The following is a 72,089-nucleotide window of genomic DNA, read 5'->3' as shown; positions in this document are numbered from 1 at the left end:
TGCTTTTAGTTTGAAAGAGACTGTATGTAAATGATAGATTTCCTGTGAAAACAGAAGTGTATTTTGAAAGAAGACAATACTGTAACAAGCAGAACAACCAACGCACCCAGGGTACCTTTCACGTCGATATGTGACAATGTCGAAGCTGCCTGAACAATGAACTGAAGGAATTCTAACTTGGAGAAGTTTCAGCTGGTTGCAAGCTACAATCCTTACTGCTAGAAGCCACTAAATCCCCCTAAAACTTACACACTCTTTCTTTAAAATGAGTGTGTTTCTCTGTTTGCATCAAGCGTATAAATCAGGAGTGTGTGAGTGTTTGACAGCCAGTTCCTCTCAGGCTCTGTCCCTTTATCCTTAGCTCCAGCAGGAGGTTCCTGTCTGTGGCGGCCATATTGTCCTCACTGGTGTGCTCAGTGGACACCCTCAGGAGGTCACCACAGCTCAGCACTGCCACTCCCCTCTCCACAGGTCTCCCCTTTCACAATTAACCGCTTGTAATTTGGGGGTGAAAGCTGCCTTTTCTCTGTTTCTCCACCCCTCGGTCACTCTCCATTTTCGGGTGAGCCATGCCAGCTTAGGCAGCGGGGAGAAGAGAGGGCCTCCGTCCCTCCACACTGACCAAAGGCCTCTCTGAGAGACAGCCTCTCGTGGTCAGCGAGGCCTGCAGCGAGCCCCGCCCAGGACTGGACGAACTGAGCATGACACTATTCTTACACAGCAGCCGAGCAAGTGCACAGCTGGGGAACGGAGAGAAGCAGGGGAGGGATTGAGGATGATGTTTGGGGGAGGTGCTGAGAGGGAAACAGGGTGCTGTTAACAAATAATCCACTCATTTGGGAACACAAGGTGGAAGTTTAGCCAACAGGAAGGCACCGTTTCAAACTGCTTGTTTTTATGTTGGCCGCTGCGGCTGAGGATTTGAGCGCAGGATGTGAACCTGCTGTCAGCTGTACGGTTGGCTGGCTGGCCGGGCGCTCAGTCCCGGAGGAGCCATGGAGTTCCAGGAATCAGGAAGCAATCAGAGCGCCAGAGTATCTAATCATCTGAATTCATCTTTGTCCTCTGTGGGACTGGAACTGGGTTAGAGCCACTTCAAGTTTCAGCACTCATTGATTCTGTCAAATGCAGTTTCAAAACCATCCTAATTTACACAACTCAGGAGCTTAGTGTGCTGCCATACAGGGGCGGATTATGAAACAATAGGTCCCTGGGCACAGATACACACTGGGCCCCACCACCTCTTCTACACTGGAGCAACACACACAGACTTTGTGCTGGTTTTGGGTCATTATGCATCTTTTTGTGTCACTCTGAGGTTATTTTGTGTCTCTTTGTGTCTCTTTGTAGTCATTTTGTGTCTCCTTGTGGTCGTTTTGTGTCTCTTTGTAGTTATTTTGTGTCTCTTTGTAGTCATTTTGTGTCTCCTTGTGGTCATTTTGTGTCTCTTTGAGGTGATTGGGTGTCTTTTTTGGTCATTTTGTGTCTCCTTGTGGTTGTTTTGTGTCTCTTTGTAGTCATTTTGTGTGTTTTTGAGGTCATTTTGAGTGTCCTTGTGGTTGTTTTATGTCACTTTGTAGTCATTTTGTGTCTTCTTGTGGTTGTTTTGTGTCTCTTTGTGGTTGTGTTGTGTATCCTTATAGTCATTTGTATCTCTTTACAGTCATTTTGTGTCTCCTTATGGTTGTTTTTTGTCTCTTTGTAGTCATTTTGTGTGTATTTGAGGTCATAATGTGTCTTCTTGTGGTTGTTTGTGTCTCTTTGTAGTCATTTTGTGTCTTTTTGTATCTCCTTGTTCTTGTATTTAGTCTCTCTGTAGTAGTCTCTCTGTACTCCTTGTAGTTGTTTTGCCTGGTTCTGTAGTCATTTTGTGTGTCTTTGCAGTTCCCTTGCATGTCTTTGTGGTCATTTTTATCCTCTCCCTGGTCAGTACGTGTTAATTTTGAGTGACATTTTGCAGGTGAAGCCCGGGGGACCCCTGGGTCTGTGCCCAGCAGGCCTGTTCAGTAATCCATCCGTGCTGCTGTACTATTGTATTCTGCAAGGAACAGCCATAAAATCCCCAGTGGGGCTTGTAGGTTCCAGCAGCTTTCTGTAGCTCTGCAGATGGTCAACACACAGACCCTGACAGCAAGCAGACGAGGGTCTGACCCCAGCCAAAGGCCCTTAACCCATCTCCACACATTACCTCCAATCAGGCCTGACCAATCAATACTGGTGATCCCAGAGGAGCCAGGCCATGCTGACATTTGTGCACGCTGTCTGAGATTCTTTTGTGGCTGCAGATGAAAATTATTTGTGGCTTCACAGCTGAGCCTCTAACAACACCTTTCTAACACAACATCCCATGTATGCAAACATCAGCACGAGGTGTTTTTGTGAATGATTTGATGCCCTTCACTGGGGCTCTATAGAACCAGGTGGCCTCTTTGGGAGAAAGGAAGGAAGCAGGGCGGGGTCAGTGGCAACAGAGAGCGGACAGGTCACCTACGTGGAAATAGGAGCACCCCTGTGGTGAGCAGATAAAAGGACGTGCACCCATCCAGAACTGTCCCTGACATGGCCGGGAGCTGCAGTCTGACTCCGGCTCAGCGGCTACCAGTGGGGGTGGACAGGCCTTTAGATAGCGCCTTTCAAACAGACTTCCGCAAGCAAGACTGATAGCTGATTTTTTTTTTTAGGGTGCCTCCCTTTCAACAATGCACAGCTTGTCCTTTTTTGTGTGGCACTATAAGTAGCTTTTACTGACGCTGCTTTGTAAGTCTGTTTACCTCCATAGTGTTTTATCACAGACTAGATACAAAGGTTGACATCCTGCTCGGGGATGGCGCCGGTTCAGTCCCACCAGTCTCTCGACAGTGACTGAAGCCTAACCTTTGATCACAAACCACATATAGCTCAGTGTGTAGGCTCCAAGTTAGAACACAACAACTAGAATTCACAACTAACCTTAAAAATATCAGAGATCGACACATGATACATCCCAGAAACTGCAAAACTAATCCTCACAATCACACACACACACTCACACCACCCATACGGCCACAGCCTGCATGTATACGCTCTCCCCAACATGCTCCCAGCTCCTTCTTTAATGCTAAAGCCATTCTGAGGGAGGAGCAACAATGTCAACAGTGCCTGGCCCTGACAGCGAGCTAAGACCAGAGCCCGCGACACGACAGCAAAACCACAGCGCAGTAATTATATATCAAAGCCCCTTCATAGCCAATAGGGCTAAATGGAATATGAAGAGAGCGACGTGCACCACAGACTGACAGGGCGAGATGAGGGCCGCAGTCAACAAGAGTTAAGAGTAAATAAAATATGTCTCGTTTAAGAGAAGTGGAGCAGCCAGCAAAGAGTGCAGGAGTCTGTTGAAAGCAGACAAACTGTAAATACAGAGTATCTAATAAGACAACCTTACATACAGAAACTAAACTATTACTAAAGGTGACGGTGCTTTGGAGGTTTTTGGTTCTTAACTTTGATGTAGCCGCCCACAAAGTGTCAAAGAAGCAAAATGCACTGCACATGTAAAAAAAATGTAAAAAAATGTCCTATATTTCGAAAGATTATTTGACTTCGATAGGATATGATTTGGAGTTATGGAAGACAAAACAAAATCTGGGAAATAATTAAGTTGGTCAATGTGCTAAATTCTGCAGGAATCGTACAACAACCCCAATTCCAAAAACAGTTGGGGACACTGTGTAAAGTGCACATAAAATGGAAAACAATGATTTGCAAACCCTTTTCTACATACAGCCAGGAAATTAATACTCAAGATGTCAATTTTTTTTAATTAAATAATTTTCCAACGCAGCTATTTACATGATATTTACACCAGACATCCGTATTAACTCAATAAAACTATACTGATAAAGAAATTGTGCCATTCCAATCTATAAAATTTACCGTAAAATTTAAATTAAAAGCCCAGTCTCTTTTACCAGCCCGGTGTAGCTACACATTTTGACAAATAAAGGCCTGTCTCAATTAGAGGCCTGGTCTGGTTGCCAAGCAGTTCTTCAGATGTATAAAACCAGGTTGCTGGCTACCTCAAATTATGTGTCTATTCCTTGATTACGCTGTAAGTTATTCATATTCCTTCAGTCTGCGAGGGTCCTCATATCAAAAGAATCAAAAAGATTTTTCATAAAAATGAATCCAAGTTGTGAGGATTGTTTTAACAGCATGAAGTTGAAGCTAAATCAAATGAATGATTTATAATTGATATATAATCTGAAGCCCAATTTTCAAACAAGTAATATTCATACTGGTTTAAATAAATAATTTAATAGTATTTCCAGATCTTTGCTGAGCAACAGTTTTGTATGAAATTAATTAAAGGCCTGTCCCAAATAGCAAATAATAGCCCAGGCTTTTAATTGAAGTTTTACAGTATGTCCAATAAAGTGGATTGACAGAGGAAAAAAGTACTGAACACGATAACTGAAATGTATTTAATACTATTAGAAGATTTGTTTACATGAATAAATGTTTGCATGAATTAGGCCCGATCTTCCACGCTCACCAGATCTTTAAGACTGTAGTGGGGACACTTGTGATTCTTGATTTTAAAAAAAAAAAAAATCAGGCAGAATCTGACGGCCGGTCAAACAGTAGCATATTACAGTAAGCATGATTTTTATGGTTGTGGGGGGGACACAAACAGGATTTTGAAAAGAGTCCCCAATGAAAACTACACCTCAGACTCTTAAGTGCAAACAACAACCACAACACTACACTGACTGGAATACTCTCATAGATAGCACGAAAGACTATTCCTAAATTCTGGATTTTAAGGACAAGCCTGCACTGGATGACTGGTATATGGAGAATACTCCCTCTGGAGAAGCTGACCTACACCCTTCATGACAGTGCCGAGGGATTTGTTGAGATATGGCAACCAGTCTGGGACACAGTCGGCCTCTCTGGACCGGACTTTAATTTAATTTTTTTATATGTTTTTTGCAAAGTTGTGACTCCTGCTGTACATGACTTTTGTTAAGGTAGGTTTGTTAAGTTTCAGAACAAGAGGTCTATGTAATTGTTGCCAGAATATCAACAAAAATAAATAAATAAAATCCTGAGTTTCTTCATCGGGCTTCTTTTAAAAATATAACTTTATTTTCTGAGTTTATATTTCGTGGTTTGTCTCCTGCCTTTTATCCCTTATGTCGCTTTATTTACTCCTGTTTAAAAAAGTGCAAACACTGACTTTTAATGCCATGAATTACATCACAAAACGCACACAAGATAACGCACTCACCCTGATGACCCTGAGCTCTGTTATATACTGTGTATGGCTTATTAATCTTTTCAGGAATTAACTCATTGAGTTTCATTAACGTATGTGCTGCAGATAGGTTATCGCTATCAGATAACGCCGGCTGACTTTCACTGAACAGGTGCAAATAGAAAATATGAAATAATGAATTCCTGTTCACACTTGGTCACACTGGCCTGCTGAGCTCTGACTCTCACTCCGTGTCTGTGTGTGTGAGTGTGAGTGTGTATGTGTGTGTGTGTGTGTGTTCCTCGGGGCCACTTCATGCATGACCTCACTGTGAAAATGTGTACCTCCTGCTACAAGGACCCCTCGGTCAAAGGCATGAATCATGTGTTTGTCTTTGGCACAAATAAAAAACTGTCATCAGGAATCCTCAGCGAGACTTATTATCTCCACCTCCATTCACTCTGTGCGTCCGCTGGTGGGAGGCGAAGATGGTGCAAGCTGTTACAACAGTGGATGGTGAGGAGATTGTGCAAATGAGCAAACAAGCAGAGGTGAATTGCTCAACTCACACACACACACACACACACACACACACACACACACACAACCATCTATAACCGCCTCTGTAAATGACCCTCGCCATGATCAGATCATATTCCCACAGCGTATATTTCAATGCCACGCAATAATTTCGCCTCTGTCTGGAACATTCCTGCGTTATTCTCTCCTGTGTCTGCTCCTGATGGGAAACTTTGTGCGCTCAGCAATGAATGAAGTACAACTTTACTTTCTTGGTGCATCCTCGCCCGAGAAGTAGAGCCACTAAACTTTTTCCTCCTCCACTACAGGGACTGCTTACACCAGCTGTTTCACTGAAACATACATTTTTTACTGCAGTAAAAGTGTGTCAAGGCAGCTCTGAAACACAGCCTGAGAGCACATCTATAGGAGTTAATGGATTTCTGTGTGGCACTGCTCGGAGCCTTGAATCACAAAGTTTTGTCTTCAGTGAGAAAGTACAATCTGAGTAGGTGCAGATTTCAGCAGGGACAAGGCGTCAAGTATCAGAGAACTTTGACAAATTAAAAACCATTAAACTGATGCAAAAAAGCACAAATTGGTGCTTTAAAATTCACCAGAATGCAGACAATTAAGTGTTTAATCCTTAAAAATCTCCCCAACAAACCCCCCTCTCTCATATCTGTGTCCCCAAATGTTGAAACCAAACCTCCGCCCTTGCTTCTCTGTGTTCCTCTGACTGAGCTCGAGCACATGAGGTTATTTTTTGGCACCGAACCATAAAAGAAAAAGTCACTAAAAAACGAAATGCAGCTTCCATTCCACCTCCAACAAGAAAACCTTGAGTCATGATTTCTTCTTCACTTAAAAAGTATTAGATTTCACGGCCTGTAAGAAACTACAGCAGACAGCACTTTTCCACCACCATCCCCTCCACCAGGAAACTTTGAAATCCTGTAGGTGGAAGTTGAATAACAGCCTCCCCCTCGACAAACTCCAACCGAAAAGAGCTGCGGCGAAATGTCTGTTTCTATCAAAAGGAAAGCGCACAAATAAAGTGTCTTTATTCTGAATGCTGCCAACTTTGCCTCAGTCGGCTCTTCTTTTTTTTTTTTTTTTCTCATGATGTCGGACACTGCAGGGGCCCCTTCGAGGTCCTGCATATTTAACGTGCAGGATAAGAGCCGCTCATTCAGGGCAGCAAATCCAAAAGTTTTCTTTAAAATCAAATTGTCGGATTTTAGTTTTTAACTTCAGCTAAAACATCTGATATTATAAAAGTCCACTGGTTCAACTTTACAAATTTAAGGTAACAGTTTGCATGTGTCTTTTTAAGTAGCTCCAACTCAATCTGACAAACTTAATTAGTTCAGTACAACCAATTTGAAAAAACAACTTCATATTTATCCAAAAGTTGTGTTGATATTTCGTGGTCAAACTATTATTTATTTTAAATCTATCCAACTCAAAAAAATGTTAAAAATGTTTCCACCAACTTCTTAAAGTAAGTTGTCAATTAACTAAAAACACTAAAATGAAACAATTTTTTTATGCTGCAAAACTTTTTTATTTTAAGTGCCATCTCCTAACCCCATAAATCAATAGATTAATTTGTCCATTGACGATTTATTACTGTTTAAATGTGGATTAAATAAACACAAGTCTAATTTGAATTATTCAGATTAAATGATTGCTGTAAAACAAACTAATAAAAGTGGTGGTTATTAATTGTTTTAATGACAGGCAGGAGGTGTGGACGCTCGTTATGTGGACACTTTGTGATGTAAATGAAAAGGATAATGTTAGTTAGGATGTTTTGTCCTGAGAAGGATCCTCACTTTGTCTTGCAGATCCTCCTTTTTTCTTGCAACGTGGGCCATCAGGCCTGAGGAGCTCATTCACATGAGAATGGGCAGAATAATATAAACGCTTTTAGGTCTGTTAATGCCATTAGGTTCAATATCCTGCAGGACTAAACACTCTTGTTCAATTAGCAGAAATAATCTAGAAAGTCTGGAGCGTTTCTTTGGATCTTGTCACATTAGGATCAGTCAGATTTGTGCAAATGGAGCCTTGTATCAATAACGCATTGTGATAAAGTCGCCTGTAAATGTGTGTGGGGTCACATTTTGCGCTCACACAACAACACACACACATTAAATCAGCGCAGCTTTGCCACACAGCCAACCCCTGCTCCACTTAAATCTCATCCAACTTATAAAATCGCACCATAATTGCAAGAAAACATTTTAAAAACCAACTTATTCCACATTTAAACTAAACAGAAACGCCCGCAGACGCATCCCCGCGCAGCTGCAGTGTTGCACTGTGTCCAATAGAGATCACTGCACATCGCAGAAACACTCACTCACTGTGATCCCGTCCGAGCTGCCTCAGAATGTCACACAAAGTCAAAACTTAAAAAATATATCCCACACAAGCCATAAAACAAATCTGCAATCAAACCTTATAATTAATACATTAGATTAATGACGCGTAATGGCGCATGAGCGGCAGCCTGACGCGTAAATGGACACAAAGCAACTAAAGTGTTAATTTAGCTTAATAGGTTCAGTTTGTAATAAACTTTAAATGCAGTGGATAATTATGCAAAAATAAATATATAAATTTGGCGCTTTAATGAGGTGTAATTGCTGCGTTTGTTAGAGTAATTTGGAGTTAACAGCCTCTCAGCAGTCTGAGTGTGGTGTTAATGTTACTGTGGGGTTAATAAATACACGTTTAAATTATCTGTAGCGATGAAACAGCAGAATAAATTCAATAAAATAAATATTTGAGCCTCAGTTTTGGCTCACAGATGGATATCAGGTGAGGTGTTTTGCGCCAGTAGCTCTGTAAAGATAATTTATGGAGGAATAAAATCATCTAAAACGCTCACTTTTGTTTTTTGCGCGTTAAATTGTGATAAATATGCAGTAAATAAAAGCAGTTTATTTACCTGTACCACTCCAGCCCGTTCTCATAGTTGCGGTCGAAGAAGTGCGGCTCCGCTCCCACGGCTCTGATGTCCGGGTGCACCCGGAGAAACTCCAGCAGAGCCCGGGTGCCTCCTTTCTTCACCCCGATGATGATCGCCTGCGGCAGCTTCTTGCTCCCGGAGCCGTTGGAGAAGCTGGACATGGCGCTGGGCTCCGGGGCTCTCTGCTGCAGCTGCTCGCCCCGCATCTCGTCCCACTCCTCGGCTCGGTCCGTCTCCAGCTCGTTATTGAGCAGGTCTCTGGACGCGGCGGTCCTGATGGACGGCTCCTCGTAGTCGCTCTCTATATCCTCCCAGGGCTGCGGTTTGGACAGCAGTCTGGACACCAGGTCCGTCCTGCTGCTGGAGCTGCTGCTGCTGGTCTCTGTCCTCTTGCCCACCGCCGGACCGCTCTCCTTGCCCCGGTAACCGTCCACCACCAAACTTGGCATGGTGGAGCAGTAGCCCACGCAGGAGTACAGCATGTATACCCAGATTAAAAACATGATGCTGAGCAGGATTAGTTTCTTCTTCACGGGGCTGGACCAGAGCGCGTGCAGGTTGGGACAAACCAGGCTATATTCCATAAGCCTTTCGGGTGACAATCATATCCCAGTGGCGCATATTGCCCGACAGACTCACTCCCGGTGGCACCTCGGCAATCCTCGCAAAATTACGCACATGCTCACCTGGAACTACAAATAAAAATAAAATAAATTAAAGTCACAAACAAAAACAAACTAATGCAAACAAGACCGCAGAGAGTGGTAGATCCAGGAATGAGGAGGCGTGCAGGAGTGTGTGATCATAGTTGTGGCGACAGTGTGAGAGACAGTCGAGCTGCGTCAGGCGCACCGCGGTGCTGCTCCAGGCTCATCTCAGGTTTGGGAAAACTGCTGCCGGAGCACGAGACCTTATAGAGAGGCACGCGGGAGATAGACGGCGGCAGCAGCCAATGGGCGCATGGGAGGTAAATATGCAGCTTTGTGTTGATAGGAGCGGGCCAATGTGAGGGGGGCGCGGGCGGGGCCGGCCGTGGGAGCCTCGGTATGGAGACGGAGCGCGTGTGTGCGGGACGCTGCACAGAGAGTTTGGAAAAGTTTCTTTATTGGGCAGAGAAGGCAATTAAGTTTCTCATGTATGCAGACATGCTGCTCAAATAAGTTTATTTGACTTTACAGATTTATTCTGACATGTTTACCGAGTTTTTATGGCACAGTAAATAAAATAAACTTCAAATCAGTTTCATCAGGAGCTGGAGAGAAAGGGAAAACGTCAGGAAAAATAAAACCAACATTTAAATCAAACATTTTTAAATCTGAACACACTTTATGAAATGAGACAGTGATTGAAAAGTAATGCTGAGGTCTCTAATTGTCAGTCACGCTCTTATAATATTCAACTAAACATTAAATTCAAAGATCATTAATTAAAAATGACATAGTTTTAGTGATATATAATAAAATATATAATTACTGCTATTTAAGTTTGAGCATTTTGTAATTGTTAAGTTGGAGAAATAACGACTGGAGAAATTATTATAATTATAATTATTACAGCAATAATGAGATTACATAAAATAAAACTTTATTTATCTCGACGGATATTGCAATTTATATATTAATAACATTAATTTAGTAACATTTATGGCAACAGAACTATTTCTTTTAAATAAAACTTTTTTCGCTTAACATGTTTATTAATTAATTATGTCTTTATTCATAATAGAAACTGGGTCAGTGTAGCAAAAACACAAAATTGGCTCGTTTTGACCCAGTTTTATTTATTTATTATTTTTTCATATTAATGTTGAGTTATTAACAACAGTTGAAATATGTTATGGTTGCAAAGCGTCTTTTTAAACTCACATGTCAGCATTTGTTACTGATTGTTTTCTATTTAATATCATTTTTATTCCTGATAATGTCTTTCAACATGAACATACACACACTAGCAAAAATCTCTACCCAAAAACAAACACACACACACACACACACACACACACACACACACACACACACACACACACACACACGGAAGAGGGATCTTGGCACCTAAATTCAACATAGTCAAGACACCATAAAGGTCCCCATCCAGATGCGCTCACTGAGTCCACATATTGCAAAAGAAACCACATGTAAATTCACATTTTGGGTGATTAAATCACATGTGAATGACCGACACAAGTTCACACAGCCAGTTTCTGACTTTCCGTCTTTTAAAATAAGTTTTTCGACCCATTCTGTTACAGATTATTAACTAACATGTTCATGTGTGTCCTTTGTGTGCACATTATTACGCACAAATAAGACATTTGTGACAGTTCTGAAGTTATTATGATCAAAATAACTATATTTAATTTGAGTAAATAATCCAAAAATGAGTCTGACGCACGGTTAAAACAACCTGTTGTGTTCAGTGAAGCTAACCCAGAGCTGATTCAAGCTGGCTCCATTTTTAAGCGGTTGATTTTTAACTTTCTTTACGTCTCCGGCGCGTTTTTACGCATTAATATTACGCACGGCTAAAACACAGTAGTACTGCAAACTCGTTCAGCCACATTCAGAGCGCCTATAGTCAGCGAATCTACTTTTTTTTATATTATATTATAAATAAGTGGCTTTGTTGTTTTATTATTGCCATATTCCTGACACACAGGCCTCCATCCACACTCAAAAAGTCTTTTCAGTAGGCAGCAACTTCGCAGAAAAAGCCAATTAATTAATTTTTTTTATTTCTTCTTCTTTAAAAGTATTCTAACTTGGAGAGATATGACCCTCATCACAGCACAGAGAGTCTGCACAGTCATGAGAATCTCTGCCCTACATACTGTATGGGAGCGAAATGAATCAAAACCCCTTATAATTAGTTTCTCTCTGGACACATTTCAGTCAGGCTACACACTGTTAACATTTATAAATATCTGGGAGCACTTGAAGAGCCCAGCTCTGAGTGGAATAATGAAAAAAGGAGCCCAGTATTTGGGAATATGCAGTTAATTTACAGAGAGGAGAAGAAAAAGGAGGAGGAGGAGGAGGAGGAGGAGGAGGAGAAAGAAAGTTGCAGCGAGTATTTTTCATGTGAAGAGGAGATGAGTCAAAACAGATCTGTAATTTAAACCCCGGGACCTTCAGCCGCGTTATGACACAGACCCACTGACAGGCTGGTTTTTATGTTTTAAAACGAACACATGGATTAAATGTGCGGCTGCAGCTTCTACTTACATGTGTCTTTAACTGTATGTGAACAGGCTTTTATTTTGTAGTTTGGCTGCAGTTTGTGGAGCCGAAGTCACGCCGAAATATCGGCCTGGGTCATTTTAATAACACCAAATGTTGATATAGTGTGAAGGAAACTGCAGCTAAATGTCATGTCAAATTATAAATTTTTAAAAGGGGTTTCGTCTTTTTAATGAGTGTTTTGCGCATGAAAAAGACCTGTTGCGCGCGAGTTTAACGCACTGAAAACTATTCTAGTTATCACTAATATTCCAGCAGGGACTCACAGGGAGAGTTTCACATGTATAGTTTGAGTCTAAGTGTTGCTTTGAGGTCACTGCAGCTCTTTGGGTTCTTATTCTGCAGCTTTGCAGAGAGGCCAGAGGTCATCCGTCATCCTGAGATTTCATGGACTCGCAGCACAGTAACCAAACTCTGAAGCTGCAGCACCGGGGCGGACTGCAGATTGCTGTTTGGGGACTCTCTCCTGTTTACAGATGCATATTTTGCTCTTCAGTTTTGTTGACTCTGGCAAGAAAGCTCAGACTCACACTCAAATAACATGAATGATTTAATGATATCAGCGATGGGAAGGAGAGAAGCCTCCATGTTTGTGTGTGAAAGAAGAGAGAGGAGTGTGAAATATTGTCGGCTTATGAAATAATAATAGACTTTCTGAAGTTTTTCTTGGATTTACACGAGTAAGAGGGATGCAGAGATGTCCAAACCCCCTCCAGACATCTTTAAAGATACAGTATACATGCTTTGAATAATAATCAGTGTCTGATGTTTATCCCTGAAAAAAACTCTCACCATTACATTTACATTTCCTTCACTGGAGAGCCAATAATCTGTGAATATGCAGATATATCTTATTTCAGAAGTTTAATTACTGGACACAAGCTGTCTCCGACTTCACTGGAAAAGCCAATTCTCAGTTTATGTGCTCTGGAAGGTTCAAGTTTCCACATGATTCATACACTAAAAGACTTCGAAAAGACTTCAAAAAGAGTCTGACACCTCCTCATGTCTGAAGACAATGTCAGAGTTTAGATTTTGCAAAGACTGGGTCACTGTTTGTAACACTACAGCTAGATTTATTTTCAGATTATTTCCCATCCTGCTGCTGTTGGAAAATATGACACCAAACTCCCTTTAAGAAATATGACATTTTCACAATTCCTTACATGTAAAAGAAAACACAAACTCTAGAAACACAAGATAAAAGGTGCCACATGTCGACAGCATTCTTGTTGATTCGGCATTAATATAAACTATAAATATAAACTTTACATTGTGGATTTTGTCACCTCCACTTGCACTATTTTCATGATAGGAGACTGTGTGAATGTGAAACGAACAGTTTCAAACATGAGGATTTCTCACTAAAATAAGTGCTGCTTGCTCGGTTTGGTTGTTGCTCATGTTCACATCATTGAACTTCAGTATTTGCATGAGCTTAAACTAAAAACTTTCACTATTATGTCTATGTTTATATTTATTTCATGCATAAAGGACGGCTAATTTTCACCTGCAGTCCCTGACAGGTTGATGGTTTATGTGTACGTAAGATAAAGACATTAAAATAACAAGATACAAAAGCACAGAAGCACAGATTAAAGTGGATTGAAGGGCACATAAGCACATAGCAAGGCACATGAGCAAAGCAACAAGACATAAGCACTGTAAATAAAACAACGACATCAATCACCAAAAACATTAAGAACGTACTATTGAAAAGTACAACATAAAACACAACATAGACCAAAACACAGAGACACAAACACACACATGAAAGCACAACAGAAGGACAACTAGCAAGACAGTGACATCACCATCAAACCAAACCACATAAGCCCGAACACACAGGAAGAACACAAGGATACAACCACTGATTCAGATCATGACAACATGTCTGATTTTTTAAACAACACGTCTGAGTATTAAACATGATTTTGTCGGACCATCAAGGCTCGAAAAAGACTGACTTGAGACAGCTCGGATCGAGTTTTAAGACCACGTCACAACAAATAATCGAGATCACGGAGACACAGCACGACTCGAACAAAAATTTCACAATTTTATTTTGACATTTGTCACGTTAAATTCCCATGAAAAGTAGTTTGGTGTAAGGCCACCGTGATTTGCTCCCACATAAGCTGTGATGTCACAAAACCACAATCAAACATGCACGCAGTAAACTCAGATTTAACGTGACCAAACAGAAACTTTACCATTATTTCCCGTCCTGCTCCTGGTTGAAAATATTACGCCAAACTCCCTTTAAGAAGTATGACATATTAACAATTCCTTATGTGTCCAAAAAACCCACAAAACTCTAGAAACACAAGATAACAGGCGTCACATGTCGACAGCATTCTTGTTGATTCAGCATTAATGTAATCTATGAAGACAAACTGTAGTTGCGTACAAACTTTACATTTTGGATTTTGTCACCTCAGCTAGTCAGCTGCACTATATTAGTTGGAGGAGACTACACTGTGAACAGTTTTCATAAAAATTTCTTGGCTTGGTTGTTGACAGTGTTCACGTCACTGAACTTCTAGAAACTTACAATATTAAACATGATTTTGTCGATGATCAAAACTAGAAAAAAAACTTATTTAAGACAGCTCTGATTGAGTTTTACGACCACCTCACACCAAATGATTGAGCTCACGGAAACACAGCACGACTGTAGGAAATTTTAGAATTTAGAATTCGTCTGCCACATTATATTCTCATGAAAACTAGTTTGATGTAAGGCCACAAGATGTACGTTAGATTTGCTCCTACTAGCTGTGATGTCACAAAATTATGATCGTACGTACATGCCATGAACTCAGATTTAAGATTTTTACGCCAAACCAAAATAAAAGGTGTCACGTGTTGACAGCAGTAATTTAATCTATAAAGATAAACTTTACATTTTGAAGTTTGTCACCTCCACTGGTAAGCTGCACTATTTTCGTGAGAGTAGACGGTGGGAATGTGAGGAGAACAATTTGAAAATTGAGATTTCTTTTTTTTAAAGATATTTTTTGCCTTTAATGGACAGGACAGTTAAGTGTGAAGGGGGAGAGAGAGAGAGGGGATGACATGCAGCAAAGGGCCCCAGGCTGGACTTGAACCCGAGCCGCTGCAGCAACAGCCTTGTACATGGGGCGCCTGCTCTACCACTAAGCCACCGATGCCCCGAAAATTGAGATTTCTTGACTTGGTTGTTGACAATGTTGCCGTTACTGAACTTGAGACAGCTCAGATTTACTTTTAAGACCACCTAAAACCAAATGATCAAGATCACAGAAGCACAGCTCGACTCTTGCAAAATTTTCACGATTTTATTCTGACATTTGGAAATTTTTTCAACCATGTTAAAGTCCCATGAAAAGTAGTTTGGTGTAAGGCCACCATGATTTGCTCCCACGTGGGCTGTGATGTCACAAACGCTGTAAACTCAGATTTAAACTGACCACACAGAGACTTTCCTCCTTCAGCAGATTAATCTGAAAGCAGGTTATTTGAATGATTCAGTATTTGAATGAGCCAAGACTAAAAACATACAATATTAAACATGATTTTGTCGGACCATCAAGGCTCAAAAAGAATTGAGAGAGACAGAATTGAGATGGCTCCAGTTGAGTTTTAAAACCATTGTACACCAAATGATTAAGATCACGGGAGCACGGCACAACTCTAATAAATTCTCACAATTTTATCTCGACATATGTAATTTGTCGGCCACATTTAATTCCCATTAAAAGTAGTTTGGCGTAAGGCCACCATGATTTGCGCCCACGTGAGCTGTGATGTCACAAAATCACGATCATGCATACACACTATAAACTCATTTAAAGTGACCTCACGGACAGTTTACCATTATTTCCCATCCTGCTCCTGGCGGAAAATATTACGCCAAACTCACTTTCAGACATTTCGACAGCATTCTTGTTGATTTGACTTAAATATAATCTATAAAAATAACATTTACATTTTGAATTTTGTCACCTCCACTTGCTACCATCCTTTCGTTGGATAGCTTAACTATTTTCGTGGGAGGAGACTGTGGGAATGTGAGAACAACAGATACAAAAATGAAGATTTCTTGGTTTGGTTGTTGACTATGTTAGCATTATTGAGCTGCAGTATTTGCATGAGTTAAGACTAAAAACGTACAATATTAAACATGATTTTGTCGGACTGTTAAGGCTCGAAAAAGACTCACGTAAGACAGCATGGATTGAGTTTACACCTTACAACCCAACATTTGTAATTTGTCGGCCACATTAAATTCCCATTAAAAGTAGTTTGGTGTAAGGCCACAAGTTGTACGTCAGATTTGCTCTTACATGAGCTGTGATGTCACAAACTATTGTAGGAACACGCTGTAAACTGTGACCACACAGAGACGTTCCTCCTTCAGCAGATGAATCTGAAAACAGCACATGCATCGACCTGCACACAGCTCAGACACTGAAGCACAGTTACACAGAGCCAAACATTCTGAAGTGCTGAAGGCCTTAAAACTCCCCACTTGTTAATTTAAGTAAAGTTCATAAAGTAAAAACTCCCTGAGTCTAAATCTGAAGCAAAACTTCTCTGAATAATGAAACTTTGAAAAGATGAATTTACCTTTCATCAGAACATCTCTCTCTCTGAGGAGGAATGCCTCTGAAGGTTGAGGATTAATAAATCAAGCAACAGTTGAAAGCTCAGCTCTCGGCCTGACGCTGAATACCAAATATAATTCATATGCTCCACCATCAGACGCTGAAGTAACACCAAGAGTGAAAAACTCCAGAAACTCAGAGAGAGAGCGGAGCTGTTCTCCTGGCTGATAGGACAAGACAGCACCGCCGCTCCACCTCTGTCGGAGCGGATGTTGTAAACCATCACACTGAGCCCTGGAGGTTGTCATTCAATCTCCACACAGGTTGTGTGTGTGTTGTCCCCCCCCGACTGTAACAGCTGGCTCCATCGCTCCCCTTTCACCCTCTGATATGAAACTCTGTATCCGGTCGGACACTTTACGAGGATGTCGAGCCGTTTCAGGTCTCCCGGCCTTGGCTAAATCCCACAGCCTCCTTTTATGGAGGGAGGACGGCGGCGAGGGGAAGGGGACGCTTGTTTTGTCCCGAGCGCGGTGATGGAATTGTAACCAAATACCAAAACTAGGGGTAAAGGGCGGAAGGGGAGCACATGTTGACTGACAGGTGCGGAGGTGGCCTGCTAAATGGAGCTTATTGGAGGGTTTGGTGATTTGTGCTTAAAGCAGCATATCCACTAAGGCTATAATTGAAACTTAAATCCAGATATTATATGGAGTCAGCGCCACCTAACAAGGGGCGGCGGTGCTCTGTGTGTCAGGTACGCAGCCACTCAGGCACAACTTTAGATGGAGCTTCAAGTGGAAACCAAATGATGACACAGGAGACAGAGTTACAATCATGACGTGTTTATTGTTAGAGAACATTCGCCCTTGTGGTTCGTACAGGGGGAAGATACTCCCGTCGTTTTGGTGCAGGCCAACCGTATTGAATTAAACCATTATGAAAATGAACGAGGAACCATTGGTGCGTTCGCTGAGCAGCAAAACACAGCGAGGCTTAAACTGTCAAGTAACATGTGAAAGTCAAACAATGAACAGAGTCACAGCTGCTTCAAGAGTCTGTATTCGTCCTATTTTTATACACTGACTGACAAACAGAAATCTTTTCATGACATGGTGTCGTAGAGATGCACCGATCGATCGGATGGTGACCAGAATCAGCTTCATCGGCGACTGTCTCAGATCTAGCCGATCCTGTACCGATCAAATCTACCAACATGCGCAGTGCGATGTTTCATACTGCAAACAGCAACACAGACAGAAACGAACTCTTGTCAGAGTCACCGAAACCCGTTCTTAAAAGTTTAAAATCATTCCCATGCAGCTGCACATGGTTTGAAAGCAACTGTAAAGGCCTTCGCACACTGAGTCCGTTTTCTTCGGATGCATTTTGTTATTCCGTCCTCCTCTATCTGCTGAAAATTCTCAATACTTGACAAAAGAAGACATATTTCTTCCTGGAGTTTCCTATCTGGCTGTCACCACTCCATCCCTGCCTTTCATTTGGTACCACAGCTGCAAGAAGGGGCGGAGCCATCCTCCATATTCTGTGTGCGGTCCACATCCTCCTCCTCCTCCTCCTCATCAAATTCATCATCCTGAATATTACCATCTAACCTGCTGAAAGAAAGCAGTCTGAGTTATGAAATGATTCTGTGTCCCACCGCCACATTTTCTTCATTGATTCTCAGTCAAACGTCTCGAAAGGCTCTGACGGATGTGAAAAACGCAGAAAATCGAACCTGTTCCGAAAAATTTTATGACGAACGAAAGTTTCGGACACAGTGTGCAAACATGATTGACACAACGTGAGGTCGTATTTATTTTTCTCAGTGCGCAAAGGCCTTTAAGCTAACAAGCAGGCTGGAGTACACCACCCAAATTTGTATGAATCACTGCACTGATAAGCAAAGCTAATGCTAATTGTTGCATGTAAGTGGATGGAAGATGCTAACACACTTAGCCTCTTCATCCGGGAGGTATAATTCATTAGAACACAGATATGGGTGGTCTACTCGAGTCTGCTAATTAGATGTTTGTAGAAAGTGACTCAAAGACTCCAGGGGTAGCTACAAGGGCGTCCTAGTGGGGGGACCGATTTTTCAAGGGGGGCCCTTGAAAAGCCTGGCACAAAAACTTTGGTTTTGTTTGCAATTTTTTAATTCTAAGTAATTAGTCCCATAACTAAACTAAAATTGGCTAAATAAATGGTTGAAAGACTGAACTAGTAGAAGCTCTTTGAGGCCCCTGCCACCCCTTGAAGGCGCAGAATGGTTTAGTCCAAACCCTGCACTAGGATTTGTCTCTAAACGCAGCAAGAGCCGAGTGAGTGACTGCTGCTGAAGCACAAACATACACCGCCAAGTCCTTTCCCCAGAAAAGGGAATCTGCATATGCATAGGGCCCTGAATCTGGTGCTACGCCCCTGGCTGCTTGATACTAAGCTTTGAAGTGTCACATAGAAAAGCTAATGCTAACCGTTTCATGCAAGTGGACTGAAAATGCTAGAACGGTTAGCACAATATTCCAGAGGATAGCGTCCTTATCTGCCTTACTGCCTCTGATTGGCTTACCCTGACACTCTCAACATAATCCGAACCAATCCAACCAACGAAGGCAACGAGTACTAGCCAACCAGAGGGACAGTAGGGTGGGTCACACCTTCGCTAGCCTAGAGGAGGCAGATTTGTTCCTGTGAGGTATAGTTTGAGTGGTCTAACCTTGTTAGCTAGTTAGCTTTCTCACCAGGTCGGGCTCTTTGACAGATGTGGTGGTTTATTCCGCGGCAGCAACGTGTTTTAACGCTAGTGGTTAAATGAATCTAAAGTGGTATTGTTAGTTGAGCTGAAGGGGAGCTGATATTCAAGTGTGATCTGGTCACGCCCCCACAGTCCTGAGAAATGGTCTGAGCAGCTAAATGAGCAGCTTTCGAACGAGGTTGTAAACTTTTATTTTCACTTAGCTTTCTGTGGATGCTTGATGAGACACTCATCTTTGATATTATAAAAGCTTTTTCACTATTTCAAGTTTCCTGCTGCTTTAAAGAAAAGGTCTAAACATGTCTGTGTGCGCTGTCACAGCTCTGAGAAAGGAAGAAAATCAGAATCGGCTAATAAAACTGCGATGGGTGCATCTCTAGACGTCCTCATGTCCTTTATATATATGTTCTTCTTCTAATGTGCATTTGTACAATGCAGTAATCTGCAGACAGTGATCCCTGTGTGGATCCATAGGAGCAATTTACACTGTACAGGATAATTAACATCAGTCATGTACAACATGGAGAGGAGCTGCTATATAAATAAATACAGAATATATACAGTACACACACAGTGAAATGATTACACCCTGATGTCATAATGCAGTGTGTTTTCTGTAAATCAGTTATTTTGATCCAAATCATTTCCAGCTCATTTCCTGATCCGCAGCGAGCGACAACTGACTTCACTCAAACAGATAAAACAATGTGTCTGTCACACAGACACCTCCGACACAAGCAGTGGTTAAAGGAGACACTGAGGGAGTGTCTCAGGTAAAATAAAGCTCTCAGAGGTCTGTGACACGAGCTAGCTTTGCGGTGCGAGTGGTGACGCCGCCGGAGGTAGAGCTGCTTCCTCCTGGTCTCTGCGAGGCTTCTTGCAGAGCAGCAGCAGCAGCAGCAGCATGGGCAGGTGCCACAGGCTGCAGAAGAACAGCTTGCGGGCACTGCTGCGGTCGCCCTTGTGGTAGAAGCGGATGGCCAGGTAGCTGATGTACAGGTTGATGGGTAGGGAGATGACGGGGAAGGTCCAGGTGGTGACGTCCAGCACGGGCGCTACAGTCGAGAGGCCGATCAAGCCCACGCTGTGGCGCAGGGCCACACGCTTGCACATGCCGGGGTGGGTGACGGACATCATGCGGTAGCCGCCGCGGGAGTAGTCTTCCCTTAAGTTCCAGCTGAGGGCGTTGAAGTGGGGGAACTGCCAGCTGTACAGGAAGCCGCCCATCAACAGAGCACCTGAGGGGGTAAACAGAGGGAGAGATTAGGGGAGAGTCTGAGGGACTCTTATTTCATGAACATGCCAAATACTGGGCCAAGTGCTGAAATAATAGTTGTGTTCTGTGTTCGGGATGTTTATGGGCATCAGTTTACCTTTCTGATAACTTCATCCCAGCACAACTCATACAGGTTTAGACAAGCTCAATAATTGGTATTTGTGATATGTTTATATGCAATTCAAACGTATTGCCTCATTTTTTTCTCACTAATTTTTTTGCATACGTCTGGATTTGGTTTACTTATGAGGCATTTGGGGCGGAGCTGTTTTGCAGGCTGTAACGTTTAAGGGTCGAAGCAGCTCTGGACAGGTGTATGTGTTCAGTCGCAGCCTTGCTTTCGACGACATCAAGCTCTCTCACACAGTGGTTAACATTTTAGCGGGTCTGGCTGGTTGCTCCAAATGCTTCTTTGATCAATTTATATTTAGATATTCTGAGTATTATATTTTAGAAAACAAAATCGGGGGAACACAAATCCTTTTCCATACTTATCCAGACAAGAAACTTATTAAGATCAAATTCCATACTGAGTAGAAACCCTGTACTGATTATTATCTTAACTATAGCTAGCACTAAATGTTGCTGACTATCTTCACAGGTTCCTTTTTGTCTCGGGGCAGCTGTTCCCAGCACTATTACACTGTTTAGTAATAATCAGTGTCACATTTGATACGTTAAATGAGTCAAACCAGAAGAACAAGCGTTCAGAGTGACAGGAAGCCGTGACACCATCCCCCATCTCCGCCCCAACACTTTGTTTTTCAGTGACGGTGTCTTGTGTGAGGGCGACAAACAGACCTGTGTGACTGTCGTGTTCACTGTAAGTACTAATCAGAGTGAGTCAGCACAACAAGCAGCAGAAGATTCCACATCAGAGAGCAGCGACGCAGGTTTGCTTTTGTGTTGCTTTTAGTAAACATGTGAAATCCTGTCTGAACACAGCGACAGGCTTTGGTTTGATGGTGAGCTTTGCTCTGAGAGAACATTGGCTATATGAGTATATTTACTGTAATCATTAGGTCTAATCATTTGATAACACACGGTTCACTCAAAGGGCAGGTTCGTCTCACAGGTTGTTTTTAGGATGAGTTACCATGGAATCAATGGGCCCTGAATGGAAAAGAACTGTTTTCATTTTACAGATGAAAAGCCAATACATTCATTAAGCATTATGTTCAAAGAGCTATCTAAATATTTGGAGCGTAAATATAAACTTGTGTGAGCGCCTCTCAGAGATAACTGCAGCAGCATGATGAAACACATTCATACAGTTGCCATAACAGAGCACTTAATGTGTCCACCAAACGAGCTGAATAAGCCCCCTTGGTCTCCGTCTCCTCGTTAACTTGATGTTACATTCATTTGGCAGACGCTTTTGTCCGAAGCGACTTACAATAAGTGCATTCAGACTGCACAGGAACGAGGAACAAGAGCACCAACAGCTCCGCAGGGATTCAGGCCGTATGTAAATAAAGCTTTATGTGGTGTGAGATCAGGCCTGGTCAGAGAGGTCCTGATGAACTCAGTGGAGAACAACAACCCAGCCAGCTCTCAAATAAGTATTGGTGCAGGAACACAGCTTTGTGATTTAACTGGGGCTGCAACTAGCAATTATTTTTAATCTCAACTGATCGTTTAGTGTATGAAATGATTTCAAATTGTTTTGTCCAACCAAAGTCCAAAACCAAACGATTAGGAGGAATATTGAATTAAATATTTATAAATGTCTCTACCAAAAAATAAAAAGCAAAATACTACCGCAAACTAGGGAGACAAATATGGCAATGTGAACTTTATTAACTTTACATATGGCAACAGCTCTTACACAGTGTGCAGACTGGAGATAGCAGCGCTGTTCAGTAACACGCTGAGGTTGTGGCACATTTAAAAGGTGAGAGAACCAAACGACCAAACTGACGGTCAGCTGCTGGTTCATGTTGGCGTTTTCAATTGACGTTGGTGAAGCCCAGCGGTGAATGAAATCACTCCAATAAGCAGTTTAGCTCACGAGAAGGGAAACGGAAGTGAGGAAAGTAAACAAAGAGCTACAGTCAAGAGGGAGTGAGACCAAAACAAACTTGTTACATAAACTAAGATTATTTTTCTTTAGCGACTGAGCTCTTTATGGTTTGTGTTGTTGTTCACTGGTGCACAGTAAATACTGCTCTGTTCTTTCAACGCTGGATTGTGTTGGTAATATGCTAACTGGCTAACTAGCGTCAAGACAGTCTTCAGGTTTCCCTTTTTGAATGACGATTACAGACTACTGCCATCTGCTGGTGTGGAGAGTAACTTCCTTCATGCAGGCGCAGAATGTATGTGCTTGTTGGCGGTCGGTTGAAGTCTTAATGGTGTGTTCATGTGCAACTTTCTGGCCAACACATTGTGACATGAGGGGATGCAGCAGGGGCTTTTGTCGCTGCTAGCTCCCTGAAGTCGCTTTGGTGTGTCTGGGCCTTAAGATCACACAGTTTATGATAGAAATACTGTCGTTGAATAGGGCTGCAATGAATGATTAAATTAGCATCACTTATATCATAATATCTGTCAAAGTAATTGTGATGTGATTTTTTTTGTTGCATATAATGCAATCCTAGTCTGAGTGTGCAGTGGGATGCTGCCTGAATGTGGTGATGAGAAGGACTCGCCTTCCAGTTTGTTTTTATCTTGCTCTACTAGTCGACACATTCAGGTGATGTCGTGGTACATTAAATGTTTTAAGTGCTCGAAAAAGTTAAATGTTTATTGCTAGTGCTCGATAAATGACTCTGAGTTGAGGATGGCTTTCAACTGGTAATTTTCCCTAAACCAACCTGACATATACTGGTATACATGTACGTCCTCGTATCTCAGCTGCTGATTCGTACCTTGATCCAGACAACCTGTTGCAGCCGTCCAGCCCATGATGGGAGGTATCGCACCCACCACTGCTCCCACCCAGGTGTTGGTGATGCTGAGCCTCTTGAGCGGTGTGTAGCAACAGGTGTAGAGGAAGATGTTGAGGGCGCCCAGGAAGCCGGTCAAGGGGTTCACCGCCAGCGTGAGCAGAGCAACACCTGGAATCCCACAGGCCAGCGCAAAGGACACTGCATGGAGGGGACTGATGAAAGGAAGTGGCAGACAAGACAGAGAAACAGACGGAGACAATATGAGAATCAGATAAATCAGTGAGAGAAAGAAAAATATACAAAGGCCAGTTTAAAAGATGAGTTCTTTAAATAAAAGGCGAGTTAAAATACACAGTTTAGGCACAGACAAAAGCCCGTCACCGCCACGGGAACTATGGGATGATAAAGTTTTGTTGGCTTGTACAGACACCAGATAAGACAATGATAGCTCCACGTGTTCGACACACACACACACACACACACACACACACACACATACACACACCCATGGGGGCCACACACTAACAGTGAGCAGCCGTGCATGGCTGAGTCTCAAAACGGGAGGCTTAGAGGAAGCTCATCTGATAAGAGTTTGTCAGGGATAAAAGTAGCCCTGCAAGATGAAGAGCATGTGCACACGCCGGAGATCAAAACTCGCTGGAGAAAACCACTGCAGCTCAGGCTTTTAGCTGGATGAAGACTTCCTCCTCCTCCTCCCCTCATCTTTTATTGAAAGCAGCGATGCCAAGGTCTGGTTCAAATTCACCAGTAAATGCTCCATAAATTAAAGAGAGGGTAGATTAAAATCTTGACCAAACGCAGGCCTTTTCTTCAAAAAGCAAACAGGGCTTTTATTTTGGTGGTGTGGCTGAGCAGGGAGATGGCTGCATTAATGTGATTAGTGGTGTTATGTCTGTTTTATGTGGGCTGAGGTGGGGCCGTGCAGGCTGGCTACGGGCTGTCGACAGTCTGACTGTGGGCTGGCTCAGCGGGGGTCAGGGGAGGGAGTGCGTCACACGGGCTGAGGTGCATTTGCTGTCCTCCGCTTACAGTCTGACACGGCCGCAGTCATAACGTCAGGTGGGTAAAGTCAATACAGAAAACCAAAAGATGTGGCTCGCTGGTCAGACCACAATCAAGGCCAGGGATCCGAATGTAAAACACCAGGGATTTAGCCATTACGTTAAAGAAACAGGATGATTCTACTTAAAAACTTAGTTACCTGTTAAATATTCAAGTGGTCAGAGAGGGAAAAGAAAACTGTGGAAAACTGTGTGTGAGCTTTGCCAACATCACCGTGGCTTCAGGGACAGATCTAAAACTGGGAACAGACTACAGATTATTGAAACCTACAAAGACTAGACATCGCACACATTTGGACTATTTTACAAACACACAGATATTCTGTCGTATTGACAGCCAGAAAGGAGCACAAACATTCTGAGAACACCCTGACAAGACACAGAAAGAGACAAGAGTTCGCCTCGCTATTTTATGATGCAATTTGTGCAGAAAAAGCAAAGAAACCAAAGAAAAATGCTACACTTACGCTCCTTTCACTCATGAACTACAAACCTGGTATTATCTAGACATTACCCGGAGGAGCTGTATGTACGAACGCAAACGTCCGAATCATTTGGATCAGACATTAAACAAATGTAAGGTTCAATTGAGCCTATGTGTGTAAAGAGCAGGTAACTCATTTTTGGCATCTGCACCTTCGACAGTAAATCCATTGAAAGACTGTCCTCATACAAGTACTTCGGTTTATGGATAGATGAGAAGCTTTCATTTAATGTACCTATTGCTGCTCTAGCTGGAAAGCTTAAACTGAAGATTGGCTTTTATTTTAGAGATAAGTCCTTCTTACTTTCAGTGCTAAGAGGTGACATATTACATGTAGCCTCCTCCATTTTACGTAGCCTTGATTTAGTATACATCTCTACGTTTTATTACAAATGAAAAGTCACTTACTCATCACTGCATTCTTTATGATTTGGTGGGTTGGATGTCACTGACCACGCATTCTTTATGATTTGGTGGGTTGGATGTCACTGACCACTCACAGACAACAGCATTGGTATATTTTTTTTATCTATAAAGCAATACTGGGCAAACTTCCAGCCTACCTCTGCACCCTTCTGTGTGTGAGCTCTGTCGTCTCCAGTTTGTGTTTGTAAAGTTTCATGAGGCTGTGACTGTCCTTGAGGTCACAATAGATCATTTTATACAGTGATGTCTGTTTAAAAAAAAATGGTCTCACTACAATAAAATGTCTACTGTGGGGGATGACATCATCGTACATGAATAAAATTGATCTCATTGAATCCACAAGAGTCCCAACTTTTTAGTCATATCAATTTATGCAATTCCAAGGCTGTTTAGGGACCTCAGTAGGCAGAAATTCTAGATTATATTCACTCTAGCCAAAGAACTAAGCCCATAACAGCCTCTAAAAGACGGTAATGTCAGCTGAGGACGCCATTGTCCTCTTCCTGAGTGGAAGGGGTTAAAAAGTCAAAGACCATCCCCTGATGAAGTCTGCTTGATGAGACTAAAAGTGATCTTTTGTTTTCCTCCTCTTACTCAGCTGAAAGCTACTCAGCATCACCGCATGTGGAAGCCTCAAACTCTGCAAAACCACTACAAAGGACGAGGGACTGTCATCCACATTTCACAGAGGAACAATAAAAGGTGGGAAAGATGATACACCATTGTAGTCCCGACATGAGATGACTAACTATTTCCGATGCTCGCATCACACTGGCAAGACAGACGCCTGCAGTAAGACAGATGTAAAGGGGGAACGTCGTTTGGCATATACAAAGCCTGGTCCTGAAGACAACATGGAGAATGTGTAAAATGTGGACCTGTGATGTCTTGTTTGACAGGACAGTGCAGCCTCCCATCTGCTCGCCATCTCTACACAAGGTTGGATGTATGAGAGAGAAGAGGGGAGAGACAAAGAGAGGGAGATCTTGTGTTTCTATGAGTCTCAGAGACAGACAGAAACACACACCTACTCTTGTCAGGCACAGGCTAAAAGCCAGAGTGAAGAGGCTGTGTTTAGATAGCAAGAGAACATCTTCAATCAACGGCTCAACAGCACGAGAGTTCACTTTTAAACAGCGCGTCAGTGGAGAATTCCTGAAACTTGGACGAGATAGCTGCAGGTCAAGGTCCAGTTATTGTACTAACAGGCTGTTTCAGTCGTAAAGTGCCTGTGTTGCTGGTGGATTGGACTGCTGAGGAAGGCGTTTTGTCCTCGAGTCAACAGGTTGTTTGCTTTTGTTCCTCAAGAATAAAAATGAAAGGAGAGACAGATCGCTTTTCCTGTAAGACTGAAACGCAAAAGGAGGCAGTTTCCTGGCACTGACAATGAGAACGGAGTTCATGTGGTTAGTTTGTGTTTTCTTTGGTTTATGCATCAGTGAGTATCTGCTGCTTAGCGGTGGCAGTCTCCCAAAGGGGCAGGTAGAGACGGGCATATCCAGTCACTGAGTCAGATTTGTGGGAGCGTGGCGATGCACGCAGTTCACCGAGCACCAATGCAGAGGTTATCTCACATCTAAACATCGGAGGTAGCAAAGTAAGAGTGGTTCTGTAAACTACACCCTAACCTCAACCCCGCTCCTTCCCAACCTGGTAACATGCTCGTATTACACCTGACAGGTGTGCAGCAGAGGGCTGTCAGTGCTGGCATGCGTTTCTGTTACTGGCAGCTACGTTCTGTGGCTGCTGCTGCTGCTCTACACACACACCTCCCAGTCTGCTTCAGCACCATGATAACTCAGGAGCTGAAGGGTGTAAATCAATACAGGATGTGTGCTTAGTGCTACTGTTTTATTTAAGGTGTGGCCATTATAATATTGCCTGCAAATACACACATGCTTTGACATCACAGGGTCATGTTTCACCTCAGCAAGATGAGGATAAGGTCAGTGAGCAGGAGAGCAGCAGCAGACTTTGACATTCGTCCACTGTGAGTGGTACAAAAGGCAGCTTGGGAGGCTCAGTAGCTGTCATGTACTGGCGCTGCCGCCATACTGAAGTGAGCTCCTGCTGAGCTGTCGAAGACTCTCTGCTCCTGTCCACTCTCCAGTCACTCTTCACCGTCTTTAAAGTAAGAAAAAGTGCAGACAGGGCTGCTATGCCCAATCTTCAACCGGTAAATAAACACAAAGACAGGTACCTCGTATTGATGAATGGGTTGGCCTGATTTTGTCTGAGTAAGTACTAGAAACACACTGTGGTGTGATCACACTGTCTCTACATGTATGTCTTGATCTTTACATCCTTGTTGGCACAATCTATGTATCTTATTTATTCTCTATCCTTATTTTATGGTATATTTTTAATTATTTTATTATTTGTAAAACTTGGTTATGGATTTTGTTTATATATGTTCATATCGCTTTTATAAACCAATAAAGAGAAAAAACAAAACAACACAAAGGCAGAAAACTGTACCTGATCTGTCCTCTGACGAGTGGACGGTTCTTTGTGCGGTTCATGTTGGAGTCGAAGGGCACCTCAAAGTACTGTGGAGACAGAAGAAGAAGAAATACAGGTGGGTTAATGCAGGAGACACACACAAACACATCCATCTTCTTTGGATGTTTAACTGCAGCTGTAGTACGTCGGTCATGAAAACCGATACTTGAGTTACCAAGTCAACGGCAAAATTCTGATGGTACTTGTTTTTCTAGGCAGTTCCTCTGGATCTACCAGGGCAGCAAATACACCTAGAAGTGTTTTAGTCTGCCATTAAATGCCAAAGGAAGAAGAAGATATACCCGAGGGGAAATTCAATTTTTTTCACTCCACTGTTATGTACACACAGGCCTGAATTACACACACATGCACAAACCTGTACAGGACCTATAAGCTACAGTATATGCATTAAATGGAGGGATGTCAGGGTGGGGCGCCCCAGGCAGTTGGAGGTTTGGCACCTTCCTCAAGGGCACCTTGGCAGTGTCCAGGAGACAAACTGGCACCTCTCCAGTTACCGGTCCACACTCCATATTTGGTCCTCACGGGACTCGAAACAGCAACCCTACATTTACCAACCCAAGTCCCTCTGGACTGAGTTAATGCCGCCCCAAGAAGAACGCCTACCAGCACGGAAAAACACCACCACCAAGTGGGACGCGGCAACAAGCTCAGCTGCAACGACTCGTCAAAAAAACAGAAAAGCAGTCCGGGACTAAACAGGATGCAAAGAGGATCAGCATAATATCATATATGGGAAAGAAGTGTATTTTGCTTAACTGGAACGCCCAACATTTCATTTGTTCAAACAAATATGGAATGATACACTACAACCGGAAGAACGCACTTACACGTAAAAAATAAGGAGGAAGTTCACGGGAACCTCTTATGGATCTCTGACCATCCACCCAGCCTAATAACATATGCTCTGACTCTATGAAGAAATAAACCATTTCCATTGACCATTATTATTTTGTAATTATTATTTCATTTTGTAAGCTATCATTATCATTTTCTCCCCACTGGTCATTACTATTATAATTTTATCTTGTCTTTATTGCCCATGTACCTGTTCGGGGGTGTTTGTAAAATGTTAAAATCAAATAAATAAATAATCAAAAACCAAAAAAGAGAAGTATTTTTTCCTGGGGCCAGCATATTTTCTAAATTCTTTGCAACCTGAGCACTGTGTTATTACACTGTTCAATACACACCAGCAGCTTGACGAGGCAATGCTGTTCTCGTCACTGTCACTTTTTAATCTGCCGTCCAATCGCAGTGGAGGAGTGGTAGGACAAACAGCCTATCATAAAGACCAACCGTCACACAACGAAGGAGAAATATGTTGATATACTGTAGGCTATATATTCATGTTTCCTCGCCCACTTGTCTCTCGAACACATAAAGATTAGTACTTTGTGTTCAAGGCGGATCTTCGGGGGTTAATAATACAAACGTGGAATTTCACTGGTATTGGTATCAATTATCATGACATGCTGAGTCTATAATGTTGCCGAAATTTTGCTTCGAAGTTTTTTTTAACTTCTACAACTCCTACACTGCAGCTCAAAGCGTACAGATGTGGTTTGGTTCATGTTGTGGAGGTGCAAAGGTTGGGCCGAGATACAATAAAGCCGACAAAGAAAGATTTATAGTGGAATCATTCTGCAGATGCACACAAACAAAGGTGTGTATGGAAAGATACGGCCACTGTGATATACTGTGTATTTCTCTCCGCCTACAGGCTGTCCGATGTCGGTCATGTCAACGTTCACAGAAATGTAAATCAACTTGGCAACTTCAGAATACCACCATGTCTGCCTCTGAGTGTTTCTGTGCAACATCTGGAGAGAAACAATGTGAGGCATGGTCATAGCAAATCTCTGGACCAAATGCTCACCCTGCACTTGGAGAGTAAATAGACTGGAGGTGGAAGGTGGAGGCAGTGAGCTGTTGGGTGGGAGGTGGTGGTGGTGGAGGGTGGGGGGTGTTCTGGGATACAAGTATGTGAAAAACTACTTATACTCCTGTTTTATGATCTGCTCTGGAGGAGTATGCTTCAAAGTGCTCCCATGAGATTGGCAATGTGTGACTAAAATGCAAACACATGGGGTGCTTAAACGCAGGAACTGGCTAATCTGTGTGTGTGTGTGTGTGTGTGTAAGCGAGCACGTTACATGTGTGTATTTGCTTGCCTGCATAAGAGCCTTCAACTAATGAAGAAAACAGATAAAGCACTTAGACTACAGAATATGGAGATCCATCTTTCCTGATATATGGTTCACATAAAATATCTAATAAACAGATAATCCACTTTTCTCTTCTTAAACCTCGGTTCCCAGATTTACTGCACTCATGACATTGGAAAGCCACCATATTATTAAAAAACTCCTGGTGGAAGGCGTAGCATTTCATATCGTATGGAGGAGCATTAGGGAGCGGGCTGCACCATTAAGGGCTGAAGCACAACATATCTCACAATGCTCGACTCAGACGTGGAATTAAGATTCAAATACAAATGAACAACGGAAAGATCCACTATGAACATCTCAAAACAGAGACAATACTCCAAAATATGGGTGGGCGATATATCGATTATACTCAATGTATCGCAGCTTGTTCCACGTGAGATGTATAAAATGACCATATCGCCAACATCGAGTATAAACTGTTGCTTCATTTCTTAAAGCCACTGGCATGAGACTCGCTTTGGCAATTTGGTTTTCTCCCTCTCAAAGACACAAAAATAAGACCCACAAACATGATACGTCACATGCACTCTGCTGCCCATCCAGACAAATCTCTCCAGAGTAATACTGTGTGAGCAGGTGAGGTGTGTACTTCTGTATCTGCAGGGCTCCAGACCGTGACTATTTAAATGCATTTTGCAAACATGGAGCACCAGTGCTACATGAAAATGTTATTAATATGTAAACTGAAGTGTTGTTGGTGTTTGTTTGAAGTGTTTGTTTCCAGCTCACAGTGAACAAATCCTCATGTTTAATGCCGCCACTGTAACGCTTTACCTGCTAACTGTTGACCGAAGCTTCTAGTTCACAACAAAAACTTCAACAACTTCCTGCCCGAGATGAGTCAGGTCCTTCAGAATCAAAGCACCAATGGTTTAAATTTATTCTATGATAACAGTAGTTTATTTAACGTTATTATTTCAGTGTTTTATTTACCTTTATAATAACAGTACTTTAATCTATTATAACAATATTTTCATTAACTTTATTGTAACAATATTTTATTTGCTTAACTCTATTGTAACAGTACATTATTTAACTTTACTTTATCTGTGCTTTATTTAACCTTATTGTAACGTATTTAACTTTATAGGAACAATACTTTATTAAACATAATTGTAACAGTACTTTATCTGGCTTTATTAGAACAGTATTTTAATTAATGTTATTAGAGCAGTGCTTTATTTAATTTTGTTGTTGCAATACTTTAATCTATTTAAAGAATATTTTAATTAATTTTTATTTAACAGTGCCTTAATAAACTTTATTAGAACGGTATTTTATTTATCTTTATTACAACAGTGCCATTTAATTTCATTAGAACAATGTTTATTAGAACAGTACTTTATTAAACTTAATTGTAAGAGTACTTTATCTGACTTTAGTAGAACAGTACTTTAATTTATTGTAACAGTTCCTTATTTAACTTTGTTAGAACAGTAGTTGAAATTTATTATAACAGTACTTTAATGAACTTTATTAGAAAGGTACTTTATTTAACTTAATTGCAAATGTAGTTAGTATTTTAGTATCTACAGTAGTTTAGAGGAGATTTCAAAATACTGAGATAAATATTGTACATCACAATATAGCCTAAAAATATTGTGTATTATTTACAGACCATATCGCCCAGCCTCCTCCAGAATGACTGCGGAGATGCCGACCCTGAGTCTCTGTTTCAGCTGTTAGGTTGTCAGTCTTTGCATGACGTGTTACCCTGGTTTGCATGTCTGTCTCCTCAGGATTCCTGGCCAGAAATTTATCATAGCGCCCCCGCACAGCTAATGTTGAGTCACAGTAAAGTTATGCTGTTTTGTCCAATTTTGAAGCTAAAAATCTGCACCAGCAACAAGAGTAAAAGAGCCTTTAATAGTCATGTCCACAACAATCAGAAAAGTTGGTGAACATCTCCTTATTTGGCTCCAGTTGCTGCTGAAATTTCAGTGGCACTAAAATCCCTCAAGCTCCTAAAGACACTTAAATTAGCAGTGAAATACGCTCTCTCCATACGGTCCAAAGAAAATCTCCTGCTCCCCTTCCCGTCTTTGGTTCAGTTGTAGTGAAGCACTTGCTAACCGGGTCTGACTGGACTGAGCCAGGCTAATGGACAGCTGTGTACGCGGCTGTGGGACCCCAAGGCCCGGGCTGAGGTGTTAATTCTATTTCCTGGGTCAGGAAATGCGTCAGGAGGTCAGGGGCCGCATGAGAGAGAAATGCACTTTGTGGCCAGGCCAGAGCAGAGCGGTGCTGAACCAAGCCTTGGGCAGGCCCGGGGCCAAGCTCACTGCAACACTGCTCACATAAAAAGGATCCACTTAGTTTCCAATAACATCATCCCACATGTAAAAGGAAAAAGCCCCTGATACTGAGCATAGCAGCGCATTGATCCCCCGCAGGCATATAAGGCACCCGCACAGTAAATAAGAGACACAACAAAGAACTAGAAAGTATCTAAAAACACAAGTTCTGCAGTGTTGGTTTTGTTTGGATGAACCTGTCGCGTGTGTGTACGGATGATTTGACGTGAATGTCAGAGTCATTCGGTCCACCCCACTGCGTGTGCTGTTGTCCTTTCACAGTTTGTCCAGTTCTGCTCTCGTTCCTCCCTCTCTGCCTTTTAAGTCACTGAGCCTCATCTGGTTCACATCAGTGGCCCTCTCAGCCCATGTCATTATTTCCGCCCAGCGCTGCCATGTGTTACAGCGAGGGCATTAAAATAATTGGGCCATTTGTGTTTTGTGCGTTTGCACGTGTGTTGCTACAGGTAGGTCTGAAGGTTTGGTGCAGAGAGCATCAGTTTGAAACTGACAGGTCATCACCTGCACTGAGTCAAAGTAACTTGACTGTGTAATTAGCTGGCATAACATTCAGTGTTTATAGAGTTTAGCAGCAGTCTCAGGCTCCAGCAGGGCTCTTCTGACCATTGTACATTTACAGCACCATTACTTTAGTCTTATAGACCTTTAATCAATTGTTATAAAACAAAATAGGCCTACCCCAAAATTATTCACTTTATATTTAAATAAATTATTGACAGAGGTCAATGAGTGCGGGACTTTCTGTTCAAAGACTCAAGTGATATTTTCCAGAGCGCCTTCATCTGAGACAGTTGGAGAAGCACTAGAAGCACAAATATCAAAGGAAAATGACCAACTCAACAAAATCTGCAAATCTACAAAATCAGGCAGGCAAGACACTCTTCGCACTTCTCTGAAACACCCCAGGTGTGGTATGATGGTGTGCGGAGGACAGAACGAAACCAGGTCGAAGCCCTGGTTGCCAAAACAGGGCACAGCTGCTCCCACTGGAATTGTCCCTCCTTGCCACCTTATTATCAAGATGGCACAAAAGACAACAAATCAAGGACCTATTCACCTCCTGTCATACCTCACTTTAGTGGATGGTTACATAACAGGTATGGAATTAATCTGCAGATGCTCTGCTTCAAAATGAGCCCAAACTTTCCTGTGGATGTCAGTTTCTGAGTCACGAAGACGGCCAGAATGTGTCCTTTAGCAGACGGTAAGGCTTGTTTTTAGTTGAGCTGATTTCCAGAAAACTTGCTGCCCCTACCAGCTGGTTAAAAGGAGCGAGGAGTCAGCGGTCAATGACATGTACAACAATTGTGAATCAGCGCAACCACAAGAGACCCTTGAGCATACAGTCATAAATGTGACACACAAATGATGAGGCTGATTGGTCCAGTATTGTTGGAGGTTAGCTTCGGACAGACGGATACACACACTCACACATGAACAAAGAGCAGTGGAGGATAAAGGGGCATTTTTGATAGGTGGTACCTTCGTCTATAAAGAGGCAGCCGGGGGACTGAACCGGAAGTTATGGAGCGTCTGGCTGCTGCTATCAATTATGAGCACAAACACACGTACACACACACAAAACCATAACTGTAGGGACTATTATCTACCAGATGAGGACGGAAAACAGGCGAGACCAAAGTGAGGAGTACAGGAGAGGGGGTGTGCTGTCGCCAGATCCTCCGAGCTATCAAAGACAGAACGTGATCCTTCGCCAACCACCAGGACTCAATTGATAACAGGCTACAGGCACACACTTCCTATTCTTGTGCAGCAGCAACGGAAGACAAGTTGGCTTTGTGTCATGATATAATTTACGGTGACACATTAGCAGAGGGAGTTTGATGGTGGCCTGTATAATCACTCAACATTATGGAGAATACACAAGACGGAAAACTTGATAACCTTTTCTCTCTGATTGTGCACCAGCCACTCCTTGCGCTCCCCCTATCTGCCTGCAATAACAAAAATAGGAAGTGCACTGAAGGTCGGAGAGGAACGATACTGTAACTACACACTGTGCATTTACTGTGTTTACTCAAGAGGCAAGAGTGTGCCCAAACACAGGCACAGGAACGCACACAGCTGAGCAGCTGTATGCCTTTGGCTCACAGGAACATCAGCTGGCCTAAACAGCGCGTCTCTCTCGTTCCGCCGAGGGAAACCCAGGTGCACGAGCTAAACCCGACAATAACACCAAGTCATCACTTGTCAGAATGTCACCTGTTTGCACACTGGAGTTGAATGGCAGACTCAAACATCCACAGGGGCGGGGGCGAGGGTGAGGGTTGTGCTCCGATGCATGCGAGCCAAGTCTGCTTAAAAAAAAAAAAAAAAAAGTACGAGAGCTCTCAAAGCCCCCCTTCAACACCAACTGTGAAGTGTCTCTGATCAACCACTTGACAAACAAGCAGCCAAAGATTTACATAGATTAAGCTTTCCTCAGAAGTCAATTCAACGGCTCTGGCAGACATTCACGATGTTTTGAAGTCAAATGAAAGAAAAGAAATGGAACAAAACAGACAAGACGTGCTGCCCGAATAGTCACAACACAAAAATGCTTGAGTGGCAGATTACGGTTGTTTCAAGGTGTTTCTGCTGTAGACGCTGGACTGCTGCTCAGTCACAGAAATGCTACTGATGTCTCTCGAGTCAAATGAATAGTTTTGGAGCTATGCGAGCAATGCTGTGATTTTACACTGCTTCCCTGAAGAACCTGTTAAACACATCCAAAGTACTTATTAAATTGTTAGCAAGAACCTGCGTGTGTGTGTGTCTGGGTGGAATGAAGAAACAGGAAAAAAGTCTGAAAATATAGAAGACATAATGGTGAAAGGTCAAGTTACAGAAGAGATGACACAGCAGGAAGATACATTGTTCCAGTGTGGTGGATTTAGAGGGATATATTCGCAGAAATGGATTATAAAATAATGAGTATTTTCTTTAGTGTATAATCACCTGAAAATAAGAATCGTTGTGTGTTTTCGTAAGCTTAGAATGAGCCGTTAACATCTACATAGGGAGCAGGTCTTTGTCCACTGAATCTGCCATGTTTCTACAATAACCCAGAACAGACAGACCAAACACTGGCTCTAGACAGGAACATTCGCAATTTCGCGCCAGCCACCACGGTTTGCAGCCCCTCCGCAACAAGAGCCTCTCAAAAACACACATTTATTTAACGTGGAGCTGCTTTATTCAGTGTTTTTACCTGTTTCAATCACTGGGTCCGTTTGTTTTGGAGAGGAAGAGACCTCTGAGAATAATTTGGCTCCTGGTAAAAACCTCCTGAACAATGAACAATGAAGGAATTCTAACCGGGAGAAGTTTCAGCTGGTTGCAATCTGCAATCCTCACCACTAGATGCCACTAAATTCCCCAAAACATTCCTTAATAGAGACCAGTACCAATTTCCACTTCAGTTGATATATTGATGGTCCAGTAATTACAGATAACGCACATTGTGCTTTCTATTTTTCACTGACGGATTCTAATTGGGAGAAGTTTCAGCTGGTTGCAATCCGCAATCTTCACCGCTAAATCCCCTTAAATCTTACAAACTGCTCCTTTAAAGTGTAGAGAACAAAGAGAGGCTGAACGCAGACACTGAGCAAACTGTGTGCATTGTAATTAGGGATAGGTGGTAGGTGGTTTTTAACTGGTATAAATAGTACACCAGTAGAGATGTGATGTGGATTCAGCCTTACGTGTGCAAGTACAGAATGGACTTCAATCGTCACATGACAAAACGCACAACTAGTATGTGAATCTGTGTATCTAAGCTAATAACATAAAGATAGAATGATGCAGGCAGGATCAAATGATAGTGAAGAATAATTTTTCATCCAGAGGCTGCACATGGTTTGATTTCAAAAAGCACAGCATGAAAAACAGCTAGAAACTGGATTTTGGCACTACGGTGTTTAGAAAAAGCGAAGCGAGGACATCTCCATCACTTCATTTCTGTCACTGAGAAAATAGTAATATTTAGTTCACACTATCTGCAGCGGAGGTGAGAGATAAAAACAGGAGACGTGTCTGCGTCTGGAATGCTGCATACGGACAGCTGGCAGATGTTTCTGGGGTTTCCTCGCCCTCTGTGATCCTTTGATGTGATGAAATGATAGGGGATCGGCTGGTGTGATTAGACATGAAAAGCTCAAATTGTTTGCACAGTTCAGTTCATGAGAGAAGAAATTAAAAAAAGGGGGAAAAAATAACATAACCTCTGATCCAGACATCTTTCCACAACTGAATAATACACGATTCCATGTCTGCGCAGACATAATATTCCACTATTATTCTGATCATACAACATTCTGGATTTGATATGGGACATGTCAACAGCATATTCAATTTGTAAATTACAAATTAGGCCTTATTTCAAATGTAGCATTTCCTGATTAAGACATGGACAATGCCAATATTACTCTGATTTTAGTAGCATTCTTTGGACATGTGTACAGCACATTCAGAATATGCGTCACAATTGGGTTTTTTTCCCATTGTTTGTGGCACACAGCCTCTTGCTCTGTTCGTTGTCACAGATATAATTGTACACAAACCAACTTGCCAACAGTTTGCAAGACTAGGGTGGGAATGCATGCCCAAAAGAAAAGCCCACATTTCTGGTCGAAAGGAGAAACACACTGACTTTTCAACATTACGAACGACTTGGATCTCAAAAGGTTATTGGTTATGCACAAATATTGCCAAGCCGACCTTTTTAACAAGGTGGTTTAAGGAACAACAGACAGTGTCTGTGTGGACATGGTCAAACAAGTTAACCACTGGTGGCAAACTGATGCAAAATAGCAAAATGGCATAAGCGGCTCCAGTCATTCCACTTTTCCATAATTTAATGTGATTAACAAAGTATTTGGAGTGTGCACAGCTCCATGTAAACAGGAATATAAAGCCCCGTTTCCACCAAACACTTTCAGTATGGTACCTTTGGAACCAACAGTAACCCTTCAGACATGGTACCTAGACCCTAGTGTTTCCACCACAAACAGTCCTCTTAAATGTGGGCGGGGTTGTTGTCACTCACTGCTCCGTCCAGCCCTCACTGTATTTCCTCCTTTATCAGTCTGCACCTCGTTTATCGTCCACAGAACGAGGCTGCACGCCGAAATATTCAGAACAAAATAAAACAGGCTGCAGTGAGAGTCTCTCTCCATGGGATATTTAAAAATAGCAGGTTTGTGCATTTAGTCCTTCTCAGGCAAGCTCAGGGGTTTAGTGTCGCTGGAGCCCACAGGAACTACGCTCCACGACACTTTTTTTTTGAGTGAGGGATAGTTGGGATATAGACCATCACGGTCGAATTAATACACATAAGCACTTGAAGATCCACTCATTATTTAAAGTGTATGTCATAAAAAAATTAAAGTGATGGTCAAAGTTGTCACAGTGAAATTTAAGGCGTGCTGATGGATTCACGTCGTCACCTCACACATTGAGTAACATTACAAGTTAACGTTCCACCTTAAAAGTTGCCGGCAGTCGGCCCAGTGAATTATTTTTTAACGACTCCAGCTGCTGTGAGAGGCAGCAAAACATCCTTTCATTTTATAGTTACAGTTTACTAATAAAACTCTCCACAGTATGAACAGTGGTTACATGAGCCTCAAAACCAGCCACAACTCAGCCCTGAGCAGAGTGACCGTCCTCTACTGACCAATCAGACTGCAGTGTTCACAGCTCCACCTTTTAGTACCAGATCTGTGTGCTAGGTACCCCAACAGAGGGGGGACCAAACATGGGGACGGTACGGAACGGTTCTATTGGTGCCATCCACAACTTTTCACAGTGGAAATAAAAAAATGTGTAGCATGTAAATAGCACAAGTTGAAACTATCCATACTTCTAAATACCAGAACTGCTCCATTCTACTGCTATACAGCAAAGTCTCCTTTCGTTCCTCCGAGGCACCACTGTACAGAGTGCAGTACTCTGTCTGGCCGCAGTGTGGATCAAGTCTCCCCTCGCCTCTTCTCCCTTTCTTCACAGTGGTCTGTGTGGAGCTGTTGGCAGCCGTCCAGCTGGCACAGCCTCACTCCTGATTGATGGTCTGAGTGTGGGACAGTGAAGTGCTAAACTGTCCTTATGTTAATCAGCCAATTAATGCTGAGCAGAGCCACATTGCCTTTGCCCTAATCAGTCCCTTTGCCTGTGAAGATATAGGCAGGATCTGGGAAACTGCAGGGCAGAGGCACGCTATACCGTCTGAGCCCCGACGACAGGGAAGGAGTGGAGGAGCAAAAAAAGAGGAAGCAAGAGAAAATGCTAAAAGTAGAGGATTATTCTTAAAAGCTGCTTTCTTCTACTGCATCTGATCAAATGAGGCGCTGACAGCTGCTGCTTTGGCAGCATAAACAACATGAAGAAAAGTTTTTGGTGCACAGCTAAAGATAAATGAGCATTGTCTATTTCAGTTTTGTGTAGAAGATCGTCTAAAGCAGCTAACACAGGGGGCCTGGGGGAATATCTGTGCCTCCTGTTTAGAAATGCTGCCATAGTTCATCGTGCCTGCCTTGTGTGTCGGATCATATCACCAGTTTCATCATAAATGCGGCGTCATGACCAGGTCACAGTGCCTCCTAGTGTGAAGGAGGACTCAGGTTACAAGCTGAACTCTTGGTGGATGGCACTGAGGGTGGCAGCAAATCTTTGAGATCAAGAGACGCACTCTCACACAGAGATTTCTCATTACAGGGTCTGTTTATTTAAAGCCACAGAAAGAGCACCTACCACTCATGACCCCAGACTGTGAATTCATAAATTTGCCCCGAGACGGCCATAAGAATGTTACAGAAATTTGGACTTGGAGCCAAATCTTTGAGAGAAATGGCTCAGTATTAATCTTCTTTTGCAGAAAGTAGCTTGGTATAATTTGCCACTGAACTAGACACTGGGCCACGCTGGCTGGCACTCCACTGTAAACATATCAACTGTGCAAACACGACAAATTCCTTTGTTGGAGTGCTGGCCAGCCATATCTCCAGTCTGAGCCTGATAAGTTAACGTTTTCACTAATGAGGGCCTTTCACTCCAGTTCCTGATTACTGTTAACTTTGCACACACTTGACTGCTTTCTATTCAGTCTCTCATGCTGTGGGAAAACATATCAGTGAAAGGTGAATACGTAGAACTAGGCTATGTGTGTGTGTGTGTGTGTGTGGGTTCACTTGTTTAAAGAGAAATAAACAGTCCTTTCCGCCATCAGTGGGCATTTGCAAATAGCTGTGAGGGTGCGACTGACATGACATCCAGTTTGAAAGGTTCCCAACAGTTTGAGTGCTGTCGAAAAAGAAGGCATGTGCATGACCGTGTGTATGTTCGAGAGAATGTGAGTGTTTAGATTTTTCCTCTGCAGCTGTGTCCGACCACAAGGAGACTGAAACGGGTGTGAATGTGTGTGCGTCAGCTTTAATACTGCTCTGATACGGCGGGTCCTGGAGATCTTGCAGAAATGCGCCCCTTGGAAGCTTGAAGCGATAAGGTGCGGACACATATGAAGGCCCTCACTGTTCTCTCAAACATGACAGCAGCCATCAGCACCTCCGGCAGATTTGTATTTGCGGCGGTGACCCACGGCAAAATCAAGCCCTTCATCTAGACAGGCTCATTCAACAAGCCTTTCGAATCAAAATGATGAGGATCTCAGAAGAAGACACATGGTGAGGTCTGGTTCTCTGTGTGCAGCCAGTGTTTTCCCCACTCATCCACAGCATTACCTTTTAAGGATAACAAATTTAGATTCTGGATGAATGTCAACTACCTACTAATACAACTATTCAGCTAAATACAAGCCCTGTAGTTGTATGCCTCTGCAAACCAGTCAAGTTGCAGTTTAGATCCATGTGTCCTGAGTCTTTCGTAACCATGACAGTAGACAATGCTTCAAATGTAGATGTTGCTCCAAAGAAGTTTCAACCTATAAACATGGATGCTTTACACATCTTCAATGAAGATGTCCCAACCTACTCCGAACATCTGGAAACAGGCTAAGCGATGTGTTGCTTGACTGAAAGACCACTCGCTCTAGTTTTGTGAAGCTTCATGCACCTCCAACCTATTTTCATAGCAACGGCAAGGCATGATCAGAGCTCAATAGGCCCCCTGAATGTTGCTGTAACTTGTAGTATATCTGGGGGCATCGGTGGCTTAGTGGATAGAGCAGGTGTCCCATGTACAAGGCTGTTACCGCAGCGGCCCGGGTTTGACTCCAGCCTGTGGCCCTTTGCTGCATGTAACTCCCTCTCTCCCTCCCCCCTTCACACTTGTCTATCCTATCGATTAAAGGCTAAAATGCCCCCCAAAAATATCTTTAAAAGATATTTTTGTTAGGGGGAGGTGTTGCTGGTGTTGAATAATGGCTGGAAAAGTGTTATAGCAGAACATTATGATGTCACAGTGAAGTTGACCTTTGACCTTTTGGATATAAAATGTCATCACTTCACTTTTTTTTATCCTTTTAGACATTTGTGTGAAATTTTGTCACAATTTTCGGATGAATTCTTTCCCAAAAATATGATTTTTGATGTCACAGTGACCTTGACTTTTGACAACCCAAAACTACTCAATTCATCAACAAGTCCAAGTGGACATTTGTGACAAATTTAAGGACGTTCCCTGAAGGTGTTCCTTAGATTCTGTGTTCACAAGAATGGAACGGATGTGAGGTCACAGTGACCTTGACCTTTGGCCATCAAAGTCTAATCACGCCACCTTTAAGACCAAGTGGACGTTTGTGCCAATTTGAGGAGATACAAGGAGCTCTGTAGATGTTGCGTTCACGGAAATCGGACGAACTCACAGATGGACAACTCAAAAACATTATGCCTCCGGTCACGATTGTCGCCAGCGCAGAAGCATTGAAAAAATCTTTAAATAAGCTATATTGTTAGGAATACCACAAGATGCCAGTCATGGCCAGTACTGTAAAGAGCAAATCAGACAACTGTGTTCAATGTCTACATTTACAATCACTGGCATTAACAGGAAATTGTGTTATTAAAAATACTCATTTATCAATACATATTGATTCTGAATATCTGAAACAGTTTCAATACTCATTTTTGCAGTGGTATACCGGGTTTATGGTATACCACAATATGAAAGTTATCATACCGTGTACGTTTGCTTATCTACAATATTGTAGAAAAAAAGGCAACTGGACGGAGAATCTTCGCTTCCTGTTTTTATATTCATTTTACACAACATCCAAACTTTTTTTCAATTTGGTATTAGCATGATGACCAACTTAATTATTTCCTGAGTTTTGTTGTATCTTCCATAATCCCTAAATGTATGTAGAAATGCAGGAAATGGGATACCAGCATTTATAAAGGCAAAAATAAATAGTTCATTGAACCAAAAATAACCCTTTGGTTTCATTCTTTTAAGGGTCATTTCCACTGATGATAATAATAATAATTTTTTCATACCGTGATACCACGAAACCGCGGTATTTCCTGAGATGATTGTCATACCATGAAAATCTCATACCATTGCAACCTTATTACTACAGTCCTTCAACTGTTCTCCGTTACACACTAAAAAAAGAAAAGTCGTCATTGTCATGTTATGGTTATATTTATCTTTTATTAAAAATAATTTGTATGCCTTTGATTTCCGTTTTCCGTGTTATCGAAAATAGTACAGAAAAAGATAATCCTAGCCTGGTTCCAGACCATAGACCCCACCCACTCAACTGAGTAGGCTTGCATCTCTGGTCTGGCATACTGCAATGAATTTGCGATTTATCTCGTCCAAATGATGGACGGACCAATGAACGCCGGGGGTGGGGGCGGGTCTAGCGATTAGCCAATCAGCGCCACGCTGATGTCAAGCTGTACGCCGGTGGGTAACTGGTGAGGATAGCAACAATGGCGACTGCTACAGATCCTACAGATCCTAAAGACCACATTAACGATGCTAACAAGGTATTTCGCTACTACTCGCGTTAATGGGAGGACCAAATCAAGGAAGCTGCTAAACTGGATTTAACGGCAGCTGGGCGTGCACGACGACGGAGACATTTTAAACGGGCAATGCTCGCTTGTTTTCGGCACCCCCGAGGCATGGATACTAATGACGTCAGATTCTGGGTGAGTCGTTGATCTCTACTGATTGGTTAGGGAAAAATCAAATCCCCTCCCCCTTGTAAATCGCCTTCAATGGAGGCGATGTCAGACTGAAGGTTCTGGGAGCTTCAGTCTGACACTCAGGCTAAGATAATCCATCTGATTCCATATATGAGGCGCACATCCTTTCTATTCCTTTGCCATACTGTAGGTAAACTAAAACAAAAATGGATGATTCACTTCCTTAATCTCTGGTTTGTGGTAAGAACTCTGGCACACTGGGACACAAGGTCACAGGTCTCAAACTGTTTGCATTTCCTCTTAGGTAAGGTTGTTTCTGAAACTATCCTGCAACAAACTGAACACAGAGTGACACAGACTTCACATTGTTCAATTAGCATCTTTGATCGCCCTCCCTTTCTCCTCGACAGCATGCTCTGTAAACTAGACTACTGATAACACTCATGCAGCTCAGATTGGTGCAGTGCACAACGGCTTGGGATGACAGGGACGAGGCAAGGGACAGACTGGGAAGACTATAGCATTCAGGTTTTGTCTCTTCAGTCTCTGCAGTGACGTTAAACTGCTAACAAACTAAAGAACATCCTTCAGAGCTTCACAGCCACCTCCGTCTTGATCCAAATAGGAAAGGACAAAGAGTGCACATGGTTAATATCAAGGTTCTGCTCTGAGCTGGCCTCAGGAAGTGGGGGAGCGCTCTTTAAACCATCACGTTGGGCTGGTGTTAAATAAAAAATGCCATCCAACTGTTACATCTCTGATTATAAACTACAAAGAGCTGTGGTTTTCAGCCTATAAACTCGATTTAAGACATCTCCTAGTGTGCTCGCCCTTTTCTTTTTAGTCCCACATCTTTGAGTGACAGGAAACAAAATGAGGAAAAGATTGAACTATGTTTATATGGAGGTGGAACATTTGCTGATACACTCAACGCAAGGGCGCAGACAGTAAACAGTGGCAAAAAGCAGCTGAAGTAAATAATTTATCCGTGAGTTTCAATCTTGTTTGCTGGAGCAAATGGGAGAGGACTGTGTGAAGAGGGTAACAAAGTTTCTGTCAGAGTCTGTCCTCCTCCACTGCCGGAGCTTTGCCCCCGAGACCCATGCTTCTTTCTGTCATATTCTCCCAATCCCCTTCGCCTCTCTCACTATCCCCTCAAGTGGAAAGGCAACCAGTTAGCTTCTCAACGGGTTCTAGAAGTGAGCTGTCAGCCATCTGTCCTGTGAATGTAACAGAAATTCTTCCTGTCAGGATGTGGCGTGACACAGCTTCCAGTGTGTCTGAATGGGGAAGCGCTGGCACAGTTCCTGGGGGTGACTCGCAATGATGGTCACAAACCAGAGAATGGCACTATTTTAGTCTACGTTACTGACGGACAACTGGAGCACAACATTAATATCTTCCAAATAAATGTCTGAAAAAGTAATTTTACAGCTCTAATTAGTTATGAAAAAAAGAAGAAGAAAATTTTACAAGGCTACGGGATTAGGCCTGTCACAAGGCCTACTATTGTTTGATGATATATTGTCCCAGAAATAATTGGGATTAACAATATTATTGTCATTTTATTTTATGGCACTGATATAATGATAATATATAAGCATAATAATGCATGTAAACCCTTTCAATGACCTTAAAATTCTTAACAATATTCACACATTATGATTGGAATATGAAGAAATATATATATTTAAAGTAATTAAATCCTGTCAATATATAGAATTAATACTAATTCCCCTATTTATTTAGTTTCCTATTAAATTTCCCTTTATTTATTTATATACATTTTTTTCTGATTTATTTTGAATTATTTGTATGTATTTACAAATTTATAAATGTTCTATTTTTTTAATTAATTTTCTCATTTATTTTGAATTTATTTGTATGTATTTATAAACGTTTTGTTTTGTTTAATTTTTTTTTTTCCAGTTAGCATTCCTCTCCACCTCCTACTTACTTCCCAAATCTTATTTATTTCTGTATTATTTGGTTTATTCATTGTTGTTTTTTAAAACTATTTTTAGTTTTAGTATATTTAATGGAATATTCATTTATTTATCAATTCATTCATTCATTTATTTTTTGTTTCAGCAGTTTCTGTCCTGTTGAAAACATTTTTTTACACAAGGAAAACAAAACTAAATAAAAGTTACTTTTGGAAACAAACAAACAAATATATATACAATTAAGTATATATAAAAATATAGTACCTTTAAAGGACTACCCTACAATTACTCTGTTTGAGACTTAATAAAAAATTTGACCAACAAAACAAAATGACAGCTCAGCTAAACTCTTGGAACACGGCAGTTACCCCCATAATCTGGTTTGTGTGCTGCAGTAGGTTCCTGAGGGAAGGACGGCCTGGAAGCCAGGCAGTTTGCTCTTGGATTTACGGTGTGGAGGAGGAGGTTGTTGGAGGGCAAAACTGCAAAACCAAACTTTTTGGCTCCTTACCAGGGGTTGGCAAGCTAACGACTATCAGGACTGTGTCTCTTCCACTCCAAAGGTGCAGCTGCAGGCTACTGATGCTACGCTTTGTTGACTTTGGCTGTCAGCCACCCCAACCAACAGGTGATTTCTCTACATTTCGCAAGCTCTCTTAGCTTTTTCAATCTAATATATTAACAATAAACTCACAAAATGTAGAGAAAAGTAACATTTTTATACCTATTTTCCTGATTTAAGAGAGAAACACATCCATACGCTGAACTAAGACTTTGGAACTAAGAATTGCTTCGTTATCTCGTCGTAAAACACACGTCATTCAACCTCAACAGACACAAAATAAAACTCACCCAAACCATCTTGGTTAGCCTTGTTAGTCATCTAGTTAGTTAGTCCACTGTTCCGACAATAACCAGCTCTGGTTTGGTTGAATTAAACCCTTAATTCACCGAGTTAGGTGTGAAAATATGTTGTTTTCCCCCTGTGGTATCTCTGTGCTGTTGCAGGCCAGCTTTAGAGTCCTTTAACGTTATCCCCACCACTCGCAGTCAGCTCAGTTGCTAATTGCACAAGACTGACCTCTGGTGGTGCGTGATGTGCACTACATACAACAGATCCTCATTACAGCCTCTCCAGTATGACGTTAATTGAAATATGAGCATCTGCATTTTCGACAGTACTGAGTCATACTGCCGGGATTTTAAAAACCGTGGTATACCCTAATACCGTTATACCACCCAAGCCTAATCCATATATTGTACGATGAGTCAATAATGTAATTTTCATGACAGACTTATACTGGATATGTTGTCTGAAAGTTAAAGAAAATCTAACTTGTCCGTATCATAGCTTCTGGAGAGCAACATTTTGTCTGCCTCCTTGAAGCTCGACTTAAAAGATACATTTCCTTCCCTACTTTAAAGTATAGAGGATGTAACAGAGTCTTAAACAAAGACAGATATTTCAAAGCGGTAAAGTGCCATTAAAAACTGTGGGCTGGTGAAATTGGAGCCACTCTTCCCCTACCCACCCCATCTCTTTATAAGCAATTACTCCAAGACAAGCATACAGATAAAAGCTCTACAGGCAGGAGAAAGAGCTACCAGTGCACAGACAGCGGAAATGTTTAATCCCCGGGATCTGGGTAACTGAAACAAAGACTTTCAAAGTAATACACACACATGTATGAGTATAACCACTCATGGGCATACACCGCGATGTCTATCATTCTCCAGCTGATTACAGTTGTGTGGGTGGTAAATGAATAGGAACACAGCAGTGGTTACTTCCTTCTACTTGAATAAGTGACTGTATGGTGACATTAATGGAGCTCAGAGTGAAACATGTGTTGCGTTTCAAGGCCTTTTTTGTGTGTTCATGGCTGTTGTGTCAGAGGCATGTGGGCAGGCAGATAATGCCATACAGCATGAGTGCAGCATGAGTCTTTGTTGAATTGGACCTGAATGGTTATACAAGGTCTCCTTTATCACACGGCAAAGTATGCTCATGACGAGGAAAAATAAAGTGCAGTTTTAGATGCAGCTTTGAGAATGTATACGACACAGCCTTAATGACAGAGGCCGCTTCAAAGCAGAGTTAAGTTATACAGCCACACTTGCAATAGAGACGTCACTTTTGTTTGTGTGCTGATGATGCAGCAACGTTCCTAAAAGCCGGCTTACAGGTGAGCCTTGGTAATGAGAAAAAACAGTAATTAAGACGTAAAGCACAGAGGGGTAAAGTAATGTTATGCTGCAGACATAAACAAAGAAAGAAAAAGAGTGAGGTTTTACAATCCCTTTGTGATCCTCAGGTGGGGTTAGCCACATAGCAAACAGCATTGCATCATATAAAGAGTAAAAAGCAATAGGTACTGTTAGACATCCAAACCAGAGACGGTACGTATGTATGTTCAAGCTGCACACACCCAGACACACTCTGGTCTGTCATTGAACCATAATCAACAGTTACGACATGACAGAGTCTGACAGACTGCCATGTCATCATACGGCTGAGGATCCTTTTAACTATCTGCAGTGTCGCCTGTGACACGGAAACAGACGGCGGCCCACACCCAACCCAGCAGGAAGACTTCCTCAGGTGAAGGGGAACAGGTGGACCAACACGCTGACAGAACACAAGTAATGCTACGCTGAGGCCGAGACACAAAGGCAGACTTCCTAAGCCTGTAGTGCTCTGTAGTGCCGCCATCCCATACAGGGCAGTAGTTACTGTATGCAGGACAAAAAACTTGCATCATACATGAGCAAAATGCTGGCAAAATATGCATGATCTCGAAACGGGGTCGCAATAAAATGTATGTCGACGATGATGATAAACTAAATACATTTACACTCAATATGTATAGAACTTGATACATGCAAACAGCGTGTCATGCAGCAAAAGGTCAGTCAATCTGCAGTGTTGTGGGACACACGCCCATTTTTCACTGCAAAGTTTGTGCCAAGTTGAGTGTCCCTCGGTGAGGAGGAATTGGAAGTAACGTGGACATAATGAAAAGACGGGAAAATGAGTGGAAGTGAGGAGCAAAGCAGCGGTGAAGCTGAAGAAGAGCTTGTGTCATCCTCAAAAGCAGATGAAATCGTGGATAAAAAAAGGTAACAAACGTCAATAATTTGGAAGTTGTTTGGCTACTTGAAAGGTGACGATGCATGGACAAAGACGGTCTGCAGAATATGTCGTTGGTTGGTGCCAACAGGAAACACAACAAACATTTTCCATCTCCTGAGAAGGTTGCTTCACAGCGTCTACACTGAGAGCAAGTAAATCCGTGCCCAAACTGCAATAAGTCCACCAAAGTGTTGCTCAACGGTCTAGCACTTCTGCTAGTGTGGGCAGCGCTAGCGGGGCTGCAACAAAACAGCAATCAATAGTGTCCTCTTTTAGCCATAACCCCGTATGAGAAGCGATCGTAAAGGAGCAGAGATATAACAAACACAGTGTCATACTTCCTAGCCAAAGACATGATGCCCATGAGCACTGTGGAGACAGACGGGTTCAAGAAACAAAAAATACACGAGTTGAAATCATAGAAACTGTGGCGTTGCATGACTTTACTTTAATTATTTCTCATGAAACAGAAACCACTGAGAGTGAAACTTGTCCATCCTCATCCCTTGCTCTCTGAAGCTTTGTGTGGCAAACGGGTCCTCGGGCCAGTGGGTAGACAATAATTTGATATCTTCAGGTTAAAAAAATGGACCAGATTTCAAGAATATGTAGGATATGACGACAGACATTCCTGTAATCTTATGTTGCAAAGTCTGCGACAACAGAGTCTTGTCACTCATTGATTATAGCAGCTAGTGAAACACGTTGTCTGTGTAACCTGACTGATAAATCAACAGATTAACTGAAACATTAGACTAAGATTTTTCTCACATAGAACTATTGATGTTGGAGAAACGGGGCCAGTACAAAGGGGGGAAGCGGATACATTAAATGCTGGGATAAAAGCACAGTGCAGTTAGCTTTATCTAAGCTCCCAAGGTACACCCGAAACATACACAATGAAACACACATCTGTTCTGTATGCATATGCATTTAAGGGTAGATAACACAAATACAATGCAGCTGAGTTTGCATTCCCTTGGATTTATTAAGGTTCACCTCTAAAAGGCATTAGTAGACTTGTGCATGTAAATTAAGAGAGAGCTGTGAGAGAGAACAAAAGTTTTTTTTTCATGTTCATGTATTCTATTAAAATATCAATGAGTAGGAGACACAGATTCATATACTATATGACGGGAAGGGATCACAAAACCTTGTATATTTTTTTAATGTCCCCTACCCCGAACACAGCACAATCTTGGCATGGTCACAATAGTCCTGACAATAAAGACCTCAAGAATATCGCTGCTTGTAACTGTGACTATTATGAGCAAAACCAGAGAGCCATGGCCATACAGAACACAACCTGTTTTGTATGCTAAATATCACCTGTGGGTATGCTGTGTGATTACATAATGAAAGACAGAGGACTTGGGTGGCACTTAAGATTCAGGAAATTTAGTCTGAATAATAGTCATTGGAAACCAGGAAAAGAGCCCTTTTAAAATTTCAAGTAATAAGAGCAGAAGCTGAAAGCATGGAAACAATTTCTCAAACTACAGAGGAGTGAGAAATTACAGCGAGTCTGAATTTAAGGTACCTGGTAATAATGTAATGTCTTCATAATGCTCAGCCAATACAGAGCACTTTACAATAGTGGTGCAGCGTAATGCATACATATTCAGAGCAGCCCTTTGTCTAAAGGCGAGAGGGGCTTACCACTCAAAAGTGAAGAAATTATAATTGTCTCATGGTTGTATGCCTCTGTGAACATTAAAGTTTCTCTTACAGTTTACATCCACGTCTATGAAAACATGGACGCTTCACATATATCTTGTTCCCAGCGCCGTATAAGATCTGTACAATCAGCACAGTTTCAACATGGACACCCAAGATTGTCACCAAATGTCTCCTCTTCTGTTCCTGAGTTATGGTGTTGAGTAATGGCCAGAAAAGTGTTTTTGGAGAATATTATGATGTCACAGTAATGTTGATCTTTGACCTTTTGGATAGAAAATGTCATCGCTTCGTCATTTTATCTTATTAAGACATTTGTGTGAAATTTTGTCATCATCAGTGTATGAATTCTTGAGTTGGGGTGAAGTGACCTTGACCTTTGTCCTTTGACTACCAAATTCTTAACAGTTCATCTTTGAGTCCAAGTGGACTTTGTGCCGAATTAAAAAAAAATCCCTTTGAGGGATTTGCATTCATGACAATGAGGCAGACACAAGGTCACAGTGACCTTAACCTTTGACCACCAAAATCTAATAAGGTTATCTATAAGTCCAGGTGGAAGTTTGTGCTAAAATGACAAAAATCCCCTCAAGGTGTTCTTGAGATATTGTGTTCATGAGAATGAGGTGGATGCAAGGTCACAGTGACCTTGACCTTTGACCACTAAAATCTAGTCAGATCATTCTGAAATCCAAGTGGATGTTTTTGCTATGAAAAATTCCTGCAAGGTATTCTTGAGATCAAATTCACAAGAATAAGCCGGGCAAGGTCACCATGACCTTTGACCACCAAAATCTAATCAGTTCATCACTGAGTCCAAGTGGATGCTTTTGCTTGATTTACAGAAATTTCATCTAGGCATTTTTTAAATGCATTCACAAGAAGGGGATGGACATACATGAGGACGGACAGACAACCTGAAAAACTTAATTCCTCCCGCTATGGCCAGCGAGAGCGCTAAAGCATAATCGCAATATATCGCGTTGATGAAAATTAGATGGATGCAAGATCACAGTGACCTTGACCTTTGATCACCAAAATCTAATCAGTTTATCACTGAATCCAAGTGGACCTGTTTGCCAAACTTGCAGAAATTCTCTTAAGGCCTTCTTGAGATATCACGCTCACAAAAATGAGATGGATGCAAGGTCACAGTGACCTTGACCTTTGACCACCAAACTCTAATCAGTTCATTGCTGAGTCCAAGTGGATGTTTTTGATAAAGTTGTAAAAATTCCATCGAGGCCTTTTTAAGACACTGCATTCACGAGAAGGGGATGGACATATTTGCAAACAGACGTATGACAACCCAAAAACTTAATTCCTTCCACCATGGCTGTCATGAGCGTTGAAGTATAAAAAATATATATTAAAATCAGTCAGAGTTGTAGCAAATAAATAAAAATGTAACATTGGCTGACCAGCTAACTACATAAATGCTAATATGGGTTTGACTAACTGCCACTAACAACCTTTAAAAAAACACATTCCTCTTTCAACAAATGTAAAATGAAAAAAATCACTTAACCTTCCATGTTCCATTTAGAAATTAGTTTTATTTAAAAAAGAAGAAAGTCACATACTGAACAGATTATAAGACCCTGTGAGAGTACCTTGTGATTCTGGGTTGAATAAATAAACCTGTCTATTAAACCAAGATTCTGAGACACACCCAAGGCTTAGGGAAAGCCTTGGTGCATGTCGGTAACCATTTTGTTTTCCAGCAATGATGCCCTTGCCCCAAAAGCTTTTCGGTTTGAATCACATTAGCATTCAGTGTTGGCTCACGGGCACGCCATAAACAGGGCTGCTTTTGTTAATTATCCACGGATCTCAGCATTACAAAGAGTGTTCCTACTTGCCTTTGGCTAAGTTACCTTCAGATACAGAGGGTAAACTCAAGTTCCAAGGGAAAAAATGCTAAACTGTACACAAAATACATAAATGTGATGTCTTAAGAAAGCAGTTGCCCTGAAAACATGTATTTTCCTGAGTCAACTTTCCAAAAAAACAAAAAAAACAAAACAAAACAGTTTTCTACTCATTGTTTAGCAACCGCAAAATCAGAAACAAACTTCATCAGATTTTTTTACTCTCAAGCACAGTGTTTTTTTTAAAATATATCTGCCTTTTATGTCTGGAAAAAAGGACACAAAGACCAAAAGCTTGTTATATATCAGAATTAAGTGCACAGAAATCAGCGAGCTTAGGAGCTGTCATTGTATCCACATGTACAATTATCTCTACAGCAACTAAACAGAAGAAGAAGGCAGGCCAAAAAACAGAAAAGCTAAATAACTATTAAGTTTCAAGCTCAGCAGAAAAGAGCAGGTCATTTAATGAAATTTGTTTGTCACTGATTTTAATGCAACACAGTACCACACATCAAAACATAGTATATGTTCATCTGAATATCATTAGCATCACAAAAGACATCATTGCTTTCTCAAGCACAATACTTTACTTTCTTCAAGTCCTAATGGGTAATTTTGAGCTGCTCAGCTAAACTGTAAACACTTGGGCAAAGGCTTGGCTTCATCCTGTGATATTACATGCACTGAGCAGGCATGCAAACCTCTGGCCCCGGCCTGCTAATGTTCAGCAGTGCGACGGATTGATGAAAAGCAGAGAGGGCCACTTCTAAAACGGGTGCATCTTCAGCAACCTATTATCACTGCCTGCTATATGCCTCAGTGTGACACTAGTGCCAGAGGAACTGTTTGTCCTCTAGACTTACAGGGGCCTCTGCACTGACTGCCTCCATTCACTGATACCTCCACAATGCACACTGGAGGTGCTGACATGCCACTATCTGTTTCAGTGGGAAAGTAGGTCCAGAATAGTCGAAGGAAACTAAATAGAGACACTGACAGGACCAATGCACGGAGCTCAAGATGCTGCTTTCAGTACAGGTCATTAAGACAATTATTCTAAGACAAATTCTGTTGACTAGAAACATTCAGACTCTACTTTTAACCTGAAACTTCTGCCACAAGCACTAACAAGTACGAGAGAAACCAATACATCAGATGCAGCATCCTATTTACTCAGCCTGCATGAGGTCAGCCGGTGCCAAATGCAGCATGAGGTGTAGGAAGGTTCATTGGTGCCAGACAGTGCTGAGGTGGGTGGTTTCGCCCCTCTGACTCAAGTCTCAATGGTGTCTGCATCATGCCTTGTTGGTCACTGAGGCCCATAATCACAGTGTTTTGTCAAAAACTAAAGGCTAATCAGGGAGGAGGAGAGGAGGGGCTCCACCTGCCCATCAGTCAGTCGTGTTCATCCCCTCGGGTGACGGCAACTCTGTTGTGGTGAGGTGTGTTTTGCCCAAACAAGCTGTGGCATTGACAGCTCAGAGAGACACTTTGCGTGTGAGGAGCGGTGAGTGTGATCTTCACAAAAGATGACGACATGCTGTGGACAACTTGAATGAGACGCCACGTTTTAGTCTTCTTTTGAAGTAAAGGCACCCTGTCTTAAATTGTAAAGGTGTGAGTATGCTAGGATCAAAAGAAGAAGTGAATTGTCATGTACATATTAATATGTACTGTATGTTGTCTGCAATGTTAACATACTTACCAATCTTAACACCTGAAAAATAGGCGGAATTTCGCAATCACAACTAGGGTTCTGGTTTCAGAGACTTTTTTTCCTGAATTATGGTGACTTTTAAAAATAAAATTAACTAAAAATAACTTCTATCTAAAAGCATGTTTATGTTAAATATTTGAAATTTTACTTTCAATTCTCAGGAAATAATAAAGAACAATTCACCTGACTGGCGTCGACTAGCGTGAGTCCCTAACTTCCTGTTTTTTATGCCCCCATGCCAACGATAGCCTTAGCCACAGACATTGTGTTTTCAGATTGTCTATCCATACGTCCATCCGTCCCATTCTTGTGAATGAGATATCTCAAGTACGCCTTGAGGGAATTTCTTCAAATGTGGCAAAAACGTCCACTTGGACTCACAATGAACTGATTAGATTTTGATGGTGAAAGGTCAGGGTCACTGTGACCTTGCATCCATCTCATTTTCATGTGTGCAATATCTCAAGAATGCCTTGAGGAAATTTCTTCAAAGTGGACACAAACATCCACTTGGACCGGACAATAAATTACTTTGGATTTGGTGGTCGAAGGTCAGTGTAACCTCACAAACATGTTTTAGCCATAACTCAAGAATTCATACACTTATTATAACTAAACTTCACACATTTGTGTCTAATAGGATATAATAATAAAGTGATGACATTTTACATCCAAAAGGTCAAAGGTTAACTTCACTGTGACATCATAATGTTCTGCATAAAACACTTTTCTGGCCATTATTCAACATCATATATCAGGAACAGAAGGAGAGACATTTGGTCAGATACTGAATTGGCGACAAATCCCAGCACACTTAAGGTTAAGTTTAACTGTCACTGCGCCTGACCATGCCCTGAGTACGCCCTACGCTGCAAGAATTAGGAGCAATGATGTCCCAACTGTATATATATGTTACAAAAGCACATCTAATGAACAATCCAGCTCCAAAAATACAAAGTCACAACATGGCGGCAGAGGTTTTAAACGTGGTGGGCTGCCGCAAATAAATGAATGTGTTGGAAACCCTGAGTCTGTAAATAAAACAATTTTTTGTATCTTTTGATACAAATGCGCCACTGAATTACAGAAAAGTTATTTAAAATGGACACTGAGGGAGACCTTGCTTTAGTAGTTTCCAACGTTTTTCAACATTCACTCTGTTGGACTCATTAAATTTGATAAGGCTGGTTTTATTGACTGTATGAAGTGAGCTGGTATTTTAAGAATTCACATCAATGGGAAAGCTCCGCCGCATAAAATCAACACCCTACAAATAGTTTAATAGACTGCTGCTGTTGCCTGCCAAAACCCTTTTATAAATGAACCGCCTCGAGCTCCACGTCCATCTACTTTAGCAACTTCGTCCTGCACCTCTAAATGTTTTAATCTCTCCATTGTGATTAAAATGTGGACAATGTATATGATCAATGTCAGTGCCAAAACATAAAGCTGTTTTGAAAACTTCTATTGGATTTAGCATTGATATCAGCACCAGGACTTCATCAGGGCCACCTTGGCACTGGTTTTTAATACACTATGCTTGTGTAAAGCAAAGACTCGGCCAAACTCAACATTAAAATGATGTAAGATAATGAATAAAGGTGCCGTTCAGCTGCAACAATGATGCCAATTATATTAGAAGGAATGGTAAATTTCAAAATCACACTATAAAATCAACAATTAAAGACATTACTGGAAACCAGCATATCAAGATCTTTTATCTATGTCTGACTATCCCTTTGCCTGGCAACGGCTCTTGCTCTTGCTTCCCCTCAGGCATTATCTTGGGGGCATATAATAGGTGGATTTACCCTTCATGACTCTATCAGAGGAAAGCATCTGTCTCCTGTCTGAGGCTGCAAGAGATCCATTTGTACAGTTTGAAATGGATTGGCACCCCGTGGTTGACAAAGACAAAAGCCTTTAAAGAAATTAACTATTAAACAGGCCTGTCGAGTTAAATATTCATTTTAATCCAGCACAGAAAGAGAGACACCCATCGAGTCCTTCTCGTGCTGTCTCGCTGGGCAATTAAAAGGGAATTTCCATTCCTTCTCCCGGGCTGAACTAACAGCTTGGTGGAGACCATGAAAACAAAAAACTCACAACTATCGATGTCAAAGATCAGCCTGCGCTTTTGTTTTAACTAAGCTGTTGGAAAACAAGATCTCAAGAGCAGCATCTGCACCGAGGAAGGGATCACGTCCTTTGTTAAATCGCCTATTTGGCTGAGCCTCTGATGTGTTTGACCGTTAACTCTACAACACGCCCCACAAAAGTGGCCAAAGACATAATCCTTTGACAGAGACAACACTTTTAAACAATCAATTTCACTACATAGCCAGTGGAACTAATATGACGGGCACTAATTCTCTTACAACTCCATCAGTCTTGAGATACTTTTGAAGTTTTCCACACAAGAAAAACAAATCAGTACCCCGTCAGTATGGGGGTTGTTTTGAACGTATCCACTGCAATGCATCAAATGGACTCTGGTATGAGAGTGGTGGGGGGTAATTTTCCAGCAAGATGAAAATAAATTGCACCAAAAGGATAGCAATGTCATCATGCCAGGGGTATTCTATAGCACCCGTTTGAAACCGTATCTTCTGTCACTACTTCTCAGCAGGGAACAGACACAAATCCAGCGGTGGAAGGGTTTCATTTTCTTTGAAGAGCACAATGGTTGGTGGGGTTTTAGCAGCTATGAGGTCTTGTTACAACTAATGATCCTCTCATGAGGTACCCTGTTACGTGAGGTGCCTTAAACTACAATAAGAGGAGCCCCATCCTGGAAAATTGTTGTGGCAGCCTTGACTGTCGGGGCACAGCGATTCTGCCGCCAGCCCAGCCTGAGGTAGACTACAACCACCTACAGCGCTGCTGATGGACCACCATTTACATCTGAAGGCTGTCTGAAGCAGTCATAAAAATATTTGTGTAGTCAAAAAGATGAGGGTCACTATAGTCACAGCTGGCCATCTCAGAAGAGAATAGAGAACATCAAAAAATGAAATGGCTTTCTATTAGCCCCCTTTACACTGCCTGTTGAAGGCGAGAATGTTGCCGCATTATTCCACCTCACTGTTCCATATAAAGGGTAAGATCGCGGTCGGTAGTAACAGTGGCCAATCGACATTTGAGTAAAAGGGATAGCCTGCAGGACGGCAAGCGTGTGACCTTTTGACAACACTTTTAACAGCACCAATTCATTCTAAAACATTTGGCACTAAATTTCGGTACCTAAAGTGCACCTGGGTGCATAAGCTGGGTTCAGACAGGAGGCGAAAACATCGTGAAGCACCCCAAGCGATCCAAAACTATTGCTGCGGAGTTGATAGTTTCAGTTTAGTTTGGTCTATTTTCTTTTCAACTTTACTTTGGAAATAGCTTCGTAACACTAGTGTTTCCGATTCTTTATTCCACATATTTGGCAGTTGTGTCTAAACAGAAAGCAAGAGACACAAGCAGACACACACACACACATACACACACAAACACGAAGGCTACACACACAAGCAAGCTCACAGACAGAGACTCAGGTCTATGTGCAATTAGAAAAGAGCACTTGTTGACTGCAACTTGTTCAAAAATTACATTTTTATTAGTATGGAAAGACTAAAGTACAGAAAAAAGGTACCACTGGGTAGTGGTACTGAATTCCAGGTACCAGAACCAGTACTGGTTCAAATATGAACAGCACCCTACACGTGTAATGTGTGTGACCCACTGCTGGTAGATTTAAAAAGCAGCTAATAGCAGTTAGCGACTAACTCAAAGAAAAAGAACAGCAGCCGAAAATGTCCGCAAACTGGGGAGACAATGAGGTCTGGGAGCTCTTCACCCTTGGAGCAGAGGACGAAATCAACCGCCATATTACAGGTATGGTAAATAATTGTTATTGTAATGGTATACCATTGTTATCGTCTATGAAGCGCTGCCCGACACGTATGTTATGTGTCACACTAGAGGCTGACGCTGTTTTGTTACATATCATGGCCATCTCACCTCTTTTGCTCCTGGGACGCAAGCATGTGGTCTAAAATTATACACCATGGCGGCATTATGCCTGCATTGTTTGGTTCTAAATAAAAAAGTAAAGCTGATGTAATAAAGGGTCTTCGTGGGGGCGAACAACCTTTGGTAAATTTACTGGTCATGCTGAAATTTATACTAATCTTAATGAGAAACAAACAGAAATGACGGCGGCAAAATGTCCTGAGAAACAATTCTCCCAGAATGCTCACGTTGTGTCTCGGTACATTGCCTGTAATGATGCTCTCTTTGCATGCAAATAAGAAATACAGTGCAAGATAATACAATACAAGGGAGAAGAGTTTTCATGAAAAACCTGATTAGTGGTTTAACGTTATCCCATTATTACCTATTCTTGGCTCTTTTTTGACAAACAAAATTTCTGCCATGGTAATAACTTGAAGGATGTTATAATCACACTGAACATTGTACAAATAGGGGCTTTAGAAGAGATGACTTTATTCAACTTTATGCTGACATGTCTGATTACTTTATGACCACTAAAAATGGAGGAATGTGCACAAAAAGGGCTACAGTTTCAACATTGTTCATCTGATGTGGATGTAAACAGCCTCAAATTAAAGCTGACAGTGTGTGTGCGGAGCCAAAACAAAAAATATGTCACAGCCCTAATACACACACACGCACTGTATTATAAACATTACACAAATATACTGTTCTAAGTATGATTTAGGGACTTCCACCAACACCATCTTACAAATTTGCATCAGTACAGTTTAAAAACCTTTACAGATTCATATATTACAGTAGACGTGCCTTAAGAGGGGATTCAATATGGAAAATATCACGAGGCTCAATTCAGATCACATTTCAAGTGGCTACATACGAATCTGACCTCAAAATACATGGATGAATATGATTAATAAGATGACTGCTGCTGTGTAAAGATACAGATCAAAACTGTAACAACAAGTCTGCATGTGCTTAACAATAGTTTACTGTGGCATCATTAGATTCTGAGGAGCTTGACAATGCTTTTGAAGTTAGAGGCATGAGCTTCCATTACATTTAGTGGCTTTATATGATGGCACTGCTTTGTGTGTTAAGATCAAAATATACGAGTGCTATCAGTTTGAATCAAATTTCATTATTCAGCTGATTAAAAGCTTCTTCTTGTAGCTGTATAAATCATTTAAATCACTGTCAAAATGCTCATTACAGAGCTTTTTTTTTAATTATGTCTTCGCTGTACTACAAAAAGTGGTGACTTAGCTGTCACGGTTTACCAGATTTTAAGCTTTTTTAAATCCTTAGAAAATTATTTGAGTTTATTAAGATAAAAAAAATCACAAGTATAGCATCTTTTAAAAGGTAAATCACATTTTCATAATGTGCTGGTAATTTTCTGCATAACCTGTCTCCATGTTCAGTCATGTACCCACTACACACTCCAAGGGGCTGACCAAGATGCACACAGGAGGCATGCAGGAGGGTAAATAATGCATGCCTGCACAGGACAAGAGAGAAGGGCGTAGCTTGAAGTGGTAGGAGTGGATGGGCTGGGGGCTTGTGGGGGCTCGCTTATGCGTGCCAGCCTCAGACAGCTCACCGCAGGAGAGACACAGACACAAAAGAAAGCTCACTGTCATAGTCACGAAGGCAGAAATGACACTCGGCAGCCACAAAACAAGCCAGCTTGAATTTTCATCAAAACAAACACGCGAGCTGACATGGTGTGACTTACACTATAGCCGCTGTCAAAATAGCCGAGCAGTACTTATTTGACAGTAAAAGGCCATATCGGGTCTTGTTTACACTACTGGGGACCTCAGACTTCCCCCGGGGTCTTTCAGGCTCCAGCCTGAAACTCTCGTCTGACCCAATTATCCAATTAGCTGAAGCAGTGGCCAGACTGGAAGGTGTTGACGGCTGGAACACCTGTGGCGGCTGAACCTGGTGTGGGGCCCACGGGTTCTGAAGACCAGACCAAACAGAGCCTTTTCCAACTAACGTTAGCCGGGATTCAATCCAGCAGGAACAGAAGGAACTCTGTAGTGAAACTTTTGGTGAGACTTTGAGTCAGCTGAGCCGTTTCTCTCAGAGTAGATTATCTACTCTTTTCAGCTCCACACAGGCAGTCTAAGCAGCAAGACAGAGGTGTTAGCAAAGCATAACATGCTAACAACAGCTCATAATTGTCACCCACTGAGAGCTACTTGAACTGGAAGCTCAAGTAATTACATCTCTTTGCTGCTGGAGCGGACTGTCCTCTCTGATTGTGAGACAGACATGACAGCATTAAGTCTTCTGACTGTGGTGAGAAACTCTAGACGGTGAAATGCCATTGTTACGTGACTCCAACTGCTTACACCCTTCCGTCAGTTTCCTAAATAGAGTAACATTTTACAAGGAAACCACAAGATTTCTGTTTGCCCTACGGGCACTTCCCAACGGGACAAAGAGCAGCCTTGGCTTTTGACAGCTCCACTGAAGGTCCCACTGCCACTTCCAAGAGCCAAAGCGTTTTTCTCCTCCCTCAAGGCATTTTCCTCCTTTCCTCAAGGTAATTCGACAGTTGTGTGGTCGCATACTTGCACACTCCTCTGCCTCTTTAGATGCCGAGCATTAAGGGATTAGACCTGAGCAGAATCCATAGGAAGTGATCTTCACAAGGGTCGTTCTCTGCTTTGGTTTGTTTGTGAAGCTCCTGTTTGATTTCTCATATAAAAAGACATCAAGCTTTGATCACAACTAACCACACTAATGGTGAAGCACAAATATTTCAAGATGAAAGAGACTACAAATTAAAAAAAACTGGCTGCAGATCTGAAGGTAGGATATTTTTCTTTTCCATTCCCTGTCCGGGATCAACTACACACAGGTGAGGGTGTGTCTTTGACAAAAAGAGCCGACAGAGTGTGTTAGTCCGTCGCAAAGAAGTGCAGAGTACCGCCACAGTGGCAATTACGTGTCACACATGACAACCCCCGTGACTCTGTGTGTATAATTACACAGCGGAAAATGACATTCTTCTCTAAACAAAGCAACACTGACAGCTTCTGTTACATCGTACAGAGAAAGACACACACTCTTCATACCAGACAAGCAGACAAATAAATGTACTTTCTTAATGATGTTTATCCTATTAACCACCTTTTCAAATGAAAAATGTGCCCTTGCACGACTTTGTCTGATAACCCACTTCAAAGGCAGCCTCGCTACGAGACAGGTGGCTAATTTGTCTGAAACAATAATCCCATCAATTCTTGCCAATTAAGACCATGATGACATGCAAAATATCCCAGCAGAGAAAAAAGGATGAGGGAGCAGACTCGTTCGGGCTCACATACCAGCTACTCGCCACAAAAAAGGAGCTCTTGGCCTCAAACAGAGTGAGCGCTGATGAGTTTCAGGCTAAGACACACACGAGGCCATTTGTGCAAACAGAGAGAAATATTGAAGTAATATTCTCTTTACAGTTTACGGTATATTAATCTATAGAAACCATGTGAAGCATTCCCAAAATACCACACATTCTACCATAGAGCCCTTCTTAGCCACATACAGGGTTTCCTACACATTTATTTATTTGTGGTGGCCTGTCATGACATAGCCACGCCACCACATATTGATGCTCTATTTTTCGAGCAGGACCGTTCATTAGGAGCGCTGTGAACACACATATGGTAAATGAACTGCACTTGTATAGCGCTCCACTCGTCTTCCAACCACTCAACTGCTTTTACACTACATGTCACATTCACCCATTCACACACAGTCACACACTGGTGGCCGAGGCTACCATACAAGGTGCCACCTGCTACTCAGTAACCATTCACACGCATTCTCACACTGATTGAACAGCCATCGGGAGCAACTTGGGGTTCAGTATCTTATCTTGGATACTTTGACATGCGGGCTGGATGAGCAGGGGATCTAAGCCACAGTCACCCACATATATAGCACAGCGTAAAGTCTTCCATGTGTTCACCTGGAATTCCCAAACAGTTAACTTTTAAGCTGACATTATGCTGGTCTGTTAGAGGTCCGCCAGAACAAGTGCTAACGCTAGCGTAAAAAACACTGACTCTAAAAACGAGGTGACACGAGTCAGAGGACTGTCTTTAAAAACAAATCACAACGCAAAAATTCTATATTTTTTAATGCCAGTGTATTTTGTTTCCGTGGATCTTTTTTACAGTGCCAAATTTTGCTTGTTTTCGATGCCAAAACTTGTGTCACTGTTCTAGCTTCATAGAGGGTCCATTTATATAATCAAGTATCAAAACTTTTCATGACTTCACACTGAAGTTTTACTACTACTCTACTTTGGTTTAATGCATCAAGACACATTTAAAATTTTCTGACAGTGACAATTTACATTATTTTAGTACAGAACTAGAAAAGTGACACAGTGGAAATATTTCTGGCCTGTTTAGTGCTGCCAAATTTTTCCAAATTACGCTGTAATTTAATGTTTCAAGTTTCAAAAGATGCTAAATTGACCTGCTTTTCAAAAAATGTGTCTCTTACAAAAGGCCTGTAAGGCATAAACCTTTCTAAAATGTCCAAATTGACAGACTAAAAGTATTTCCTGCAGGTTTTAACACACACTTATCTAATTAGCAACTAGAATTGGGCTACATCTGCTCTGAAATGCACCTTTGCCCACGCTTCACCTCCACCGCAGGTTTGAAACCAGACCTGAGTGGAGGAGGCCGAGAGCGAGGCACTGAAAGCCAAATAACATTGTTTGGCTGAAATATGAGGCCGCGTCGTATCCTAACCCTCGGGCTGAGTTAGTGGAGAAAATGAAGACTGACAGGACTGATGTGAGGGTGGGCCCGCTGATAAAGGGACACCCAGGCTACGGACAGTAGCAGCCGCCTCTTACATCACTCAACGCTCTCTGAACGTCTCGGAGCTCGAGTGTGGGCTACTCCAAGCAGCGCGAGGAGAGGGGCGACATTTTTCGAATACCTGAGGGATATTTACACACCTGCTCAGTGTGAGGTAGAGGTGCGCGGCTCTGGTTCAGGCCACTGACAAGACAATACAATTTAAACCTGAGCGATGGACTGATTGACACTTTTAAGACCTGACTATGAAATCTTGAGGGTGTAAACATCTGCACATTCGTATCCGTAGATGCAGCCCCCTGAAGCAAGGTGATGAGTGTCAGTACAACCTCAGTTTGTTCGACTTTATTTTTGTTGTGAAACAATGACGAAAGCAGTTTGAACGTTGGAGGTGGGCAGGGGGTTGGCCTCAAGGGCAGGAACCTGCAGTGTAATCAAGGCCTTTGCCAAATTACAGGCCAGAGACACTATTAAGCAGAGTTCAATCTCGGGCTGACACAGAGGTCACCCATTATACTAATATTCTTAAGTCACAGAGCAAATTCCTCTGTGCAACGTCAACAGCAGACAGCGATGGAGGCTGTACTTATTCCAGGCATTCTAAGTGTCCGAGCACACTAGTTCACCTTCGTTTATAGCTCTGAAAAAAGCTTTCAGCGGGGAAATAATAACAGCATTACAGTCAGCTCCATGCATTTTTGAGATGCGTAGCAAAACAGGAATGCAGAGTGGGTCAAAAAGGGGGATGTACTGGCTCCTTTAGCGTTTTCTAGAACACAGGCGTCACTGTAGGAAAACCGCGGCTGTCTGTCAACAAGCACGCTCGTGTTTGTATAACATGTCAACAAAAAATGTATTGTGCATTATAAGACCAACAGATACGCTGCCAGCTCCGAGACAAGTCCCCATCACTTTTTATTCCAAAAGGAAATTGGTGCTTAAAAAATAAACAGATTAGAGACCAGAAACATCTGTACTATTTACTGCAATTCTTGAAACAATCACACACGCCATGTGTTTTATATTTTTCGCCTAATAGGATCTTTGTAGTTTGTGTAATTTCGCTGTAGTCAATCATTCATTTTACACAGAGTTGCCGGTTTATTAAATACACCTGTATGTTCGTGCAGTGACTCCCATCTCTGTGGAGCTTATTCATGACAAAATAAAACAAAACACACACATGCACACTGAAACAGTCGTGCATGGCAACCATGTTTGGATTAACTGACCTGGTTGATTGAATTGGCAGTACAAGAGGCGAGGCCTGTTCCCAGAGAAGACACGAAGAAGAGGAGAGGGTCAAAGGGCACTGGAGCCATCGCAAAGCCGGCTGCCGCACTCGTAACCACCAGTGCTGAAATCACCAAGCAAGAATACAACAAATTAAAACAGTGTCCTTCTTTACACAGAAGTTTTGGGATGTTATAGGACAGGAAGTTAATACAATCTTAGCCACTGATATGTCAACTATTCTTACAAGAGGGTTTATGTAGCGGGGGACAAACATGTCATGTAATTTGTTTTTCTTTCTTTTAGTTATAGTGTGTAACTCCTGAGTCTCTTCCCTTTATAGACGTTTGATCTGTGAGCTGAGTTGTTTTGTTTGTGTACTCTATTGTATGTTATATGTATCGTTTTCCCCTAAAAAAATGAATTAACATATTAAAAACAGTGTTCTTCTTTAAGCATTACTCCTCTCAGTAACAGGTAAAGAACACTACAAATACTGTGTTGCTGCAGAAGCCTGATTTATGTAAACAGGAGGACAACCGTGTGAAGGAAAAGAGAAATTAACAGCACTTTATTATCTCTCGTAGTGCAAAATGAACTGCTTTTCTGTGCACTTTATTTGTTTGAAAACTAGTTACAACCCTGATTTGCAAATCTCTTTTGACTTATATTCAAAAGAGTACAGTCCAAAGAAAAGATATTTTATGTTCAAACTGATAAACTTTATTGTTATTTGTAAAACATACACTCATTCTGAATTTGATGTCTGCAACACGTTCCAAAAAAGTTGGGACGGGGGCAACAAAAGACTGGGGAAGTTGTGGAATACCCGAACATTTCTGTTCACATGTGAACAGATTAACTGGTATCAGGTGAGTATCATTATTAGGTATGGGCCCTCAAAAAGCTCAGTTGTTCACAAGTAAGGATGGCGCGAGACTCACCACTATGTGAAAATATGCATGGCCTAACAGTCCGACAGTTTAAGATCAATGTTTCTCAACACACGATTGCAAAGAATTTAGGGAATACAGCATCTACAAACCATAATACCATAAAAAGAGAGGAGAAGAGAGGAGAAATCTCTGCACATAAGAAGCAAGGTAGAGTATTAACTTGCATCTACAGATGCAAGTTAATACTCCACCATGTAAAGTGAAAGCCATATATCAACAACATCCAGAAATGCTTCAAACTTCTCTGGGCCTGACCGCATCTGTGTGCTGTGGTCTGATGAGTCCACATTTCATATTGTTTTTGGAAATCATGGATATTGTGTCCTCAGGGCTAAAGTGGAAAAGGACCATCCAGATTGTTGAAGGAAAAACTTCAAAGCCAGCATCTGTGATGGTACAGGGGTGTGTTAGTGCCCATGGCATCATGGGTAACTCTCACATCTGTGAAGGCAACATGAATGCTGTATGGTACATACAGGTTTTGGAGCAACATATGCTGCCATTCAGACAATGTGTTTTTCAGGGATGTCCTGCTTATTCTAGCAGGATAATTCTAGGGAAAATTTTTGCATGTTTGACAACAGCAGGGCTTCACAGAAAAGGGAGCAGGTTCTAGACTGGCCTGCCTGCAGTCCTGACCCGTCTCCTACTGAACATGTGTGGCACATTATGAAGCACAAAATACAACAATGGAGACCCCGAACTGTTGAGCAGCTTAAGTTGTATATCAAGCAAGAATGAGTAAGAATTTTATTTCCAAAACTTCAACTATTCCTGTCCTCAGTTCCCAAAAACTTACTGAGTGTTGTTAAAGAGAAGCTGATGTAACACAGTGGCAAACACCCCCTGTCCCAACTTTTTTAGAACATGTTGCAGTAATCAAATTCAGAACAAGAGTGCATTTACATAAAACAATAAAGTTTGTCCGTTTGAGAATTAAATATATTGTATTTGGATTGTATTCAGTTGAATGCAGATCATTTATGTTTTACCGTCCAAACTGTTTTGGAATTGGGGTTGTATTTTCAGGTACTTGTATGCATGTTTAAACCTCCATATGTGGCAAAGAAAGATGTTGTTGTGTGCACTACCTGTGAGTTTTATCTTGGCCAGCTTGGCGTAGACTTGTGGCAAGTCAGCCACATCAATCTTCATCTGCTTCCACTGTCTGTCCAGACGTGCCTCCCTGGCCTCTTCTGTCTCCACCTGGATGTGTGGCGTCTCATCTGAGGTCACGACCTCACTGGACACAGCATCTTCCTGTACTGCAGCATCTTCTGTATCAGGCTTCACAGTGGATATTCCAGGCGTTGCTTTACTGGCGACATCCTCTGGCTGTGAAACAGTATCTGTGACCACAGGATCAATAGTTGGTATTCTCTGCACCTGTCTTTCCACGCTGTCGTCTCGCTCGTCCACAATGGTCAGAGAGGGAGCCGGTTTTGGGATGGCACGTTGGTGAAGCTCACTGTTGTTTTTGGCTACATACTGAAAGGAAACCAGTTGCGAGATTAACCAGATAACTTACTGATACGACAGTGAAACCAAATGCTGACATGGACTACAAAAAACTCACATCCACAATCAAGGTAGGGTGAAGAACATGCTTTAATAACAAGCAACACAACACTTTTAAACTGTAAATGAGGCTGAAATTAAAAAAAAAAAAAAAAAAAAGAGAGAAAGAGAGGTGAAAGATACCTGGCGTTTCAGGAAGTTAAGATGCTGGTACGTCAGCCAGTTTGATGGATCTCTTCTGTGCAGCTGAATAAGGTTGCGAGCAGTCTGGTTACATTGAGGAAATGTCTGAACTAGTTTCTGTTTCACACTTGCACCAACCAAACCTGAGAGAAATGTAAAATACAATGTTTAGTCATAAAACTAATGTTGGTTTGATATAATTCTGTCTGTCACAAAACAATATACATGACCAAAAACTAGACAAAAGCACAGATTTAATCTGCATGGAACATGCAGATTAAATCAACAACATTTTTGTTTTTGTTTGGTTTTTGCCAGGCCAGTGTTCATCAGACAGAGGGTTTTGAGAAGGGACACAGGACTTTCCAGTTTTTGGTCTAGTTTTTGGTCTAATTAAAGGTTCAGTGTGTATGATTTAGGCGTTTTTAGTGACGTATAGCAGTGTGGATTGCAGATTTCAACCAGATGAAGCTTCTCCCAGATAGAACTCCTTCAGTGTTCATTGTTTGGGAGGTTTTTACCTAGCGCTAAATTATCAGCAGAGGTCTCTTCCTCTCCAAAACAAACAGACCAGATGATTTAAACTGGTAAAAACACTGAATAAAGCAGTTTCTCGTTACCAAGTGAGTGTTTTTTGGATGCTTTCATCATGAAGGGGCTGCTAACTACAGTGCTTGACGTGAAAATGTGAATGTCCCTATCTAGAGCCAGTGTTTGGTTTGTCTGTTCTGGGCTACTGTACAAACATGGCTGTACAAGATGGTGATCTCCATAGATGAGGACCTGCTCCCTATGTAGATATAAATGGCTCATTCTAAGGTAACTAAAACACAAAGAGTCTTATTTCAAGGTGATTATACACTCAAGACAACATTATATTATGTTCCATTTCTGCCAGTATCCCTCTAAGTCCTACACACTGGACCTTTAAATTAAAAACAATAAAACACAATATAAAAACAGCATGTAACACAAACAACATGTGGCGCATTAAATCTGAAGCACGACCAAAAACTAAAAGTTAAGTTAACTATGTCCGTGGTCCTGGCCTTACTTAATGGAAATAACAAAGCCTGCTCTGCCTTACACCCAATTCTGTGCCTGTGATCACTGATGGACTGTAACTAAACACATTTATTTAAATACTGTGCTTAATTACTTGTACTTTACTTCTCATTTTACGTGTGCATTTTTATTGTACTCCACTAATCCCGAGGCGTGAATAATATACTACATTTGTCTGACGACTTTAGTTACTTTTCAAATTAATTTTCATCCCCTTCCTGTCCGATGAAAACCATGTATCTCCAAATGTGTTGATTTTGAATGTTTGTGATAAACTGAAGGATGTTTTACAGGTTAATAAAGATCTCCTACTTCTTGAGGCTAAACAAACTTCTCTGAGATCAGCTGGAAAATGCATTGACACAAAGCTAAAATCAGGACTGTTTTCTGACACCATGAAAAATTGACTTTTTACAGTGAAGTGGTTCTCACAAGACAGTGACACTACAAACATATGTTGATCATATAGAATATAATGCACTGCTGTAGATTAAACCACCTAACAGTTACAGTTGCAACCGTATGAGACTTTCACAGTACGATAACAGTCTCACCGCTTATATCACGGTTAGGGCAGAGCAATTGATCGAAAATTAATCTAATCTGACATTCAGAACCTCTGATTGACGCAATCTTGCCAATGTCAGTAAATCTATATTTTTAAAAATTCTGTTAATGCTTTCCCCACTACGTGTTCTTGTACTGTCCCCTTAAAAACCTGCTAATGTGTATTTTAAATGTATTTTGTTTGCAAGAGATGCAAGTTATATATTTTCTGCCTTTTTACATTAAAACTAAAATGTGACATTTTTCGTAAGACGTTTTCATTTCAAGCGATGTCTGCTTTGATTTAAATCACGAAATATTCAATAAGTAATCATGAATGTTTCATCTGTGTGTGTTTCCTTCAATTATTTTATTAGATTAGATTATTAGAAAAAGTCTCTAAGCTTTCTTAGTTGAGCATATTTACAGTACAAACCTTGTAAGTGAACTATGTGGGCAAAAAAACAAAAAGGAATCAATCGTTCATTAATCATAATCGAGACAAAATGTTCAACTAATTAGGATGTTGATTTGAGGTCATATCGCTGCACCTGTACTAACAGTATAAAAAAAGAGTTAAACTGAGCAAAATCTTAAACATCTGCAGCAGTAAAATGCAAAACACACACTAATAATAATCCTGAAACATCAGGTAGAAGTAAAACACTGACAGGGAACATTTTACTGCAAAATAACTACTTAAGTATTTGATATTTTAAGTACATTTTGTTTTGTATTTCTTGTATCCTTTTACTTTAATACGTTTTAAAGGAAAGACGGTTACTTGTATTCTATCTATTTTCACTGTATATTGATAACACTACATCTGAAGTCCTTCTACTCTCTCAGTAAGAGTTTGTTGTGATATAATAACATGGCCTAACGTTGCCAAACATGACGTAAATACAAATTTGTCATGTAACGGTTATAAAATGTCACATTAACGTTGCTGTATACGCTAGCGTTTCACATAATTTGATAACACCAAGTTAAATTAAAACAGCTATGACTGTGTCCTTAAACAACCAGGCACCCAGCAGCTTATTTTGGGCTGTACAGATGCGGGTGACTTCTACTTAAGGTCACTGCTAGCCTCCTGCCAAACAACACCGGTGCTAACCTGATAGCTACATGCTAAGCTAACATGCTAGCTTCTGCGTTAGCATCAACGGCTGTTTTCAGCGGGCGGAACTTAAATACGACTTTGAAGCGCAGCGGTGTGTCACACGAAACATTGTACTTCGTCTTACGTTACCTGTCAGTCTGCTACATGGCGTTTTATACATGTTCTCCGATCATTAAGCCGGCTCTGGTTCCGACACCTTCACATGCAGCGGGCCGCCATTATGACCTCGTTAGGTAAAGACGATCACTTCCGGAGTCGGGGAGGAAAACGTCAGCTTGTCCGCGTACTGCACATACTTCTAACAAATGACAAATAAATTCAAGTAACAAATTAATATAACAAGAATTATCAAAATGAAAGGTGTTAAATCGTATTGCCAGACTGTGACGTGATATTATATAATTTTATATATTATATAATTACCATAAATTGCCTCTACACACACTCCCTCTCTGTCTCTGCTGCACTGCTGAATTACCTGTTTATCTTGCCTGCCTACAGCAGCTTACAGTATGTTGATGTTCATATATTCTACTGTATTTATATAATAAAATATTATACAACAATTAGACCTACCTATTATTATTATTATATATTAATTACACTTGGCAGGCAGTTGGAAAATATGAAACTTTTTTTTTTAATCTCAACTCAACTCAAATTTATTTATAAAGTAAATTTAAAAACAACTCACACTGACCAAAGTGCTGTACAGAAGGAGTAAAATGCTAAAACATACATGACATACACATACATAAGAGGCAACATAACTGTCAGGTACACAGCTCACACATTTAAAGACAAAACACACACAGGCATGTGTCAGGGAAAGCCACATCAGGAGGACTCAAATGCCAATAAATAAAAGTAAGTTTTGAGCCTGGAGCTAAAAACGACTCACTGGTAGGGGGCAGACACAGCAAAGACACGTTCACCAGGAGCCCCAGGTCAGCTGACCCGAGGGACCTGGCGTAGAATAAGGGGTTAGAAGGTCTGTGATATAAGATACTTCATATTTCCTGTTCCTGCAAATATAATCCAATTGAACATATCGCCACATGTATTTTGTATCTTCTCTGTGTTAAGAACTTATTTTGGTAATATGAAAAGCAGAGGTAGTCACATGAGTGTCCTGGGCCAACAAAATGCCCTCCAATGAATGATTACAGAAAACTAAAATCAAACATTGACTGAAGAAATTACTGCAAGGTATTAAAATCAAATCATGATCTTATGATTATTCGTTCAATCTTGAGGGCAACTTTAATCAAATATTGGTCAAATTGTGTGCAGAACTAAAACAGTATAAAGAGAATACGGCTATCAGCTCTCAGTTTTCCACCGATACCCAAATTATGTAATCCCAAGACTGTTTGAGTATCCCAATATGCAGAAATATATAAATACACCATTTTGAAAAAAATGTCCTTTTGCCATCACCAAAATGTAGTGCAACTTTGGAGCATTATTTAGCCCCCCTTTCCAACATGACAGCATAACATGGTTGGTACCAATGGATGCCTCAGGTCTCCTAGTTTGATATGATACCAGTGTCTTCACTGTAGCTTTAAAACTGAGCCCTCTACAGCAGGTTTTATTTGCTAAAAATAAGAACTATGTTTCATTTAGAATCCTATGCAAGAAAGAACACAGCAATATAACTAAGTCAATACTGTATAATGTGCCAGATTTATATATATTATATGTTTTTAAGTGACATTTCACTCTGAATTGTACTTTTACAGTAAACATTTTAATATGTCACAGTAAGAAAATCAGGTTTAAAAAGTACAGTCAATTAAGGCTAGATTCCATTTAGCTGCTTCGATTTCAGGACTCTGGTTCTGTGCGTGCTGGCTCACTGTCTCACCTTCATGGCTCACTGGTACTGGCACACTTGTGCTGTTTCTACTTTGAAAAAGGACTAGTGCATCTAATTTTCTGCATTCTTTTTACTTTGTTTAACAACTTCATTTAATTTCCTTGGCTGTTTTTAGGATTTCCCCTACGAAACTGCTAAGCAAAAGGGTTAAATAAACCAATCAGTTTGTGATGCATCTCATCTTATTCTTATTTTTTTAGAAGATGAAAGACTAAATAATAGTCACATTTGCCACATGAATGCGTTTGCTCTTTTTCACAGAATGTTAACATTTCATTTCATCAAAATGAGTACTTATGATGGTGGTCATCCTCTCAGGCAGCATGACCCACTAATAGTGGAGAAAACATTGCTTTTTCCCATTTCAAATGACTGTGTCCGTGGCGTTTAAGGCACTGATTTGGTACTACAGTTTAAAAAGGAGTCAAATGTATTTCCAGAATGTGTTTACGTGTAACAAACACCAGTTGGAGTTCCATTTCTTCAGAAGTCAGGTAACCAGAAAACCTCTGTCATGGACCAATAAATCTGAATTTAAAAGACAGGATTCATTTAATTCAAAATTGCCGTCTAATTCAATGTCTGGCCTTTTGCCTCCTGCCCTTGTACGTCCTCTGCCTGGCCCCGTTGTGTGGCCTGTTATTTATGTGTATGATCATCTGGTTGGCCCTGGCTGCCACGGCCAACAAGATGGAAACCTTCTGATTAATACCCTCTCCGCTGCTTTCACTTTGCAGCCTGGCTTTATTCAAACAAAGATAATGAAACGGTATGATTGTCTGTTTGGGCGCAGTGTTTCATTTCCTCAAACAATAACATTTTACAGACGCAGGAGGGCGATTATTATTGTGCTGCTCTGACTGTAGAGGTCGTACTCAATATGAAGACAGAAACAATACTTGTTTGTTTGCAAATTAAATTTAAGGTCACCTAGCTTTACAATTGTCCTGCGCTGTACAAGCCTGGTTCATTACTGAGTTTTTAATATACACAGAATCTTACACTCTTCGAATAAAGGTGCTAACTAAAACTATTAGGGCATTTTGGTTTGTCCCCATAGGAGAAACCTTTTTGGTTCCTAGGAGACCCTTTCAGAGGGTTCTACCTAGAATCCAATGGTCTACAACCATCTGTGAAGGGTACCCAGAACCCCCTGTGACCCTCTCTGGAAGTTTTATCCAGAACCTTTCCACCTTTAAGGGTGCTATTAAGAACCCTTTTGTATTCCTAGGGTTTCTTTCAGAACTCACTCTGGGGTTCTACTGAGAATATCTTTATATTGCTATTAGTGGTTTCAATTAACCATTTAATTTGAGGATCTTTTAACACCCATGCTTCCAAGAATCCTTGAAGAACTCTTTCTTCCGTAAAGAGTTTTCAACAACGCAACCACTGTAATATACCCAAAGTGGAATACCAAAATACAAACATTTGCATCTCGTTTAGTTCATTCAAAACACACATCAAACACTTGTCTTTATCTGGACACATTTTCCCCACAAATACAACATGCTAACGTTATTAGCATAAGCCAATGGCAGTTTACATTGTATCAATTAGCCTAGGGACTAGCAGACTTTTCCTCTACTCATATAAAACCAGGGACAACAGCAACATTTAACAAAGGTAATGTTACAAAATTCGGCTCCATTACAACTCACAAGGTTCACCGACAAAACAACTGTCTTATACTAAACATGTTTTCCAAACAAATACA

The 72,089-nt window shown here is 41.4% G+C and overlaps 2 protein-coding genes across 2 annotated transcripts in view; both read right to left on the bottom strand.

Moving 5' to 3' along the window:
- Nucleotides 1-9,615, bottom strand: part of hs3st3b1b (heparan sulfate (glucosamine) 3-O-sulfotransferase 3B1b) — a 31,875-nt gene extending 22,260 nt beyond the window's left edge. Inside the window, exon 1 of the mRNA XM_050059710.1 lies at nt 8,718-9,615. Coding sequence (XP_049915667.1) covers nt 8,718-9,322 — 605 coding nt within the window. The 5' untranslated portion in view covers nt 9,323-9,615. The remainder of the gene's footprint in view (nt 1-8,717) is intronic.
- Nucleotides 9,616-17,392: 7,777 nt separating this feature from the next.
- LOC126399612 (protoheme IX farnesyltransferase, mitochondrial) lies at nt 17,393-68,729 on the bottom strand. Its single transcript, XM_050059705.1, has 7 exons — nt 68,620-68,729; nt 65,754-65,896; nt 65,144-65,540; nt 63,096-63,220; nt 27,959-28,029; nt 23,468-23,700; nt 17,393-20,559 (listed from the first exon to the last, which is right to left on the bottom strand). The coding sequence occupies exons 1-7, from the start codon at nt 68,648-68,650 to the stop codon at nt 20,129-20,131; spliced, it is 1,431 nt and encodes a 476-aa protein (XP_049915662.1). The 5' UTR covers nt 68,651-68,729; the 3' UTR covers nt 17,393-20,128.
- Nucleotides 68,730-72,089: the final 3,360 nt, after the last annotated feature.

Source organism: Epinephelus moara, chromosome 13, assembly GCF_006386435.1.
Source record: "Epinephelus moara isolate mb chromosome 13, YSFRI_EMoa_1.0, whole genome shotgun sequence".
Classification (NCBI taxonomy): domain Eukaryota; kingdom Metazoa; phylum Chordata; class Actinopteri; order Perciformes; family Serranidae; genus Epinephelus; species Epinephelus moara.
The sequence above is the reverse complement of the archived record's forward strand: the minus strand, read 5'-3'. Positions and strand labels throughout refer to the sequence as shown.

What these genes read in the sequence shown, in the direction of transcription:
- LOC126399612 (XM_050059705.1), bottom strand. Translation starts at nt 68,650, where the DNA reads ATGTATAAAACGCCATGTAGCAGACTGACAG. An exon ending in GCCATGTAGCAGACTGACAG is followed by an intron (nt 65,897 to 68,619) that starts GTAACGTAAGAC and finishes CATTTCTCTCAG; the next exon opens with GTTTGGTTGGTGCAAGTGTG. An exon ending in CTGCCAATTCAATCAACCAG is followed by an intron (nt 28,030 to 63,095) that starts GTCAGTTAATCC and finishes CTGTCTCCACAG; the next exon opens with TACTTTGAGGTGCCCTTCGA.